Here is a 72,089-nt window from a genome sequence, read left to right as displayed (position 1 = left end):
AAACACATAATTCGTTTGAGAAATCTAGCTAAAAAAAATAGAGGAGGCTGAAAATAGTTGAGAAGTATTGTTGATAAAGCAGCAGGTGTACAATATGAGGGAAGTTGATAGTGTACTTTGTTTAAAATGAAAGTGCCTACACCCTGGGTCTTCCCACACAGGCAGATGCACACAGATTTAGTAAGCATGGAATAGACTTTAGTAAGTATGGAATAGAATTTTTTAAAATTCTCTGGTGGCAGAAAAATTGCTCCAAGAAAAATTGCTCCAAGGTACTGATATAATTTGAATTTCTTACCAGCCATTCCTTTTGAATAATCATTATGGTGCCTGATCAGAGATGATCTTGGATATAAAACCTTAGGCTGACACTTCTTTATACAAAAAAACCGGTCTCCAGTATATACATTTGTTATATAGTGTACGTACTCCTATCACTATATCTAAAATGCTCTTATACAACATTGTCTCTATATGGCTCCTCTTCTCTTGCTGTCTACCCTCCTTGAAAGGAGAGGGTGTGCTGTGGATTGGATGCCCCCCAACCTCATTGAAGCTTCAATTCCCACTATAACTGTTGAGGGTGGGCAATCCTATTATGGTAACTGAAAGACGGGGCCTTGAAGAGGTGAGTGGATGGCAGGACCACGTCGTAGTGAATGGATTAATAATGGCGGTAAGGAGCATGATTCTGAGGGCTATAAAAGAAGAGTACGTGGGGAACTACCTGTCTGCTCTGCCATTTTCTGCCATGTGAGACCCCTGCATTGCTGTAAAGCCACCACCAAAGAAGACCCTCATCAGATGTGTTCCCTGGACTGTGGACTTCCCAGCCTTTGAAACTGTAAGCAATAAATTCCATTTTCTTACAGATCACCTAGTTCCAGATATTTTGTCCTAAGCAACAGAAATGGACTAATATGGGGCAGGCGCATACTTCTTTCTGCTTTACTCTTAGCAGAGGGCCAGTACACTTTTGCTGCATAAATGAAGAAATGAATGGAGCACTAAGGAAATGGTCTAAGGATTCACCATTCTTTCTGAAAAAGTCCCTGTTACTGTGGGGAAAGAATCATATGATACTTTTAGGTTTCTAAGGGAGTGAGCACTTCCCTTCCAGTAACTATTTGTCATAATTCGTACAGGCAGTTTCAGGCTTCAAGTTTGTTTGGCTCACCCCATTTTCACTCCCTCGGGGATATTAGGGCAAAGCCAAGCTGTAATTATGGCTTGACTTTCAAATACAAAGGAAAAAAGGATAAAATTAGAAATAAAAAGCCAGTAAGATTTCCAGCCCAGGCAAAAACGAATCATTTGGGGGAGAAAAACCACAATATTTAATTTCTTCTTTGACTGAAAGACTGGGAAATAAGTATAAACCTTTTTATGTAATTATGACAGAATTTTTTTTAGAGATATTGATACTGCATTGTAGTTGTGTAGAACCTAAAAAATCAGGAATTCTAATCTTCCAGCTTCAGAATTAAGTAACAAAGTGACTTTGCCAATTTTTGCAAAATTTGACTGTATTAGTCAGGGTTCTCTAGAGAAACAGAACCACTTGGGGGGGGATAGGGGGGCAGGGGGTAGAGAGAGAGAGAGAGAGAGTGAGATTTATTATTTTAAGAAATACGCTTATATGATTAGAGAGGCTGGCAAATCCAAAATCTGCACAGTGGGCTGGCAATCTAGAACCCAGGGCAGAGCCAATGTTGCAATTCAAGTCCAAAGGCAGTCTGCTGGCAGAATTCCCTCTTCTGTGGGGAAGGTCAGTCTTTTTAATTAAGGCCTGTAGCTGATTGAATAAGGCCTACCCATATTATGGAGGATAATCTGCTTTACTCAAAGTGTACTGATTTAAATATTAATCTCACTTAAAAAATACATTCACAGAAATTTTTAGAATAATGTTTGACCAAATAATTGGGTACCATGGCCCAGCCAAGTTGACACATAAAATTAACCATCAGTTGCCCCAATCCTTTGCTAACTGTCGAGTATTCTGCCCCTTTTGATCTCATACTTCACAGTATAATTTCTCTTATTCAGTGTCCTGTGCATTTATTCTCTACTTTACCATTTAATTCCTATTCTTAAGTGCTCTTGGCCGTTTCAGTGTATCTTACATATCAATAGCATCCTCCCCTGAATTAGTTGAAAGGTAAAATTTTCTGTCCTTTTGTTCCCTCTATATTGACTTTTAGTCATTTTTCCTTTCAAGAATCCTGAGGTTAAGATCATAGTAATGAAAAATTAAAATAATGAATAAAAAATAATGATAATGAGCAGTCACCAACTCACCTGACATTGCAAATAAGTGATTCACAAGACAAAAGCTCCCACCACAGGTTACCACATATCACTAATCAAGAGAGCTAGTCAGACAACTCCTTGGAAGATAATTTCAATGTTTTCTCCATCCCAAGAGTTTAATCTGAGTGGATTTCATTTGTTTAGGGGTTTGGACGTTTTTTTAAAGATGTAATTTAAAAAGAATAAATTATTTAGGAAAATGTTTCGATTCCACCAAAATCTACTCAAGCCAGAACAATGACTGACTGTGCACATACTCAGAGCTCTGTTACTTTAAACTTTGTTCATTGTCCCACCTCACCTCAACTTCCACCTGCCAAATTTCAACCCCTCCATCAAGGCATGAAAATAAAAAAGGAAGAAAAAGGAAAGCAAAATATTGTATGAGACTAGCTTTATCAACTGAAAATCCACATCAAATTAATTCTATAAAGTTGATGCTGTCAAAGATAAACAAAGCTGGACACTAGTTAAAGTGGTAAGGATAGATTTTATTGTAATAGGAAAGCAGGTCTAGTGTGAACTGAACTCAACTTCTCCAAGACAAAATGTTGAAGATCTTTTAAAGGCTGAGATGTGCTAAGGAAAAGGCTCTGAGGGTGGTTATGGGGAGGTCAGCCCACCTTCCGACGCTGTCTAGATGTGTTAATTGATGCTTAACTGGAGGAAAAACAAATGTCTCATATCTTTATGACAGGAGGCAGTTGTGCAAGTCAGAGCAAAGTGCCACCAAAGTTGAAGTTAGACCTTGTCCTCCCACAGGAACTGGGAGTAAGAACAAGGAAGAGTTATCTCCCTGAATGTGTGTTAGTCTGCTCGGACTGCCGTAACAAAATACCGTGGACTGAAGGCTTAAACAAAAGAAATTTATTTTCTCATAGTTCTGCAAACTAGAAGTACAAGATCAAGATTCCAGTTGATTCAGTTTCTGGTGAGGGCTCTCTTCCTGGCTTGCAGATAGCTTGCTTCTCATTATGTGCTCACAAGCCCTCTCCTCTGAGTGTGAGCACAGAGATAGAAGGAGATCCAGCTCTCTGGTATCTCTTCTTATAAAAACATCAATCCTATCAGAGTAGGGTCCTACCTTAATAACCTTGTCTAACTTTAATTACTTCCTTTGGGACCCCATCTCCAAACATACCCACATTGGGAGAGGAGCCTTCAAAATATGAATATGGGGGCAGTACAATGTAGTCCATAGCAATTAGCATTTCAAAGAAAAGGCTCTCAGGTCCTTGAGGAAACAGTTTTGGGTGGTAGATTTATATCTCAAAGGGCAGAGAAAGGATTTATAATTGCAAGCATTCTAAAGTAACTGCCTTTGGAGGGAGTTCAGGGGCCTATCTGCCTTTTACCCAGATTTGGCTGGATCAAGCAGTAAATTCTCCCTGCAGCATTGGGATTTCTCAGGCAGGCATTTTAATAGAGATTGGAATCCTTCTAGGGACAAGCCTTAAGCTGCTGGAAGCCATGCAAGAATTTGGTCAAGTCCCTTAGGTTTGCATGGAATCATGTGCTGTGAATTCTGCAGATCTCAATGCCAACATAAGGAATTGTCAAAAGTATGTTTGTAGTTAAAGTAGCTTCTCAGAAAGATATTTTGCTCTGTGAAAGTGTTCCTTAAATGCTGTTTTCTATCATTGTAACTAGTAAAATTACTCTTCTTTTTCAGGTTTCTGCATATATGTGCATTATCCACAGTATAAAACTCATCCAAAAATTCAACATGGATAAGCAGGCAAAATATAATGATGTCTTATGAATGTGAGCAGTGAACTGTTAGTAATGTCTAGGCAAATCAGGTTACTAATGAGAATTCTGCTATTGTTTCTTTAGCATGATATTTAGTCCGGCAGAGTCCTATAAAATTTGTTACATTAAGTCTACTCTTGAAAGTGTCTATATTTCAACAGGTTAAAATGTTACACAGGGCATAGAAATCAATGAAAGAACAATTAATAATTTCGATTCGGGACATGTTCTTAAGATTTTAATCACTATTGGCTCTTAGAGTTGAAGAACAGCTGTGGATTTTTATATTATTGGCTATGGTTAAATTCTATAAAATATCTGGCTTTTTAATTATATATTATTCTTTTTGTTTGTTTGTTTGTTTGGCAGCTGGCCAGTATGTAGATCTGAACCCATGACGTTGGTGTTCTAAGGCTGTGCTTTAACCAACTGAGTTAACAGGCCAGCCCAGTTTTTTTTTTTTTTTCTTCTTCTTCAAATCTCTTGCTTTCTTGTTTTAATTAGGAGTGATAGACTTGGATGAGATATTGTAACAAAATTTGAGAAGATTCATTTCATGTTAATAGCTGTGTGTGTTTGTGTGTGTGCACATATATGACTGAATTATTTAATTGTATTCTTTTTATGGCTACTGAAGAGTTTCTCAAAGCTCTGTCGTTGAAGCATAGCTATTTGGGAAGTTGTGTTTTTTATGCTTAATTTAGAAATTCTTTACTTGCATAATTCAATTGTTACACAAGGTTCAAATTGTGTTGTAATATGAGTTAGAGGATTTAGAGAGTGGGACAGTTTTTGATAGTGAAGAAATTGGCTTTGTTTGAGATGATTATGCTGTTTGGCCTTTATTGTGTGGATGTGATGGCTAATTATTAGTATTTTCAGGTCAAGTTTTTTTGTTAGTGAATTTGTTATTCTTGACATTTATTGTGTTTATTAAGTGATTAATGGCAGTTTAAGAGATGAGAATTTGAAAAATACAGGAATAAAATTTAAGTACTTTTGGGTATCATTTGTGATTATGCAAAGTGGATTGAAATGGACAAGTTTTTTACTATGAAGTTTTGACCTGTTTTACAATGTACTAAGTACGAAAATTGGTGAAGAGTCATTGGAAAATATCTATGTAGGTAAGAGAGCCAAATAGGTAACTGTGAATAAGATTTGTTAGTAAGTTTTAAGTCATCAAGTTTTGGTTTTAGATGTGAAACAAAGATGTAAAACTAAGAATGTGCATAGTGAGGAGTATTATATTCAAGTAATCTGGCATAGTTTTGAGTAACATGGATGACTTGATTCATGTTGAAAATCCTGTGGAAAGACTTTTGGAATATGTTTCATTAAATTTATAAAGTAGTGAGCTGTTTATATAAATTAAAATTAACATTAGAAATTGTGACTAATTCAAAAAAATGAAGAAATATTTTGAGTGCTGTAAACAGATGTGACAATGAAAGTGAATTGGATACAGATATTAATATATATTTGCAGTTTCCAGGTTAGATCTTTGGAATAAATATGTGTAAGAAATGGTGTTCCTATTAAGATCAAATTTATAATTATAATAGTGATATATGGCAAATATCTCCTTTGAAAGCTCTCTTTTTATGGGATAGTTTGTCCATATTGAGATTAGGAATAATGAATTCTAAAAATATGAATGCCTTTGCTATAAAAAATCCATAAATGCACATATGTGAAAATACTAGATGTCAATGATTGATTCTTATTGTACTGTTATACTATCACGAGTTCTAATTTTTGACAGATTGAGAAAGTTATAGTTTTTAAGCCAATTTGTGATAAAGCATACAGAGCAGAAAATTGTGTTGCTATGGTAATAGGTATGATATCTTTCTTTGGACAGTAGCATTGTTTTCCAGTACCAGATAAAATCCAGTTAGCAGGAAAGTTGCTCCTACTATTGTGAGTAAGGTGGAATATGCTAAAACTGAAATTGGGCCATACGTGAAGAAATCATAGAAGGAGACCAGTTTTGACTGGTTTTCTGGATGTTACTATAATTAATCCTAATAAAGGTGAATTGCTAGAAGAATATGGTATAAAATAAATTTATAGCTGTGTTTGTTATGATTAGAAATATTTGTAATAGCATTGAGATAAAAACATTTTATTTTCAAATTTTTAAATAAGTTAGATCAACTTTGTTATTAATACTTATAAGGGGGTTGGTAGTTAATCTGTTAAAAATTAATTAGAAATTTAGACTTACTTCAAATTCAAATAATTTATTCAATAATCAAAGGCTATTTTAGCTAATTATAATGCTATATAAACTGTAGTTAATATAAAACTTGTGTTTGACACACATCTTATTGTTAATATGTGTGGGTATAACAATGATTAATTTTGAGGTAGATTAACATTTTGGATAAAGAAAACTGTTACTGGCACTATTACTGGCAATGCAAAACCTACAGTGAATTTTCAGGCTATGAATACTAATAAAATGAGTGGTATTGGAGTCAATCATATTAAATATCCAATTAGGGCAAGCCAAGTTATGTAGAGATAATATTATGCTCTCTAAAACAAATAGTAAAGATATCAGTTGGGACTGGTAGTCTAAAAGTCACAGTATAGCTCCTATAAAAGCTAGTGAGAAGTTCATTTAAATGGAGTGAAGGTGGGAGGGAGGGCGCATTGGGCATTATGACATAAGCTATGTCTAATGAGTTAGTCATTTGCTTGTTGTTGCTTTGTCTCACACGGATTTATCACCTCTCTTCCCCTGGGTGACGGAGCAGCAAAAGGATTACTCAAAGCCCATCTCTTCCAAGCAGTGAGAGACCCTGAAGGGGTTAATCTCCCAGAACCCTCAAGAGTGAGGCATTCCTTCCTTGGGGAGTTAACTATGAATTGGGGTTCTCTCCTCACATTTATTTTCCAGACCAGGAAGTTACAGAAAAAGAACATAGGTGGGGTAATAGTTTAACAATAGAGGCTGGTAACAAGCAAAGTGACATTCTGTAATGCAATTTGCAAAAGGTTAAGTCAATCCCCCAACAAACGCTTGATCTTAGCAAACACTGTCTTTCCCTACAACAATTTCCCAGTATCTTTGCATATCAATCAATAACTTGTCTGTCCTTGAGCCAGCAACCTTGCTGTGTTACAATTCTTTATCTTACAACAGAGACTTTTAGCCTGGTGAAAGTTTCCTGTCTTTTGCAAGGTTAACATTTTATATGTACTTTTAAGAAGTTAGGCTAAACCTGAAACTATAGGGAACTAGATTCTGTGAAATATATTTGCTTTATAAATGTAAGTATACACCACAGCTTGTTACACTACTTTATTTAATTCATTCAAGTCTTTTGAAAAGCAAGCTCTTGGTCAATAATGCAAGAACAGATGACAGAGCAAGCACAATTTTTATATTATATATTTATGATACTCAAGATGGTATAGTATTAAAAAGGCAGTTTCTGAATTAAACGTAAGAAGGTAATGGCTACGAGGAAAAAATGTTAATGGAAATCAATGATGTGCAGATTCTAATCAAATATACATTTATACCATTTTTTTCTGTATATGCACTTAACTATTAGAGTCAGGATATAATAATCACTAACACTGAGGCTAATAGTTCATGAGTAAAAGTGATAGTATCTGTAAATTTATTCTTTTGCATTATCCTGAAAATAGCTAACTTGAAGTTATCTACATTAAACTTGAAGAATATGATCTCAGCAACACATTGATGCATATGAAATCCTCAAAATGTCAATATTAAGTGGTAGCTTCCAACCCGAAATGTACGCGCTCGCGCGCGCGCACACACGGAGAGAGCAAGAGAGAGGGAGAGAGAAATATATTCACATATATACTATATGTGAATTTTAATTATATTAAGAAGTATGTGTTAGGAATGTTGTTCCTATTATACATAAACCATAAAATTCCATACCAAAAAACTATCATTCCAGACATACCACTGGAACTGGTGAATGATGTTTTGAGTATTCTTATATTTGTAACAACATAAAACAAGCCTCTATGAGAGCAATGGTAATAATTCATGTCTCTTAATCATTCATATCTGGTAATCATATTGGTTCATATTCTATTTGCACATCTGATCTATTAAATAAAATTTATCATATAATTCTGGTGGCTGGCCCCAAATTTACCAACCCTTTACTTGGTATATCTAAGTCAAATTTTCATTTATTTCCTTATTTCTATGACTGTGGTATTCCACAAAGAGGTGGCAGAGCAGAGTGGACTGACCCACTTCAAAAAAGGCACAAGGCCAGCTCCACTTGGTCTTTTGTGAGCCTGAGAGTATTTTTACTTTGTGTGGACATTGAAAAGCAATAACATTACTAGGAAAAGTACCAAAAACAGGCTGCTATGTTTGTAGGGCTAAAATAGCATTTTCAACACCTAACTTTGTCTAAATAAATTTAAAAGTGTTTTTAGGAAAAAAAAAAACCAATTGAATTAGAAAAAAAATTTAATAGTGAGATTTGAATACTTGCCATAGAAAAGTATTATATTAAATACCTGTATCACTCCCTAAAATTATTAAATGCTAGTAATAGTAAGTAGTTGTATTTGGGATATAAATTATAATATTGAAGTATCAGGAAAATGTGGCATATAATGCCTTTTGTTATTAATTTGTGAGAGCTATCATGAAGTAAAAGTTTGACAAGGTGAAAAAGTCCAGTTAAAGGTAATTAAGGGGAGATTAATATTTAAACATTAATTTATATTTAATACATTCTAACATTTCAATTTGTAATTGTTTTTGTTTTTTATTATGTGTATGGATGAGTGTATGTGTACATTATATGTGAATTGTATATACATGTATATTACATGAGTGCAGGCAAGTGTAACAGTGAAAACTTATATACAAGATTATTATTACATATGTATGTGCATGTATATGTATTATACATGTACATGAATAATGGTATGTGTGTATGAATACCAGCAAGTGAAAATTTATCAAAATTCTTATGTCCAATAGGCATTAGTTAAATAACATTTTACAGTAAGTGTTGTTTATAAAAAAATATTTTAGCCTATAAATAAAAAAATATTAAAGCCTAGCCACAGATGTTTAAGTGTTAATAACTTTGACAGTCACAGATGAGATTGCCCACCCCAAATTAACTGTATGAAATGAAAGTCACCAAAGTTAAGTGCCATCATGAATTGATTGTTATTAATTCATTGTTATCGCATGTATAATATTGATAGAGTATTGAGAAGTGTCTGGTGGCCATACATATAAACTAAAAGCCAGAGTATATGTGGAATTTTAACTGAGAAGTCCCTGAGGAAAAAAATCAGATGTCACTTTCAGTTATAGGATTGAGCAGATGAGCCTTAAGTGGAAGAATTGCTAGTTTCTTGATGCTTTGTTACTAAGGAATTATATTGGAAATAATATGCATAATATTGAGGGCTTTATAATAATTTATGATATATGCAATTAAAGGGTGAAATTCTATACAATGTTTTCTAAAGAAAAAATTATTTTGACTACATGGGATTTAGAAAATTTAAACATCAAAAAATATCAAAAACAAAATTACATTCCTTCTACTGGTTTTGGGGTGGGAACATTCACTCCCAAGAGTGATGCTGGGGCCCTCAACAGCTGTCAGCAGGAGTGGCCACTCTGGCCAAGACCACCGTGGTTGTGGACAGGCCCCTGTGACCCTAAGAGCATTACTAGAACACTCTAGTTCTCTTCAGCTGGAGTGGGTTGTTACACATGAGGTCACTGGGGCTTTGCGGGGGGCTGCTGTTCCCCAAGAGAGATGCCAGATCCTTTTAAAGTCCCCTTGCTGGAGTGAGCCTTGAGTGGGCTCATTGGTGCTGCAGGCATGTGTCAGTGCCCAAGAGAGGTGAACAAGTCCTCCACTACCTCTTTGTGGCTTCACGAATTGTAAGGGTGCCTCGCCAAAGAAGGAAGGGTTGTCATTAATGGCTAGCCGCCCTAATTAGGCAGTCTTCTGACTCTGTAAAGTGTGCAAGCTGATCCCCTCTTTCCTGAGAGTGGCCCCTTGCTGCAGTGGACCACCTGTTTCCAGGGTGCAGGATGCCATGTGGACACAGGTGTGGGCAACCTAACACAATGATGTGGCCATAGGGGAGTGAAACTGCTGTGGTGGCCAGAAAGAAATGGTCTCTGGTATTGGGGCTGATCTCAAATATGTGACTGCTGCAGAACCTGGAGTCCAGGGGCTGGAGGAAGTTTAGCATGTGCCATTCCCCGGGTCAATTCAGTTGCGTGTGCCACCAGGAGTTCCCAACACCAGATGTGTGGCCACAGAGGCCACCCCTGAGAGAAGCATATGGGTTGTCCTCCCTGTCCTCATAGCTATGAGTATTGTATGGGCATCCTGTCAACTTAGGCGGGGTCACTGGCTACATGCACCAGACCTAAAATCTGCTTCAGCCAGTTTTGTTTGTCATGATCATTTTATTAGCCCATTGGTTTTTCTCTCAGTCAACAGAGCTGCCAACAAACTTTTTGAGCATTTTCTTTCATGGGAAATAATCCAGCTTTGATAGAAAGAAGTGGAACTTTCCATTTCTTTCTCAAGGCTTCCCCATCTTCCTGTAGACTTCTGATGTATATGGCTGATGTTTTCATACACTTTAGTAAGCTTCTTCTCTATTTAAAGTGATACATTCGCTCCTCAATTAATTTTCTGCAAAGCTTCATTACATGCTCTTGACAAAGGTGAAGTGATTTAAAGTTTCAGCTAAAGCTTCTGAATTTCATTTTCAAGCTGTGCATTTTCAGATTTTAAAGATGCCTGCTCATTTGGAGACCTTTCATTTGAACTGTAACCTCTTCGTTCAGTTGATTTTCTTCACATAACTTTTAAATATTTCCATTTTGTATTTTTTCAAGTCTTTTTAAAGTAAACATTTAAGTTTAAAGCATCAATGAACTTTTTCAAGTGGACTTCTGGCTGACAATCCTTGTAGTCTGCATTTTCTGATTCTGTTGTCTAATTCCATATTGCCATCAACATGCAACTTCGCTAAGCAGTGCAGGCAAATCAGTCCTCATCAGGATGGTTTCAGTCAGAGTTTAACGGACATTCTTTATCATTCAAAGCCAGTTTCATTCTTGAATTAGGGTTTTCAAGCACTCTTTTTTCTGTTTCATCATTCTGCAGTCTTTCCTTCTATCCCTTATAGCCTCTTGGGAGAACAGTTTTAGGTTTTCCCAGGATGAGCATTTTCTTCCAAACCATCCATTATTTCCCTCTGAAGTTGTTCTTCATTGTTCTGAGATGCATGTAAGATGTTTGTGGTGTCAGTCATCCAGAATTGTAGAAATTTCAATGCATCTTTAAGGAGACTGTCTGTCCTTGAATGTGAGCCATCAACACTCCATAAAATGAACATAAAGAGGGCTCATTTTCTGTTCTTTTTCTAGATGGTATAGTATATTCTCAAGTATAGAAGCGAGCCTGTTCATACATTTATATAATGCTGCCAAAAATCAGTGTTTAAAACTTCAGAGGACTAGCCTTGACTGGAGGTGACTTGAGGGCTTTGTAGCCTTTTGAAACCAGTCTAATCTTCTCACTCACTTTGCAGTATTCTTAATATTCTTTCACCCAGGCAGAAAATATTTTGTATTTTTTTTTTGTTTCCTCGAAGTACATTGGTACTGCACAGTGGCTCCAGGACTGGCTGGAGATATATATGTGAGGCAAATATAGGAAATATCTTCATGACCTTAATGTAGGCAAGGATTTCTTAAACAAAACACAAAAGTGCAACCCATAAAGAAAAAAATTTGATAAATTGGATTACATTAAAATTAATAAATTGTATTCATCAAAACATATTATTAGGATAGTTAAAAAACTAGCCACAGAATGGGTGAAAATATATGTAATATAAATATCACAAAATGAGGATATCAAAAAATACTGAAAGAATTTTCCAAATCTGTAAGAAAAAACCAGATAACCTAAAAAATAACTGGGCAAAAGACTTGAACAAGCAATCCACAAAAGAGGTTACCTAAATACATATGAAAAGTTCTACATGTTCAGCATCATTAGTCAGTTAAGGGTAAATTTAAGCTACTACTTACTCTCTACCATGGCTAAAATTAAAAAGGCACATAATATTAAGTTTTAACAAAGATATTCAGCAACCGGAATTCTCAGTCATTACTGGTGAGAGTATGAACTTTTAAACCCACTTTGAGAAACTGACAGGGTCTCTTAAATCTGAATAAATATGCATACCCAATAATTCAGTAATTATAGGCCTAGGTATAAACTCAATAGAAATGCAAACAAATATGCACCAAAAACATGTACAAGTTTACTATTAGCAGTGTTATTTATAATAGCCTCAAACTGGAAACAAAGCAAATTTTTATTGGTGATAAAAAGTATACATAAATTGTGATACATTCATGCATTGGATTACTATACTGCAGAAGGGCTAATTATTGCTATAGGTAAAAAAAACGCATTAATATCAACACATAACATTGACTCTCTTGGATACTGGCAGACAGTTCTCCATGAATCTCTCACTTTTCAGCATGCCTTGTGAAGCAAGGTAATGACTGTGCTTTGTTCCAGGCTATCTTTTCTAGTGTGTTTGTATAGAAAACAGCATAGGAAGATAGAGCTAGTGTCTCCTTTCATATCAAAGGGCAGGCAGGTTTACTACCCAGTATAGAGGATTCAGATTCCCTAAGTTTGGAGTTCCTCTGCTGTAATGTAACCTACTGTTTGTGCAGATATCCCTCTGGGCTCATTTGCATCACCCCCATGGGACTTGCGAAGCAAGGGGAACTGAGACAAATACGCTGATACTCATGTTACTTGTCATGCTATGAGCAATAATGTTCTTTGTCTCTGGCATGGAAAACTCATATCTTCTACCAGCATCCATAAAACTCTGGCAGGCCAACTTGTCAGTTTGCAAGTAGGGTAAAATCCCAGACCTTTTACAATTCTTGGCATTGAACTCAAAAATTACATATTATAAGATTCTACTTCTATCAAGTTTAAAAGCATTAAAACTAACATATGGCATTAGGAGTCAAAATAGTGTCCTTGGGGAACTCTGGAGTGCTGGTTGCTTTCCATCTCTTGATCTGAAAGAGTGCTGATTATATAAGGTATCCATTTCAAATTCAACAATGTGTGCATCTATTATTTGTGGTTTTCTTCTCTATAAATTTTGACTTGTTTAAAATTTTTACTTAAAATATTTTTTAAGGGCTGGCCCCGTGGCTCACTCAGGAGAGTGCAGTGCTGGTAGCACTGAGGCCGTGGGTTCAGATCCTGTATAGGGATGGCCAGTACACTCACTGGCTGAGCATGGTGCAGACAACACCATTCCAAGGGTTGCGATCCCCTTACCAGTCAAAACAAAAAAAAATTTTTTTTTTAAAAGGCAACAGAGTTAATGACCAGGATACTGCAGATTGCCAAATCAATGAATTAAAAATCATGTGGATTTAATTATTTATAACTCAGAAAAGGAGAACATAGAACTGAATATGGTAAGCCAAAAGATATGGGAAATGGAGAAGGGATCCAAGAGGGAAAATACGCTTTTAGTTGAGATTCCAGAAGTAGAGAAGAGTTAAGAAAGACATGTATTTCTATATATACTGTTCGAATTCAGATTTGCAGGGATAAAAAAATGATTTCTACAAGTATCTAGTTAGGAAGAAAAAAAAGAAACAAGACACACAGAGTATCTAAAATAGGAAAAAAAAAAAAAACTTACAACAGACTTTGTTTCCAACACTCAATGTAAGAATTAAATAAAACTAGGTACATCATTTTTAAAGCTGTCATCCATATATGAGGACAAGAGAAATAAATTTCAGATGTAGATGGATTTAAAAGATATATGACTAATATATATGACTCACTTATCTTACTGGAAAATAATATTGAAAGAAATACTCTAGCTGTCTGAGAAATAAATCTAAATCAATATCCAAGAGAAGACATAGGCAAAAGAGAAACAACAAACCATTAAAAGAACATTGATCAGCCAATTGCAAAATCCCCCCCCAAAACAAAACAACAACAACAAACCCCCCCCCAAATCACTGAAAAGAATAGTGACTGAGGACTTTTAGTATGGTTACAAATCACTCAGAGATGCGTAGCGAAGGGTACATTAAGCATGGGACAATACAGAATTTTCCCTGACAGAATTTCTGCATTCCATATCTCCAAAGAGAACTGTGGTTGCATACAGCTATAGATGACTCTGCCCATTTTGAGTGAATAATATACCAGGTTGAGAAATGATCTTTATTGTTGTCAGGATTGTGAACCAGGAGTAGACTTAAGACCCTCATGATATCTTCTCTTGCCTGACTCCTGTGGAGACCTGACTTGTAAGGTTTCTGCTGAGAAATCTGCTGATAGTAGTATTGGCATTCATTTTAATGTGATGTGTTTCTTGTACCTTGCTGCTTTCATATGTTTTCTTTGTCTTTTATTTTTTTTTAATTTGATTATTATATGTCTTGATATACTCCTCTTTGGTTGAATTTGATTGAAGACCTCTGTGCTTCCTGTTCCCGGGTGTTGTAATCTATCCCCAGATTAGGAAAGTTTTTAGTGAATATTTCTTTAAATATGCTTTCTAGTCATTTCCCCCTTCTCTCCTTCCATAACTACCAGTAGGTAAATATTTTGTCTCAGGATGATGTCTTATAATCCCATAGACTTTCTTTGTACTTTTTCTTTTCTTATCTTTTTTTTGTCTTTTTGTTCCTCTGACTACATAATTTTGAATGTTTTGTCTTTCAGTTCACTGATTCTTTCTTCTGCTTGATTAACTCTGCCGTTAAAGCTTTCCATTAAATTTTCAGATCAGTAATTGTATTCTTCATCTCTATGATTTCTATCTGGTTCTCTTTTATTGTTTCTGTTTCTTTGTCTATCTTCTCACTTTTTTCATGTATTATTTTCTAAATCTTATTAAATTTGTTATCTGTATATTCTTATAGTTCACTTAACTTCCTCAGGAGTATTATTCTGAATTCTTTGTCAGTCATTTTATAGATATTCATTTCTTGGGGCTCATTATTGGAGTTTTATTAGTTTCTTTTGGAGGTGTTATGATTCCTTGTTTCTTTGTAATCCTTGTGTTTTTACATTGTTGACTGCACATCTGAGGAGAGAGAATCCTCTTCTGGCCTTTATAGCTGTTATTTGGCAGGGAAAGAACTTCACTAATTAGAGGAGTCTGTGATTCTAGAAGGGCCAGCTGGTGATGACCCCAGGGAGGCAGAGCTTGTTGTGAGTTCTCTAGTTGGATGGGCTACTACTTTTATTCTGATGTCTATTGGAGCTACTAGCTGGGTTTGGCTGACTGGTGAGACCACTGGCTGGGCTCTGCTATCAGACAGAGGTACTAGGTGGGTACCTCTATGGCTTCTGATCAGGCCAGTCACAAGATTTATTCCCTGACCAGGCAATTTTGCTATTTAGGACTTGAAGTTTGGCAGGGCTGCAGGTCAGGCCCTAAGGTTAGTTGGCATCACTGCTCTGAACAGGTGGGACCCAAGGCTATGCTTCTTAGAAATGTGTGATTGGGGATTGCCTCCCTGTTTTGGGTAGAGCTGTGGGGTGAGCTTTTGGATGAGTTGAGCGGCTGTTTGACCTCCCAGATCAAGCAGAACTAGCCCTCTGTTTCTCCAAAATGCACAAAGATGAGATTATCCTTTCCTGGGCAGGGCCATTTTGGGTATGCAGAGCCACTGATTGCATCCCTTGGTCAATCCAGATAGCCTCTTTCTTTCCCTGAAATCTGCAGAGATGGGAGTCTCCCTGCCCAGGTGGGATCATTGGGTGTGCTTTTTGGTTCTGTGGAACCACTGCTTACCTTCTTGTGTCAAGACCTTTTACCCCTTCACATCTCTGAAATCCATGAAGGCAGAATCTCCTTGCCTGGGCAGAATTGTTGGGATAGGTTCTGAGGCTGAACAGTGAGACTAGTAGTCTAGGGACTCAAGCTGATTGTCCTTCCCACCATGCTTCTAAAGGTGATCAGCTCAGCTTTGTCAGTGTGCTGTGAGGTTGGTTTATATCTCTGATCAAGGACTGCAGCTGGCAGAAACACAGAGGTACCACCAAGATCCACATGCTGGTCACTTTGTTTCTATCTGATCCCTATTTGGTCAACCTATGTGATTTTCCTTAGTTTTCTCTATGAAGAGAGACTACAGGGGGCTTCCTGAAAAGCATCTCAGAATATTAAAGAATCTGGGTGACAATCTCTGGTTCTCTTTTCCCCTGTGGAAACTGTGAGGCCATGGAAAGCCTCTCCTTCTGGTTCTATGCTGACAAGGAGGAAGGGGAGAGGGTGGTGCAGTCAGAGTCAGACTGTTCCTATTACCCTTCTAATTTGGATTTCATTGAGTTCTGCATACCACATCGGTGTCTCAGGCTTGTTTCCAGGTGTTGGGATTTTCAAAAGGATGTTGTTGTCTGTAGATAGTTGCTAGTTGAACTTTCTGTGGGGAGTTGGGGGGAGTGGAGCCCAAGATTTGTTACTTTGCCATCTTGCTCCACTTCCTATTTTTGAAAACTGCCAAAGAACATGTTTATTTAATGGATATAAGAGTTTTGTCATATAAAACATCCCCATCTCTTGGAATTTTAGAATATTTCCTCTAAAAATATTTGAATACTCATAGCTGAGCTTTAAATTTGACAAATATGTACAGTTTCTCTTAATTTGTTTTATTCTTTTTTCCCAACAAAAGTACATACTTCTACAAGGTAGCAACCATGATTTAAACATGTTTTCTGTCCTCCCTCAGGCCCGTTGTAGAATTAAAGACTCAGAATGCAAGGATTGCAAGAAGAGAACCAAGTAACCATCCAGCCCTGGTATGACATATAGGTTTTGTCTTAAAGACAAACTCTCATCAACAGAAGTGGCTTCTTGGAATGCCATGTTGATTGATGTGTAAATGAATGTCATGCGCATGGTAAGAAGAAGGGTATCTCTACAGCCAGTTTTTGTAAACTTTATCTTCATTTTTCATCTGAAAAATTGGACCCTAGAAAGGTTGAGTAAATGCCTTATTCACAAGCTATTCAACAGCTCCCCAATGCTTCTTAAATATATTCCACATTTGATAGCATGGTAATTAAGACCCACATTATCCTCACTAGTTCTGAGAATAAGAGGGGTTCAATAATACTCATATCTTGGTTTTTAATTATTTCCAGGCATAATAATTTTATTTTATTTGTTAATTTTCTCCAGAGGCCATCCCTGGTATCTCATTTCTTTGCAAGCTAGAGGCAAAGCCCACACTTAATACCTTGAATTAGCATCTCTTCAACACATGTGAAGATGAATGGGTTAACCTGGGGATACATTTGAGGGGACATAAGTCTATAGAGTGAAATGGAAACTAAGAAATTAACTTAAGGGGAAATAAGAGTTAACACAAAAAGATTTCTAGACAGGATTAAGGAAGAATATAGTCTGAAATGTCTATTTGGCCATACTTAAAATAAATACTCAGAAGTAATCTTATAGGCAAGTTCTGAACATTGAGATACTGGATATATAAAGTAGAAATTGGGACACACGAAGGCCATAGAATAAGAGTAGGAATTCCATATCCTTGGTACTAGAAAATAAGGATAGATCATATTGAGAAATTAAACTAGATTACACCTAAATTCAAGAATTAGTAATATAAATTTAATAAAAACCATTGATTAAATGGATTTCTATATACAAACACATTTATTTAAAATAAATGTTTGTAGTGTTTTCAGAATGTGGCAGGCACTGTTTGGGCAGTGAGTATACACAGATAAAGAACATAATCCCTGACCTCAAAGGGTAGTGAATAAAGGGGTCAGTGTGAGAAATACCCTTACCTGTCCAATGCCAAAGGATGGACACAGAGACACAAGGTACAGCAGAGTGAGACTTTAATGATCTTGCAAGATTGTGTGTCTGAGCAGGCACCCTGTAAAAAGGCTGCAACAAGCACTTTATTCCCTAGTACACCAGTCCCTCTCCCCAGTTCCTCATTGGCTGAGAACTACAGAATGCACAATCTTCCCAGATGATGCCTAAGATTTATTATCCTCTTGTAAGTAATTTTTTTGTCTGAGGACTCAGGACAAGCCCATGAAAAAAGGCCCACCAAAGGCCCTGATGCCTAAGATTTACTACCTCTTTGTAAGGAATTTCTTTGTCTGAGGGCTCAGGACAAGCCCACGAAAAAGGCCTGCTAAAGTCCTGTGAAGGGAGAAACACCAGGGAATGAAGAAAACAAAAGGGGCTCATAAATAATTACCATCTCAAGGAGAGCTCTGTCTGTTCAGTGACCTTCTGGGAATGGGCTGATCCAGTCAGACAACTTTTGGGCTGGGCCAGTTAAATGCCTCTCTGAGCCAGTTAAACACTCTTGGTTAAGTCATTTCTGAAAATGAATCATTTAGATTATTTTCTTACAGTCAGAATATTCTCATAACACAAAGAAATAATCATAATCCAAAGTTCTGAGGAAACACAAAATGGGGTAGAAATAATTCTGCTGGACAACCTACAGGATAACTTACAAAGAAAATGATACTTGAATTAAGTCCTAAATGAGTGGGAATTGTTCAGGTGAAAAATGGTGGAAAACATGGGGTGAATAAAGGGAAGAGAAGGAATGTTCAAGGCTACAGAGGTGCAAAAGGTTATGGGAACAGAAAAGCATATAGTCTGTGGATTAGCAGGAGGGCTTGAAGAAGTGGATGCTCTTATATCCCCTATGCAAAGGCTCTAAAAGTAGAACTCAACACCAATTTTAAGGTACTATGGTTAAAATGATTTAATCTGAAAAAAATATGCTGAATGTAGCATGAAAGTGAGCATTAGTCCATTCAGTATTGAACTGAAACATCAGCGATTAGCCTATTGTGTAGAAACACAATCAATTGGTGGCCCTCTTTTATGTGCTTGCTGTCCCTGCAAAGCTTCAAGCACTTTAAGGCTAAGGCAGTATGTATTTTATATTTCTGTATTAGATTCTGGCTATGCTTTTCTGTCAATTGAATATATATGGAAGAAAGTGGGGAAGATAGAGCTGGGGGTACAAAATGGAACCAAATTGCAAAGGCTTTAAAATGTCCTGCTGAGGAATTTTAGATTACCTCCATTAGTGCTGATGTCTAGGGAAAGTGTTAGTCTATAAGGAGCTGCCTCTGTGACAATAACGAGAGAAGAGAGCCAGGAAGCACAGTGAACTGAGAGAAATATGAGAACCTAATGAAATCCATTGATAAAGTGAATTCCTACTTATAGCAACATTCATTAAGTACGAACTCAGTAGGAACCTAGTTACCAACCAGGACAGAAAAATGCATCCCTGGCAAAGATACAGAGAGTCTACAATCAAGTTTAGACCAGTATAAATCAAATAGACTCCAGTCCCAGGTGAATGTATTTCCCCAAGCAATGTCCCCTATGGAAAAAAATAATGGAACTGTGGCTTTAGATATCAAAACAAAGAGACTAAAACCATGAAATAGGTCCAAGTCCTGTGAAGAAACTTTCCGCAAACAAGAGAGGGTTGTTTGAAAAGTGGAAATCATCTTCAGGAAGTTGGGCTGACCTTAAACAGACAGGAAAAGAGCTCACAGAGAGCTGACAGAAATAACAAGGGAGGGCCCTTTTCCTGTTAATTCCCAGGGGTAGAGATGACAGGGAGCAGAAGGAGAAGTATTTTGTTAGCAAGAAGTGTGGGCAGATTGGCTTTTCAGACCATGGCATTATGGTAAACTATGGCCTGTTATTTCTGAGTTCTCACAAACTCATGTCTTAGGAATTAGCTGGCTGTTTCCAAGCCAAAACTTTAGGAAATACTTGAGGAACTTCTGTTGACATCCTACTATTCTTGATTTCCTGGATTCCAAGAGGTGGTGGAGTGATCGAGGATGGTTAGGAACTCATTGTCAAGATACGGGATGAGGCAGGGGCAAGCCAAGGTGGCTCTCACCCTGGCCAAGGATGTGGCCAGTGGGGCTCTTTAAGACCCAGCCATAAACATAAAAAGGTCTCCTATTTTGGCTGCCGTACATTGTCAATGTGTGCATTTAGCACAGTGACACCTCATGAGAAATGTTGATTGGAACTGAAAGCCATTGTCCCCAAATATCATTTAAATCAGAGAATAGAACCTGAAGTTGAAGGAGCCTGAAATCTTAAAAAGCTTCCAGGGCTTCACTAAAAATCTTCTGGGTGAATACCCTTCACTATGTCCCTGTAACACAAAATTTTCCTCAAGGTTTTTCCCCTTATCCTTTGCTTCAAGCATGCCACCCACTTTGATCTAGTTTCTTTCCATTTCTATTTCTCCTTATTTATTTCCTTCATTCAGAAAAGCTGGTTGGACCATCTGCTTGGACATGGGTTTAGATTTTCCCTGAATACTACTTCTTAATTTACCATTGTAGTTACACATTTTTTGACCCATGGACAACCCACTTGCAGTCCATTTGGCCAGCTTAAGCTCTCATGACAACACAGCCTTGGTATGTCTTCCTTTGGTTCCATATCCTAGGGAGACAGTCTTGCAGACAACAGAAAATTCATGAAGTTTTCTAAATGGAAAGCATTATGCAAATGGAAACCAAAAAAGAGCAGGAATAGCTACACTTATATTAGATAAAATAGACTTCAAGTCAAGGAAAGTAAAAAAAGATAAGGAAGGTCATTATATAATGATAAGGGATCAACAGGAGAATAACAATTATTAAATATATACGCACCCACTCATATAAAGCAATTACTGTTAAACCTAATAGGAGAGACTGACTCCAACACAATAAGAGTTGGGGACTTTAATACTTCATTTTTAGCAAAGAACATATCATTGGGATGAAAAATTTACCAGGAAACATCAGAATTAATCTCTATTATAGGCCAACTTGACCTTACATACATTTATAGATCATTTCACCTGAAAGCTGCAGAATACACATTCTTCTCAGAACCACATAAAATATTCTCTAGAATAGACTGTATGTTAGGACACAAAACAATTGTCAGCAAATTAAAAAAAAAATCATATCGACTACCTTATCTGACCACAGTGGAATAAAATGAGAAGTCAACAACAAAAGGGACACCAGAAACCATACAAATACATGGAAATTAAACAATATGCTCCTAAATAATGAGTGGGTCAAAGAAGCAAGAATTTTTAAAAATCAAGAAAACTTAAAACTTCTTGGAGACAAATGAAAATGAAAACACAGCATACCAAAACCTATGGGATACAGCAAAAGCAGTTCTAAAAGCAAAGTGTATAGCAATAAATACCTACATCAAAAAAGAAGAAAGGCTCAAACTAAACAACCTAACGTTACACCTGAAGGAGCTGGAAAAACAAAACAAAACAAAACCCAAAATCAGTAGGAGAGAAATAACAAAGATCAGAGCACAAATAAATGAATTAGAGATTTTTTTAAAAATGCAAAAAGATCAATGAAACAAAGAGTTGGTTTTTTGAAAAGATTTTTTAAAAGTAACAAACCTTTAGCTAGACTAATAAAGGAAAAAATGAGAAGATTCAAATAAATAAAGTCAGAAATGAAAAGGGGACATCACAACTGATACCACAGAAATACAAAGGATCATAAGAGACTACTATGAACAACTATATGCAAACAAACTAAAAAACCTAGAATAAATGGATAAATTCCTGGACACATACAACTTACCAAAGTAGAATCATTAAGACTAGGAAATCTAAACAGACAAATAAGAAGTAATGATATTGAAGCAGTAATAAAAAGTCTTCCCATAAAGAAAATCCCAGGATGAGATGGCTTCACTGACAAATTCTACCAAACATTCAAAGAAGAACTGGTACCAATTCCACTCAAACTCTTCCAAAAAATTGAAGAGGAGAAAATACTTCTAAACTCATTCTATGAGTGGGCCGGCCCCGTGGCTCACTCAGGAGAGTGCGGTGCTGGTAGCTCTGAGGCTGCAGGTTTGGATCCTATGTAGGGATGGCCGGTGCGCTCACTGGCTGAGCGTGGTGCAGACCACACCGTGCCAAGGGTTGTGATCCCCTTACCAGTCGAAAAAACCCAAAAAACAAAAAAACAAAAAAAACAAACTCATTCTATGAGGCCAGAAGTACTCTCATACCAAAATCAGAAAAAGACGTAAAAAAAGAAAACTATAGAACAATATTCCTAATGAACACAGATGCAAGGATTCTCAACAAAATACTAGCAAACAAATCTAGCAACACATTAAAAAGCTCATACACCATGATCAAGTGGGATTCATCCTAAGGATACAAGGATAGTTCAACATATGCAAGTCAATAAATGTGATACATCACATCAACAGAATGAAGGAATACACCATATAATCATTTCAATAGACACAGAAAAGTCATTTGATAAAATCCAACACCCCTTCATGATAAAAAATATTCAACAAATTAGGTATAAAAGGAATGTACCTCAACACAATTAAGGCCATATATGACATACCCACAGCTAATATCATACTGAATGGACAAAAATTGGAGCCTTTTCCTCTAAGATCTGGAACAAGACAAGGATGCCCACTTTCCCCACTCTTATTCAACATAGTACTAGAAGCTCTAGCCTGTGCAATTAGGCAAGAGAAAGCAATAAAGGGCATTTAAATCAGAAAGAAGAAAGTCAAACTATCCCTATTTGCAGATGACATGATCCTATACATAGAAAACCCTATAGACTCCACCAAAAATTACAAGAATGTATAAATGAATTCAGTATAATGACAGGATACAAAATCAACACACAAAAACCAAAAGCCTTCCTATACACCACCAACAAAATAGCAGCAGAAAAAAGTAAGCAATCCCATTTATAATAGCTCCCCCCAAAATGAAATGCCTAGGAGTAAATTTAATGAAGGTAGTGAAAGACCTCTACAAAGAAAATTATAAAACATTGGTGAAAAAAATTGAAGAGGACAGAAATAAATGTGAAGATATCCCATGTGCATGGGTTGGAAGAATTAACATCATCAAAATGTTCATATTACCCAAAGCAACCTACACATTCAATGCAATCCCTATCAAAATACAAATGATGTTCTTCACAGAAATAAAAAAATGATCTTAAAAATTGTATGGAACCACAAAAGATCTTGTATAATGAAAGAAATCTTGAACAATAAGAACAAGGTTGGAGGCATCACAATCCCTGACTTAAAAATATACTATAAAACTATAGTATCCAAAACAGCATGGTAGTAGAATTAAAAAAGGCAAATTAACCAGTGGAATAGAATAGTGAGTCCTGAAATAAGCCCACACACTTACAGCCAAACAACTAATTTTCAACAAAGCTTGCCAAAAATATACAATGGGAAAGGACAGCCTCTTCAACAAATGGTGCTGGGAAAACTGTATATTCACATGCAGAAGATTGTAATTAGACCCTTGTCTCTCACCATACACAAAAATCAACTCAAAATGGATCAAAGACTTAAAGTTAAGACCCCAAATTATAAAACTACTAGAAAAAAAATAGGGGAAACACTACATGAAATAGGAGTGGGTAGTGCTTTTTTGAGTGAGACTACAAAGGCACAGGCACCTAAAACAAAAATACATGAATGGGATGACATAAAACTAAAAAGCTTCTGCACAGCAAGGGACACTATCAACAAAGTGAAGAGACAACCTGCAGAATGGGAGAACATGTTTGCCAACTACGCATCAGACAAGAGGCTAATACCCATAATATATGAGGAACTTAAATTACACAACAGTAAATAAACAAATAATCCAGTTAAAAAATGGGCAAAGAACCTGAACAGACATTTCTCGAAAGAAGATGTACATATATGGACAACAGGCACATAAAAAAGAATGCTCAATATCACTAATCATCAGGGAAATGCAAATTACAGCAACAATGAGATAACATCTCACTCCAGTTAGAATGGCTATTATCAACAAGACAAAAAATAACAAATGTGGAGAAAAATTAACTCTCCTACATTGCTGGTGGGAGTGTAAATTGGTACAGCCACTGTGAAAAACAGCACGAAGTTTCCTCAGAGAACTAAAAATAGATGTACCCTATGACCCAGTCATCTCACTACTGTGTGTGTGTGTGTGTGTGTGTGTGTGTATCTCCAAAGAAAATAAAATCAGTCTATCAAAAAGACACCTACACTCTCATGTTCATTGTGGGACTATTCACAATAGCCGAGAGATGGAATCAACCTAAATGTCCATTAACAAATGAATGCATTAAAAAAGTGTGGTACATATGCACAATGGAATACTAATCTGCTATTAAAAAATTGATATCCTATCATTTGCAGCAACATGGATGGAACTGAAAACCATCATGTTAAGTGAAGCAAGTCAGGCACAAAAAGACATTTACCACATGATATCACTCATATGTAGAATCTAAAAAAAAAAGTGGCTCTCACACAAGTAGAGAATAGAAAATGGTTACCAGAGGCCAGGGGGGGAGGGAGATGGGGAGAAGGAGAAGTGGTGGACTAACAGATATAAAACTATGCTATCTATCCTAAATGAATCATTGTATACTATATAGATGTATTGAAACAATGTACCATACCCCACAAATACATACAAATAACTGCTAAAACATTTTTTGGAAAAAAAATAAAGCATCATTAATTGGATTTGTTCTAGTAAATAAATTAAATTTTTTTATTGCAAATGACAGAATCCCAACTTTAGCTGGCTTCAGCAAAAAAGTTAAAGCCCCAGGTTTCTTATCTCTAAACTGGGATGGTAATTGGCACCTACTGCATGAGGATTTTGTAAGGATCCAATGAGATAAACCATGGAAAGCCAATGGCACACAGTCTGGTACATAGCAGGCATTCTGTAAAGGTTAGCTATTATCACCTGTGTACTCTAATGGATGGCCAATGATTTGGGAATGTTACAGAAAGTCAGTTTTTCTCATACATTTGCTTGCATGCCTCAAGGCCTTTTAATTAACAACATCTGCAAGAACCAAATTGTAGTTTCTCTCTTTGTTTATAGTTCAGTGATCTTGGATCATTTGAGAAAAACTTTGAACCCCTCAGAAAGATATTTGTTAAGCAAATTAATAAATTATTAACTACAACAATTTCCTAGCATTCTGGATATGATGCAGAGTTGTGGGACCTTTTTTTTTTCTTCTTTTATCCACTGGATGCGTTGTCTTCATTGTTCCTGATGATAAGCAAAGCAATTATGTTATTTTCCTATACTCCACTTGTAGGTGAGTTTTGATGAAATTTCCCCAACTTCTTTTTTTTTTTTTTAAGTGATCGGTAAGGGGGATCTTAACCCTTGACTTGGTGTGGTTAGCACCATGTTCTCCAAGTGAGCTAACCGGCCATCCCTATATGGGATCCGAACCTGCGGCCTTGGCGTTATCAGTACCGCACTCTCCCGAGTGAGCCACGGGCCGGCCCAAAATTTCCCCAACTTCTAAAATAAAATTCTATTGGTATTTTAATTGAAATGTATTCAATATTAAAAATTTAAGGGAAAGCTCTATTAAGTTTTGCTATTTAAAAGCATGGTTTGTCTTTCCATTTATTAATTCATTTTTTATGACTTAATAGAGGTTTTCTTTAAAATTGAGGTATACTTTATATACAATGAAATGCACGTTTCTTAAATCTTCTCTGCATTTTGACAATCCATACACTCATCTGCCCTATCAGCATTTTTCCATAAAATTCACTGTGATCCTTTCCAGTCAATTCTTCCACCCTCCCCTCCAAGGCAGTCACTTTTCTGATTTCTTTCTCCAAAGATTTATTTTCCCTTATTCTAGAACTTCATGTAAATGAAATTACAATCTTTTATGTCCGACATCTTTCACCCAGAAAAACGTTTTTGAGTTATATCAAATTATTGTATGTAGCAGCAGTCCATTTCTTTTTATTACTGAGGCATTGGCTATTATGAATAAAGCTGGTAAGAACATTCTTGTACAAATCCTTATGCAAGTGGAAATATTTTTTCATTAAGGTTGAGTAAATACCTAGGAGTGAAATCACTAAGCTATAGGATAGGTGTATATTTAACTTTATAAGAAAATGCTGAACTTTTTTCCAATGTAGTTGCTTATTGTACAATTGTACCAGCAACATATGAAAGTTCAAGTTGTTTCACAACCTCATCAACATTTGGTGTTATTAGTCTATTTAATTTGATCTATTTATCCATTACAGTGGATTTGTAGAGCTATTTCATTGTGGTATTAATATTGATTTCCATAGTGATTAATGATTTTTTTTTCTTTTTTTTTTGTATTTTTTTATGTGCTTATTGACTACAGGTTGAATATTCCTTATCTTGGAACCAGACGTGTTTTGGATTCCAGATTTTTTCAAATTTTGTAATATTTGCTAGATACTTTAATCAGTTAAACATCCCTAATCCAACAATCACAAATTCCAAATGCTCCAATGAACATTTCCTTTGTGTATCATGTTAGCACTAAAAAGTTTCAGATTTTGGAGTATTTCAGATTTCAGATTTTCAGATTAGGGATTCTCAGCTTGAATTTGTGTATCTTCTTTTGTGAAGTATCAGTTGCAGTCTGTTAGCATTTTTTAAATTGGGTTGTTTCTTGAGTAATCTGGATACAAATTATTTGTTGATGTATGTAATGCAAACATTTTTTCCAGTCTTTGACTTGCCTAAACATTTTCTTAATAGTGTCTTTTGATGAGCAGAAATATTAAATCTTTATGAAGTCTAGTTTATCACTTTTTAAAATAATTAATGCTTTGTCCTAAGAAAGCTTTGCCTATCCGAAGGTCATGAAAAAGTTTTATTTTAGAAGCTTCATAGTTTTAGCTTTTATTTTTAGGTCTACATCCATCTTGAATTACTTTTTTGTATGGTGTGAGGTAGGGATTGGATTAAATTTTTTCCATATTTATATCCAGTTTTCCAGCACCATTTGTTAAAAACATTCCTTTCTCTGTTGAACAGCTTTGATGCCTTCAGTAAAATATCAATTGTCAATAAATGTATGTCTACTTATGGTCTCTCTCTTCTGTTCCATTATCTATATCAAGGTTGCTCAATTGCAGTTTTGATTTTGGATTTGTCCATTGCTCCCTTAGATCTCTTGATTTTTGTTTTACATATTTTGAAGTTCAGTTATGAAATCATATACATTTAGAATTGTCATTTTTCTTGAGAAAACTTTTGCATTATTATAAAATGTCCTTTTTTATCTGTTTGATAAAACTCTTTGTCTTGAGTTCTACTTTCAATGATATTAATGTAGCCATTCCAGCTTTTTTATAACTAATGTGTGTGATATATATTTTTCTACCCTTTTACTTTTAACCTATTTATGTATTTTTATTTAATGTACATCTCTTGAAAGTGCATATAGTAGAGTCTTACTTTATCCCCAAGTCTGAAAATTTCTAACTATTAATTTAAATTTGTACTTCATTTACATTTAATAAAATTATTTATGTGGTTGGTTTTACATTTATTATCTTAATATTTGTTTTTTATTTTTCCATGTTTTTTCTGTCTTTCCTGACTTCTTTTCTACTGAATAATTATTGAATATTCTATTTTTATCTCCTGTATTGGCTTTTTCTGCTATCATTCTTTTCCTAAAAAAAAAAATTAATGATTGCTCCAGGGATTTTTAATTTGCATTCTTATCACAGTCTACTATAATGAGATAGTGTACTTCAATTTGCCACTCTCTTTTTTGGGGGGGGCTATTATTGCCATACATTTTACATATACATATTCTATAAAATCCACATTACATTATTATTTTTCTTTTAAATAGGCAATTATCTTTTTAAAAAATTAAAATAGGATTTCAAATGTCTGTTGTATGAGGGCACATCAGAAAGATCATGAAAAGATTTTATTTTTTAATTTCATTTTTCCATGAACTTTTGAAGTACCCTTGTATTTATCTACATATTTTTTATTCCTGGCACTTTTAACTCTATTGTGAGGAGCTGGATTTTTATCTGGTATTATTTTACTTTAGCCCAAAGAGTGTTTTTAAAATATTTTTCATCATGCATTTTTTTTTTTTTTTTGGTGACAAACTTTTTAGATTTTGTGTATTTAAATCTTCATTTTTAAAGAATATTTTCTCTGAATATAAAATTCTGGGCTGACTTTTTTTTCTTTCAGCACTCTAAAAATTCCCTTTCATTATTTTTTATGAGAAATAAGTAGCCATTTTTGTTGATTCCTTGTATATAACATGGCCTCTTTTTTTTCTAACTGCTTTCAAGATTTTCCCTTTATATTTGGTTTTCAGCAATTTAAATATGATATAAGTAAGTGTATTTTCTTCATGTTTGTGCTGCTTGGGGATTGGGAGATTGTGAGACTTATGGGTTGATTTTTTAAAAAATCAAATTTAAACCATTATTTTTTAAAATGTATGTTTTCTGTCCCAGCCTTACTCTCTTCTTCTTCTGAGACTACAATTACATGTGTGTTGGAACACTTGATATTGTCCCGGAGATCACTGAGGCTCTGATCTTTATTTTTAACTTTGTTTCTTTTTATACTCTTATTTGAATAGTTTCTATAATCCTGTTTTTAAGTTAACATATCTTTTCTACTGCAGTGTCCGAACAGCTGTTCATCCTATCTAGTGGACTTTTCATTTTTGATTTATTATTAAATTTTAGAATTTCTATTTAGTTCTTTTTTAGTAGCTTCTACTTTTCTGTGTATATTCTTAATTTACTCAATTTATTATCTATCTTTTCTCTTAAATCCTCAAATGTAAGCATATTTATAACATATTTGGTAAATAGATATATGGGATAGATAGACTGATAGATAGATAGATAGACAGACAGACAGACAGACAGACAGACAGACAGACAGACAGACTGCCTTAAAACCTTGGTCTCTGAGTTCAATCACTTTGGATCTATTTCTATTGCAATTATTGTACTTTTTTCTCCTGGCCGTGGTTCACATTTTTTGCTTCTTTGCCTGTTTAGTAATTAATTATTATTATTATTATTTTTTTTTTGAGCTGTAGAGCTTTGTTTTTAAGAATATAGTGACATGACAATTACATGAAGTAATGTGAACAAAGATGCATATAAGCATAAGCAAAACAAAACATTTCACATAGGTAAAACATGGATGCCATACCCAAATCATTTTTATTAAGATTACTAGATTCTCTAGAGGATGAAGAGGTGGCCTTTCTATCCTGGCTTACCCTATTCCTCTTATTCAAGTTCTACCAAAGCTTATGATATAACTAAGCTGCCATCAGGTAAATGCTATTTAGCCTAGAAGAGGGCTGCAGTTGTTAATATTAGAACCAGCACAGGGAACTTGACATTAAAAAATCTAGGTTAAAAACCTCTAAGATGGGTCTAATTAGAAAACTGAATTGTATAGGGACTTACGTAAAAACCATTTCAAATTATTTGTGAGCTTTAAGGTGATAATGTCTTTTCAGAGATGTGGCACACGAAGGAAGCAAGGATACTACACAGATCATGAACAAAGTCAACAGCAGAAAAAGATCTGATTGAAGTGGGGAAGACAGTATAAAAATATTTACAGAAGGAAAAAAGGTTCAGAATAAAGTATTTATAGGATGTTAAGAAATTATTAATCTTCAGCCATAATGAGGCACCTTCGAGCTCCCAAGACCTTTGCTTTCTTCTCCTTTTGTTCTTCCTTGTGTTTTTTCCGTTGCTCTTCCCTGGTCTGGAGATGAGGTTGTTTGTAAGTTTTCTTATGGAAACTAACTCTATTTACATGTTCATTCAGAGAATTATTTTCTTTAGATTGCCCCCATGGTTTCAGCTTTCCTTTGTGAGGCTCATAGTTGAGGGGACGAGATAAACTTGCTTTGAGATCAAATACTGGTTTCTTATTGGAGACTGGAGTTTGTGTTGCTGCAGTTGTCAACTTGAATGGGGAAATAACAGCAGCAGAATTCCCCTTGGTAGTCTTTAACTTGTGTGTCCTGAGCACAGCTTGGCCTTTTGGGGTACTTCCTGATATGGTCACATGTGGAGACTTTCTGGCTGGAGTCTTGGTCAGTGAACGCTTATGCTCATTATCTTTAGTAGCAGCTGAAAACCTGACACTTATTTTAGTTGCAGAGAGCGCAGAGCGCTTGACTGACCCCTTGAGACTCAGGGTGCTCTGCCTTGCAGGGCCGTGCGACCTGCCTTGTGTGTGCTGCTGGCTGATGGGAGTATAAGCCACGGAGAGTCTTCTTCTTAGAGGAACTGGAGTCACTACTCCTCCCTTATCGACAGCGTGCTTCTTCAGTTCATTAAACAAATTGTGTTCTTCAAAATGTTTCTTTTTTCTTTCAACATATTGATCAATGGACTCCATCTCCTTAAAACGAGCCTCATGAAACTTCTTAAAGTTTGGAGTAGTGGTTGCAATTCTTTTCTTTTTTCCAGGTTTGGAAAATCCATCTGTGTAGAGAGACTTCTTTTTTTTGGAGGGTACCTTTAAGTTTTTATTACCTAAATCATTTATTCCACTTTTTCCTGAGGAAACTGCACTCTCATCTTCTTGGCTCTCATCTGGAAGAGAAGGAACTGTTGTAGTTGTTCTGAGATCCTCGTTTTCCTGCTTTTCTTGATTCTGGGAGTCAGGGTTCCCATGGACTGCCTTGTGCCTTCTCCTCGTTTTGGTGACATGGCTAACCAGCTCTCTCTCAGCTTGTTCCTGGCTGCTAATCTGTATCTCATTCTCATCACAAGAGGATGCAGAAGTCTGACTTTCATTCTGATTCTCATTTTCTTTTCTTGCTTCGTGTTTAAGGTGGACTTTCAGGGCTTTTAACAACTTGTCTGCCCTCAGGTTAGCCCGAAGGCCCAGACTCTTGGCTAAGTTCTGCAGGTCACTGTACTTGAAGGAGTCCAGCTTCTCCAGGGAAGGGACCGTCATCGCGACCCGCAACACAGGTAATACGCAGAGGATCAGTTCACCAACCCAAGCAGCGCCGTTCAAAACTCTGGCACTACTCCGTAATTACTTATTTTGTATGTTCAAAATTGTCACTGTAACATTGTTTAGTATGACATTTTATTGTCTTCCACACAAGAATGTTGAATTTTGTTCAGGCAGGCAGTTAATTTACTGGTAGATCAGCTTCATACTTTTGAGGTTGGTTTTAAAATTTTGTTACCAAGGATAGCCCTTATTTTAGGGCTAGAATAGTCCTACTCCTAATCTCTGGTCTTCCTGAGCTCTCAATCGAATTTTGGGGGTATTCCACAAGCTGTTTTAATTAAGACTTGTCAGAACTACTGTGTCTCCCAACAGTGTGTGATTTCTAGAATATTTATTCAGCTTATAGCTCCCCAGGACCTAACTCTGGCCTGGTCTATGGAGTTACACTGCACAAGCTCACCTTAATATTCAATCACAGAGCTAAGGGAAACTTTATGTGAATTTCTGAAACTCCTTTTCTACATAGCTTCCTCTTCTTCCTTACCCTGCCTCACAAACAAATCCCTCAGTAGCTGCAGACTCTAACCCCTGACTACCATTCTCTGATTGGGTTCACCTTCCTGTGTGCAGACTTAAAAGAATCTCCAGGCAGAAAGCCAGGAAAACTGTGGGGCTCACTTCTTATGTTTCTCTTCCCTCCGGAATAGTAGGTATATGCTCTATTGACCAATACTTAAAAAACAATTACTTCATATATTTTGTTCAGTTATAATTTTTAATGTGCAAGGTCTAGTCTAGTACAAGTTTTTCTATCGTGAAAGGAGGCAGAAGTCCTTTTACTGAGCTTTTAAATATTTTTAGGTACATCCTACACATTTCTTAATATACATATATGTGGGCATTTTACTTATGTATTTGCTACTAGGAAGTGGGGAGGAGGGTGAATCAATACGGCAAAATAGAACTCTCCAGTGATTGCTCTCTCACTGAAACATCAATTTGAACAACTATCCATGCATGAAAATACCTTCACAAAAGCCTGGATAACCAGATGAGAGATTCCAGTACTTTGTTATACCATAATAATAAGAAAGGACACACTGAAGAGGGTAAGAAGGTCAGTTTTACATTACGTACATCACTGCTCCCCCAATCCCAGGCAGCACAGTTAGGAGAGAGAGATACTGTCTGCTTGGGGAAAAGAGAGAGAAGTAAACATAGGATCTTGCCTTGAATTCCAATACTGGGCCCATCACAGTAAAATCCAGCACCAGGAATCCCTCACAGCTCCTGATTCTAGGCTGGTACCTGCAGACTGGGCCTTTAGACCCACCCCATTTAACCATTGCACAAAGTATATAAACTTCAAAACATCATGCTGTACTCGATAAATACACATAATTTTATCTGTCAATCTTAAAATAATAATAACAATGAAAGCCTTAAAAAGGTGGATCTGTATTATATTTCGTTTTCTAACATTTTTACTTGTTTATGACAGAGACAGAAAAGTAGCCAACTATAAGGCAAATCTGGTCTGCTGATTTTTTTTCATTGGCTTGTACAATTTTTAAAAAATAATTTGCTTTTAATATTTAAGAATTAAGTGATTTCATATGGCAACTAGATTTATTTCTCTTAAAAAACTGGAAAGAGACAATAAAAATGTCTGTTACTACACAGCCATAGTCTCCTGGAGCTGTTAGGTGTCTGATGTGGACAAAGGAGGTGTTAATCAGTTTGCTACAGTTACTTTTCTGGTCTTCTCTACTCACTTTTACAATCGTCTTGGCCCCTTTAGAATTTGAGAAACTACTAAAAAATCTGCATGGTTCCTGCAGTGTAAAAATTAAGGGTTTTTGGTATATTTTATATTATATATTTGTCATCTTAAATTTTTCTAATAATTTTTAAAATTGATTTCTGTGGTTTACAAAGCTTGTCGGGTCCACCGCCAGCCAACCCGAACAGCCCTAGCCTCATTATCAGTCTCTCCCTTGCTGGGCCAGTGAATTGCCCGGATTCCTCTTTCCCTCTAGTCCCCTTTGGGAGGAGACGGGGAAGAGAGCCATGAAGAGAGGTGAGCACAGCCACCGGGCCCAACCAGCCGGTTAAAGGACACTCAGATGCGGCGGGGGTGGGGGGGGGGTGGAGGGGGGTGTCTGTCGAGCAGTTCAGTTTATTATCACACAAGCACTTGCTTTTAAAGGCAAATGGGGAAGGGAGGTTTTTTACATCCTCCAATCAGCTTAAAGGTTACGAGAGCATGCATCCTGTCTCAACGCCTAGCTCAGTGTTCACGAGCACCGAAGCGGTATTTCGCCAATAAGGGCTAAGGCAAGGTTCCCGCAGATACTCCCACCCTACTTCCTCCTGGAGCCGTCTTAGGCTGCCACATTAATACGCCCTTGTGGGCCCATAATGGCGCCGCTTGTAATGTCACTTAAGGTGGGGTTAGTTTTTAAGGCCTAACAAAAGCTTACAATTATATAATCTGTAACTAATTATAATGTTGCTTCTTTCTTTCCAGTATTTACAATTTGCTGCTAATCTAACTGCATTGGCTAGTGCTTTCAGAAAGATAAATACTCCTATTAAGTAATAGTGGTTTTATAATGGATGTCCTTATCTTCTTTTCCACATTACCGAGATTTTTCCTAATGTATGGCCAGTGCATTCATATAGTAAAACCTCCTGTTGGTAAAAATTCAATTATGTAAAATTTCTGAGAAGTTCTGTCTGCTTGGAGGACAGAAGACAATCACAAGTCTGCTACATTTAAATCAATGTTATCTCACAGTGTGTTGTCATGGAAATTCACTGTATTTTTAATCATAGTTGGAAAGGGTCCATCTATTCCACTTTTACTAAGATTTTTTTTTATCAGGAATGGACATTGATCTTTGTCAAAGTTCTTTGTAGGAACTCTTGAAGGAATTAAATGTTTTTTTCTCCTTAATCCACTACTGTATCTTATATGATAGATTTACAAATATTGAATCATCCTTTCATTCCTAGAATATGTTTCACTTTGTTCTAGTACATTATTCTTTAAATGTTCTATGGAGTCACATTCGAAAATATTTTATTTAAGTTTTTATTAATGATAAGAAAAGTGTACATGCTCTTTTTCCTTTTAATTTGTTTTGCTTCAGTAGTCAGATTTAGGAAATGGTTTTTAATAGAAAAATCATAAATTTGTGCTTATATTTCCACTTTAAAACTTGGATTTCAGGGTTTTTATTTAGCATCTTTAATTTCATCCTTGTGTTAATTTTTATTATACAGGTAAGGTTTATTTCTAAATATATTAACATATGTATATAAGTAGTATATATACTGTATTTTATATTACTCACATATTATTTCTAAGATAACTATATCAATAGTACTATGAAAAACTCAAAATGGAGATTAAAATGTCTTTATGGTTCTTTGTATTTTTATAATGTATCCCTACAGGGATGTATACTCAAAACAGTGTTTAAAGTCACTTGACATAATTATTCTATCTATCTGGCTATGCCATTAGCCTAATATGAAATTGTTTGTTTCAGTTTATTTTCCATTTCAGAGATTACTTTTTATTTATAAAGTATTGTTATTATTTAATTATGAAAATACTTTTTATAATTCCAAAGTCAAACTCTATACCAAGATAGATTCACTGAAGTCTCATTTCCACCCTTCATTATACCATGCTATTCTCTCCTCCCACCAAGAAATAGCCATTTATATAATAATCATAAATATACATGCACCCAACATTGGAGCACCCAGATATATAAAGCAACTGTTATTGGATCTAAGAGGAGAGATAGACCCCAACATGGTAATAGCTGGGGACTTTAACATGCTGCTCTCAGGATTGGACAGATCATCTAGACAAAGAATCAGCAAAGAATCATGCTATTGGATTTAAATAGCATCTTCGATCAAAAGGACCTTACAGACATATACAGAACATTTCATCCAACAATGACAGAATATACATTCTTCTCGTCAGCACATAGATCATTCTCCTGGATAGACCATATGTTAGATTAGGTCACAAATTAAGTCTCAAAAATTTAAAAAGATTGAAATCATATTGAGTGTATTTTCAGACCACAATGGAATAAAATTGGAAATGAACAACAAACAAAACTATGGAAACTATACAAATTCATAGAAATTAAACAACATGCTCCTGAATGTCCAGTGGGTCAAAGAAAAAATAAAGCAGGAAATCAAAAAATTCCTTGAGGGCCAGCCCCGTGGCTCACTCAGGAGAGTGCAGCGCTGAGAGTGCAGCGGCGCTCCCGCCACGGGTTCGGATCCTATATAGGGATGGCTGGTGCGCTCACTGGCTGAGCGGGACAACACCAAGCCAAGGGTTGCGATCCCCTTACTGGTCACAAAAAAAAAAAAAAAAAAGAAAAAAAAATAATAATAAAATAAATCCTTGAAACAAATGAAAACACAAGCACAACTTACCAAAACCTATGGGATACTGTAAAATCAGTTCTAAGAGGGAAGTTTATTGCAATAAATTCTTATATCAAAAGGAAAGAAAAACTTCAAATAAACAACCTAACATTAAATCTCAAAGAACTAGAAAAACAAGAACAGTCTAATCCCAAAATTAGTATACAGAAAGAAATAATTAAGATCAGAGAAGAATTAAATGAACTAGAGACCAAAAGAATGATACAAAAAATCAACAAAACAAAAGTTGTTTTTTGAGAAGATAAACAAAATAGATGAGCCATCAACTACACTAACTAAAAAAAGAGCAAAGACCCAAATAACAAAAATCAGAAATGAAAGAGGAGACATTATAAGCGATACCACAGAAATACAAAGAATCATTAGAGACTATTATGGACAACCATATGCCAACAAATTTGCAAACCTGGAGGAAATGGATCAATTTCTAGACACATACAAACTACCAAGACTGACCCCAGAAGACACAGAAAACCTGAATAGGCCAGTAACAAGCAACAAGATAGAAGCAGTAATCAGCAGTCTCCCAACAAACAAAAGCCCACGACTGGATTGCTTTACTGCTGAATTCTACCAAACCTTTACAGCGGAATTAATACTAATTCTCTTCAAACTATTCCAAAAAATTGAAACAGAGGCCATTCTCCTAAACTCATTCTATGAAACCAGCATAATCTTGATACCAAAACCAAAGATACAACATAAAAAAGAAAACTATGGGCAGCCTTATTTACAATAGCCAAGATATGGAACAAGCTAAATGTCCATCAATGTATGACTAGATAAGGAAAATGTGTATATATACACAATGGAATACTACTCAGCCGTAAAAAAGAATGAAATTCTGCCATTTGCAACAACATGGATGAGCTTGGAGAAAATTATGTTATGTGAAATGATCCAGGTACAGAAAGGGAAATACCACATCCTCACTCATAAATGGGAACAAAGAGAGAGAGAGGGAGAAAAACAGAAAGAGAAAGGAGAGAAAGAAAAAGAGGGTGAGACAGAGAACCAGAGAGACAGAGAGAGAAAGGGAAAGAAAGAAAGAAAAAGAAAGAAAGGAGAAAGAAAGAAAGGGAAAAAGAGAGAAAAGAAATAGAAAGAAAAGAGTGAGACACAGAACCAGAGAGACAGAAAGAGAGAGAAAGAGAGACAGACAGAAAGAAAGAAACAGAGGAAGGAAGGAAGGAAGAAGGAAGAAGGCAGGAAGGCAGGAAGGAAGGAAGGAAGGAAGGAAGGAAGAAATACAGACCATGACGAAATGCTGAACTTTCAGGAGAGAACAGACCTACAGTTATGAGAGGTGGGAAAGGGGGAGAGGAAGGCAGATTAGGGAATTATTGGGTAAGAGACACAAAGAATAATTATGATTTGTAATGATGAACATGCTAATAATATTGGTTTGGTCACCATATCTTGTACATAAATACTGATTGTCAACTCTGTACCCCATAAACATGTATAATCAATTATGTTTCAATTCAAAAAATAAATTAAAAAAAAACTTAAAAAACAGGTACCCACCTAAAAACTCTATTTTTGTTTTTTGAACTAAGTATATATATGTGTATATGTATATGTATACATATAAATTTATATATGTCTATGCATATGTGTTTTTGTGTGTGTATGTGTATAGGTATGTCATATCTACTACTAATACCATTTTTTGAGGTTTCTGTGATGCACTCAAGATACTGACAATGCAAAATAGGGAGTGTATTTCACAAAAAAAAAATAGTGTGAATTTGAAGTTTATTCTGGCTTTCTGTAGAATCATACAGCACAAGGTCAGCATATTTTAAAGAACTGTCAGCTAAAAAAAAAGTTAAACTAGGACATTTTGCATAATACGTGGGTTTTAGCAGATTGTATACTCTCTGACTTTCCCCAGGTCACCAGTGTGTATTTTTAGTTCATGAGTAATAGGACTTACCCTTACCTGAAATTTTGGTTCAATGGTTTTATTCCTGAGCCTTGAGCCCCTCCTTCCTTTTTTGGTTTTGTCACTGTTCTTTTATTGGTTTTTCCAACATATTGTTGCTTCTTGAGAGGGGAGGTGGGGAACTGTGATGAGAAATATCAGGTCTGCCTGAGCCGCATATCTCCTCCAATCACTGTTGTTAGCAACCTCTAGATTCTCTAATTCCTTAGCACCCTTCTCCAGAAAAGTCTGCTTACTTGTTTTTTCATCTTTAGATTTAAACCCACCCCAATCTGGAATCAGGTCTGAGTAGGAATTAGAGACTCCTGCACTCTGCAATTGCTCAGAATCCAGCTCCATCCATGCTGCTGGACTCTCTTCTAGTTTCCTATACATACCGCTTGAATAATCCCTGGTCACTGTTATTTGGGTTATTGACCTCCTGATTATAGCCTGCCCATTTTTGTCTTCTTTTATACTTACTTATCCTGTGACCATTTTATCTTCTGTCCTTACCATCAGCATGTGCACTGTCCTCTTCAATGAAGTGCCAAATCCTTGCCTAGTACCAATTCCTTCCTTCTACTGATGGCCTGGCTCTAATAACTGGACAACTGCAAACATAACCACCATTATATGGGGCTTAATCAAACACTACTGAGCCAGCTTTCACAGACAGAGCTAAGACATCAAATAGCCTTTTTGTGCATACTGCAGAATTCAGAACAACCTCAAATCCTCCTCCATTGTTCCTCGAGTTGGAATTGTGATGGGAATATGGGTTCTGAATCATATTGCTAGGTTGGAATTAAGTCTCTATCACTTATTAGTGATGTGACCTTAGGCAGATTTCTTGACCATTGTGTGCCTCAGTCTCCTGATAGTAGAACGAGCACATAACCACCTACTTCACAAATTGATTGTGAGAATTAAACAAGTCATGCACATTTGGCACATAGACAAGTAATAAATATATGGTAGAATTCTGATATTATAAACATTATTTCATTATTGTCAAGGGGTCATTAAGAATCATAAGAGGTAAAATATTATGGAGTGCTTATTAACACATGGTTGTGAGACAGAAAGCCCTAAGGTGTAGGTCTCAATTTAATAAAGTAGTGAGTAAACCTATGGACCCACTCCACTATTACTTGGATTACTTCCTTGGACTAGATTCACTACAGTATTATTTAATTTGCACTTCTTAGCATTTTTTTAAAAGATGCATGCTAAACATTAGTATCATTCAAATAAACTTCAAGATCATACATGGTCCAATCTCTATTCAGCATATCATTCAAAGAACATACAAATTTCCAAAAGTTTGAAGAACAATGCAATCTGTGGTTGTCAAGCTTGGAGCTATCATTTTAAATCATTTTAAGGTAGCTCATGAATGGTAAATAAGAACGTTTGAGGTTTCCAACTGCTCTTTATTTGGTTATTACCTCATAGAGTCTGCTAAAATTCTAGTCAATCCTGCTTCTCCTTTTATTTAACCCCAAATAAAATTATTTATCAATTGCTAAACATTTACTAAGACTTGGATTAGTTTTAATGATATTGTCTAAAATAAAAATAAAATTTATGAATATATCAGCAGGTTAGTTATGCATATCTTTCATAACCAAGAAGCTTAAAGATAGCTGCAAAAGTTCTCTCACAATGTATAAAATGTTTTGTATAGTATATAGAAAAGCACTTTGTGACCACCTACACTCTATTTAAATGACAGTTACAACGAAGGTTGGTCTCATATCCTGTCACTCCTTTCATATAACTTCCACTACAGCCACTGGATTTCTGGCCATTGTGAGAACGTGCCACGCTCTTCTGAATGCCTCTCCTCTTATCCTAGAATCCCCCCCCTTTTTCCTGGCTCTAAGAGAAAGCACAAATGATATTTCTTTGATTTTCTGAAAGAAGTAGTTGCTTCCTCTTTTTATTTCATTCGGATCAGTAATTTAACATGCAATTTAACATAGAAACTATGTTTCCAAGTTAGGAAGAAATCATCCTTTTGCTTTCCTCACATTCTTACCTTAGCTATGAAATAGGCTCCTCCTATGATCTGCTCTTTTGCAGGCTTCTCCTTATGGAAAGAGGATTGACTTAATTCACTGGTGAGATGGGCAGAGCCTCTCACTTTTTTAGCCACACTAACCTTGGGCAGGAGCCCTTACCATTTTCTCACCTGCTGTTTTTACTTTCTGTGCTGGGTGGTGAGGCCCTTCCTGTTCCTGCTTAAAATAGAACTTTCCAAATTAGTCAGTCGTATAAATGTGACTTGCCTTACTACTACAGCTGACTGAGGGTGGGGAGAGATGGGTTTATAAAGGCTAAATGGATCGCAAGATTCGCACATGTCAAAGAGCATTCGAATCATGAGGATCTTGTTAAAATGCAGATTCTCATTTAGTATTAAAGCCTGAGCATGTATCTCACAAACAAGCTCCCAGGAGATTCCCATACTGCTGATTTGAGGGCCATCCTTTGAGTAGCAAGAGAGTAGAAGACTCACTTCACAAACCCAACAGTTCATTAGTTAAACATCATTTAATTCTAATTTGTGCCAAACATTAGACTAAGAAACTAAAGAGGAATGGAACATAAATCCTCATCCATAAGAAGCCCACAGTCTAATGTGGCAGCAAATATAATAACAAATGAGTGCCACAATCATCCTGAGAATGAGAAGACAAGCCACAGACAGAGAGAAAATATTTACAAAAGACATATTTGATAAAGGATTGTTATCCAAATTATATAAAGAACTCTTAAAATTCAACAACAGGGAAACGAACAACCCAATTAAAAAATGGGCAAAAGATCTGAACAGACACCTAACTGCAAAAGATAAACAGATGGAAAATAAGCACATGAAAAGACTATCAACATCATATGTCATTGGGCAATTGCAAATTATTTTTATTAGTGTATTCATTACTACAAATCATGCTAATTTGTTATGCCTTTTATCCAGTCTCTCCCCTTCCCCTCCCCGTCTAATAACCATAAATTTGTTCTCTCCTTCTTAACTATTTCTCTGTTGATTTGTTGCCTAGATGATCTGTCCAGTGCTGAGAGAGTTGTGTTCAGGTCCCTGCATTATCATATAGCAGGTGCTTCTTCTATCACTCTGGAGTATGCTTTGTGGAGAGAAAGGTCCTCTTTTTTTTTTTTGGTCTCTGCTGATGACTCTCCTTGTGTCAATGCACTTGAGTGTCTGGTGGGTTATCTGCACAGTGGCTGTGACTACTGCTGTAGTGACTAGCTGCTTTTGTGGTAGCTGTGACAATTGCAGTGGCTATGGTGGGCTATCTGCATGGAAGTGGTGTTTGTGGTGTGCTCCTTACCTGGTTGTGGCTGGGCTCCACTTCCCCAGGCCCCGTGCTTCAGGACCCTGGTGGGGCCCTGTGGCAGCGGTGGCTTGCCTGATTGTGGCTGGGCTTGGCTTTGGCTTGCTCCATGCTTCCGGACTCTGATGGGGCACTGTGATGGCCTGATTTGGTTTTTTTTTTTTTTTTTCTGTTTTCTTTCAGTTCTGTGTTGGATTATTTGCTATTCCCACCACTTAAACTCTGCATTGGAACTAATTTGTTGTTCTTTACTTAATTCTAAAATGGTGGAACTTCCTATGGGGACCAGCACTTGAGACCTGTGGTTGAGCTAAATCGCTGCTTTGCTGCTGATTCCCTGGGGCAGGAATTGCATATTAAAACAACAATGAGATAATGACTACACACTTAAACATACTCTTATCATACAATGTAGCAATCATCTTCCTTGGTATTTAACCAAATGAATTGAAAACTTATGTCCACACAAAAACTTGCACATAGATGTTTACAGCAGCTTATTCATAATTGCGAAGACTTGGAAGCAACCAAGATGTACTACAGTAAGTGAGTAGATAAATACACTGTGGTACATCCACACAGTGGAATATTATTGAGCACTGAAAAGAAATGAGCTATCAAGTCACACACACAAAAAAACAACACGGAGGAAAATTAAGTGCATATTACTAAGTGAAAGAAGCCAATCTGAACAGGCTATATGGGGTGTGACTCTGGCTATATGACATTATGAAAAAGGCAAAACTATGGACACAATAAACAGATTAGTTGTTGCCAGGGGTTGGGGGGAGTGAAGGATGAATAGGTGGAGCACGAGGATTTTTAGGGAAGTAAAATTATTTTGTAAATCCCTATAATGGTGGATACTTGTTATTATACATGTCAAAATCCATAGAATCACAACACCAAGAGTAAACTCTAATGTAAACTATGGACTTCTGTTTGATAATGACATGTCTATAGTAATTCGTCGATAGTAACAAATGTACTGCTGTAGTGCAGGATGCTGATGATGGAGGCTGTGGGTGTGTGGGGGAGGGAGTACATGGGAACTCTGTGCCTTCCACTTAGCTTTGCTGACTGCTGTGGGGAAAAAAAAACGTGTGTGTGTGTGTGTGTGTGTGTGTGTGTGTGTGTGTGTGTGTGTGTATGAAAAAAGTCAGGCCAGAGAATCTATTCTTGGGACTAGAAAGTCTTGATTGGTGCACAAAACTGATTAAATAAACCACATATACTAAACATAGTCTCTACTTCCAGGTTTCTCAAATTGTGGACACTGTCAAATTTTATCAAAATCATCTAGAATGTCTTTTAGAGGTGAAGATTATAGAGCCATATTCTAGACCTCCTGAATAAGAATTTCTCAGCTCTGGGAGCTGGTAATCTGCAGTTTAGCGAGTTACTCAGGTTATTTTTATGAGCCATAGTGTTTGAGAATCACTCTTCTATCTTACGTCCACACATTTTCTTAGTACAAAAGCAAATACCAATTTGATTTCAAATAAGTTTTAATAACTTTATATTCTTATTGGGAACAATCAACAAGCATTAAATTTGTGAAAAATTATTAAATTATCTATATTCTTTTTTTCAAACCACCTATAAATTAATAAAATAAGCCAAGTAAACAATACTGAAATAGATTTATTTGGGAAAAATACACACATATATATATATATATATGATACCTTTATTAAAGAGGAATAAAAACATAAATGATTTGTGATTTTGGCAAGGATGGTACAAACATAAGAATAAATCATTGGTAGAGGTGAAATCATTATCAACATTATCTTTACTGTAAGTCATGCTAAGAATATAGTAAACAACAATAGAAATATTTTGTTTTTTAAATTAAAGAGAATTGTGAAGAAAATGTTCAATGTTATATGTTTATCTGATAAGAGGACAGCTAAATGTATTTTCCCCACACTTCCTGTATCTATTTTTAAGAATACCACATGCAGCTATTCTAATACGTCTTTTTTGCATAAGTTGCCCACAAATGCAGCTTGGCTGGAAGAGCCTACCTAGAACTTGTTGCTTAAAATTCGAGCTGTAATGATATCATACTGGTTAGATAACGGTAGATAACAGTGATGAATACCTGCAGCTCCAAATCTAAGGAGCTCAAACCCAACACCAGTGTTACATAAGAAAAGCTCCACCACAAAACCTCAGTTTTGTCTCTTTGTGTGTGTGCTCTTCTCACACTCTCATTCCCATAATTTCACACATTACTTTTCTAATGACCCAGTTACTCTAGTATTTTGAGCTTCATAAGCAAACTAAAAATGCAATGTCAGTTTGATCAGTTTCTCTTGTACCATTTCTGTAGGTCACCTACCCCTTCTATACGCTCACACACACACATGCGCACACGCACGCACAGGCCACATTCATTGTGAAGCAGCTCATGTATCTGTTCAAGTTCTCGTTTTGTATGAGGACTACTGTTATGTAGTAGCAGCACCTGAGAATCCTAATAGCCTCAAACTATTGAATGCAGTTGTAGACTATTTTTGAAATAATTAGACTCAAGTACTCTGGAAATTCAGAAAATGTGAAACTATCTTTTTATGCTTTTAAGTGGCTGCAACCTCGGTTTTTAAAAAATGATTATCAAACTGTAATACATCACTACATATAATTTGCCCTGATTCCTTAGTGAAGAGAACAGCAAGATACAGATGTGGTGAGTGAAATACTCATCAAGTAAATATTCAGAACTCTTCTCCATTCCATTAATCGTGCTTTTCATGTGCTATCAAGTCAAGCATGAAGTAGTTTAAGCCATCAGTCTTCACTTGCCTGATAACACCAATTCCCACTAATTTTTAATTTTGTTCAGATGCCCACAAATGTATTAGTTCAGCAGCATTATGTCACATTCATATACATTAGTCTATGTGACCCAAATACTGAGTCACCACTTTGCTCATAAATGCACTATACATCAATTGCTCTAGTAATAGCTGTATTTTCTTGGCAATCTAATAGGGTAGATACAAGTTTGCCAGTTAGGGGGAACAACTACCCCACACCCCATTGATGTATTCTGTATCTTTATTGCACCATTTAATCTTTCCATTCTTTTCTTATAAAAAGTCTAAAATTATTTCTCCTTTACATTTAAGAAACACCAGTCTTAGATTGACAAAGGAAAATTTCTTATTGTGAAAGGTTGACTGAAAACATATGATCATTTCTGTATTTATGGTTGGTTAGTCAAATTGGTACATTTTTTCTTTTTTAAGCGTGTGTAGTGAGCTAAACCAGATAACACAAACCTCTCTTCCCTACACATTTCTCTGATAGTTCCAAAAGAAAAATTGCGTTTGTATATTGGGTAAAATGTAGCTAAGTTTAAATGTTCTACTGTTCTGCTACTGATGATATCAATCAGTCTTGGAGAGAAGATTTTGTTGCTCAAGGCTATAATATAAAAGGCTCCTCAAAAAGATTCCAGGAGAAATTTTAATCATTTGTCCTATATATCCTCAAGAACTGAGAACCAACATGAACCTCCTTAACGGGAAAATTCCCAAGTTGAGAAACATTGTTAGACATCCTGTTGGGCCCAGACAATGGTGCTGACATGCTGATCATTCAGTGATCACTGGTTGGAGTCAGGGCCAGATTTAACTCCTCACACATATGGATGCATATTCTGTTGGTGCTTCTTTCACATTTCTTCCCTGTCTTGGGTTCATTCCAGTGATGGAGTGGTTCAGGGAAGCGTAAACAATGCCCTGTTTGTTTTCCTCCAGGCGTGGGTTAGAATAAACTTCAGGCCCTTCCTGCAACCTGAACCAAGAGTCAGGGTCATTGTCATAAATTTCAGTTTCTGATGGTAGTGTTTGGGAATTTTGCCTGGTGCCCACTTCAGTTTTCTCAGTCCTAAAGGAATGGGGAACATCAACCTATAAGAGAAAAAAAATGGTGTTAAGTACCACTGAAGGCTGTGATGGTGCATATCTGTTAGCAAACTGAATGAAAAGCTAAATGGAATCATGTACATTGAAAGAAATAATCTACTGCTCCTCGCATATGCTTCTGACATTTATTTTTAGCAGACTCTCAGTTATTAAAGGATGCAAATCTGAGGATCTCTATATTCACCCCAAATAGTTATTTTGTGCTTTATTATTGGTCACATTTGAGGTCACAGAACACTTTTCAATCCAAACTTCATGGTAAAAAAGCACAGCCAAAATTAATGGAAAAAGCATAAAATATCCCAAGGAAACTTCAGGCAGTTTATAACACAATTATAACAGTTATAACACAATGAACAGTATTAATGCAGTTTAGAATAAAAAGATTGAGGATAAAGCAGAACATATACCCCCTGAGAAGGCAGAAAGAATAAATATTATGAGTTATCCAAGATATATTATTATTATTTGTGACCTGGAATTTAAAAATTGCTATCAGTTTTGGAGGGACAAAGCTTAGACAAAGTTCCAATATGTTATTCTGGTTGTTATTTCTATCACAAGAAAATTCTTACATTTTCAAATACAGTCAAATATTTCAGAGCTTCTGAGAAAGAGGTGAATTTATGGAAACTGAAAATAAAATGAGTCCTGATGTTTTCTCACTCTCTTCAGTTATTTGTTAGGCATTCCTGGCTAGACAAAAGACCCACTTGGTAAAAATGAAGATATTATGTTAATGCTAAGGGTTATCTCAATTTTTAAAATCCCAATTTTGCCAGTCAATTTATGTTCTTACAGTTTGGCCCAATCCTTTAAGGTATCAGGTCCACAGCCTTTGATAATCTACATACCTTATTTGGTTCTGTCATCCTCATTGTGATGTGTGCGGTAGGATGTCTATTACATCGCCTTGACAGAGTTCTACCATGCAGACATGTCTAGCCCTATCCTGAGAAACGAGGTCACAACTGCTGATACACTGCCTCCCTCTGATGAGGTAGCTGCCCAGAAATAACATTAAGGCTGGATGATTGAAAGGGGCAGGGGTTATTTGGCTAAGATGGAAAGTGCCCCCAGCTCCACTTGAAGGAGCCTGGTTAAAGACAGTAGGTGGGGCACTGAAGAAGAGTGCCAAGTGACCTAATAGCCATAAATCCTCAATATATCAATGAGGTCCCTGTCATATTTTTTAGTCTGGGTAAGTCTGTCAATTCAGTTACCTAGCTCTCTTCTCAAAAATCGGATCATTTCTATGGAAAATTTTATTAGGAGGAATGGGGGAAATTTCAAGAGGATTACTACCTCTTTATTGCTACTCTACCTTATCGAAACACACACACACACACACACACACACACACACACACACACACCAAGTTCCTTTGCAGTAGCTCATTTATGACTATATTTTTTTAATTAGAGAGCTTTGATTTTTTGCAAATATATTACCTTATCTTACATTTTTTTCTTACATTTGTTTTTTAGTTTCAATATCTACACAACACTGAATCCAGAGCCTAAATAGATATTCCAAACCTTATTAAAAAAATAAAAAAATTAAAACTGCCTCCAAAATTCACTTTTCTTTGTCTGGGTGGCCTCTTCTTTAACAATCCCACACACATTACCAGAGACTTTAGCACAGTAACCAAGCCTGAGATCATGCCTCTTTGTCTGCTGGTGTGACTTATGAAGAAATCTAGTCATTTTATGAGGTAATTTATGGTTCATTCTTTCATTAACTTCCTATTCTTTTCCAGAAAGACTTTAAGATGTTTTTGTGAGAATAAATGAGTAGCTTGAAGAGCAGACTCTGACGCTTCTGTTCTGAGTCTAGGCTGCCTCCCATGCCCTTCCAAAGAAGCACTTGTTATGAGGCTTGTTAATCCTGAAGAGCTTTTGCTGCAGGCAGAGGTGTAAAAAAAAGCACATTTTTAAAAATGAGTCTATATACATAGTACTTGGAACAGTGCCTGGAACAGGGTGTTATATAAACTCGTGGAATGAATGGATAAATAAATAAATAAATACATAAATACATAAGAACAGAGTATAACACAAATTGAATTTGTTTTAATAGATGTATCAAACATACCAGGTTTATTTCCCTTCTTGGTGTATCAGAAGACTTCTTTTGTTTCTCTGTAAGACAAAAAGCAAAATAAGCAATCAAAAGAAGTAAAAAAAGCAAAGATAAACCACCTTCTCACTCACGTCCACCCCGTTGAATGCCAGTGACAGTGTTGTTAATTTTAGCTTGTTTATTCGCTTTGGCTCGCGTGCCACACACACCTCAGTTTGTGAGAATTCACACTGCCCACTGGCCTCACTGATTCACCTCTTCTCACTTTGCGTAGCCGTATGGCACATCCAAGAGGAAGGGGAGAAACCAGTGCATCACTTTGAAAAGGCTGTGCAAGGCCTTGCTTGGGGGACATTCCATACGCAGCACCAGAAATGCTGCTGTAGTGTCACCAACATAGCCAGGATCTCCTGCTGCCTAATTCACTTTGGAGGTGGTAAATCAAAATATTTATCCCTGCCTTTTTTTCTCTTCTTTTCTTTTCTTTTTCTTTTTTTTTTTTTTTTTAAGTTCTGTGAGAGGTTCTAGCAGCCTCAAGAAAGATAATGAATTCTACAGAGGACCCCAGAAATTGCTGTGTAGATGGAGAGGTGGGGTTACAGAGGATTCTTCAGTATCCTGAGGAAGTTCTGGGCTCCAGAAGTCCTAACTTCAAAATGCTGGAAGCATTTTTGCCCAGACAAAACTTTCTCCTGTGACAGACAAAATAAGGGTTGCTCTGTCTGGCTCAGTTTGTATAGCTACACAGTGGTTAGCATTGCGAAAAAGGTGCTGGGAGATGGAAAAGAGGATCAAGAAAAGAGAAAACTGAGGTGATTGAGATCAGAACTAGATCAGAATTTTCTATGCATCCCTCTCTTACTGTGTTAAGTGTTTAGTTGTGACATTGAGGAAATTCTTACAAAAGTAGAAAGGAATTGTTTTCAAAATATCATACCTCTCCCATCATAGCCAAACCCACATTTTACAAATGCGTTATTGTTGAGTGAGGATTAAGTTCAAGCATGTATTTTTAATGGCAACAGAAATTACAGATATATGAATTTCCTCTGGGGACATTGATTCTTTATTTAGACAAGGGTGTGTGTGACTGGCATAATGTGGCATATCTGCGAAAAGGAGAATGAGACAAAATAAGAAATCAGACATGTTGATTCAAGAGATTCTTTCAGCCAACCTTTCAACCCTGTTAAGGTTTAGAAGAGCTCCTTCTCATACAGACCTAAGATTGATGCAAATGGAATGAGAAATTCCCAGCAATGTGCTCTTCTACCACAGCCCTGGGCTGGAACACTGTGCTGTGGCGAGCATGCCTCACAGTGACAAGAGGGAGCCCAAATTAATCCAGTTAGTTATTTTGGTTTAAGTATGAGTTCTGCCAGGCACACTGTGCCAGCACCTCAGGGACCCGGGGCATGGAGAAGGGGACCAGACCCCCCCCCACACACACACAGCCAGGCACTCTGCACCAGTGCCTCGGGGCTGGCCTAGGGACCCGGGGTAAGGGCCTGGGGACTGGACCCCTCCCATAACTATGCACAGTGGGACTGCACATCAGCGCCCTGCCCAGGGGACTGAGGCATGGATAAGGGGACCGGACCCACCCTCCCCAACCGGGCACCCCATGCCAGTGCCCTGGGGCCCATCCGGGGACTCAGGGTATGGAGCTGGGGACTGGAACCCCCTCCCACAATGGGGCACTCCATGCCAGTGCCTCGGGGCCTTCCCTGGGACCCAGGGAATGGAGAAGGGGACCGGACTCCCGTCCCACAACCAGGCACACTTCACCAGCACCTCAGGTCCCTCCCGGGGACCTGAGGAATGGAGAAGGGGACTGGACCCCCCTTCCACAACCAGGCACACTGCACCAGCACTTTGGAGCCTGTTCTGGGACCTGGGGCATGGAGAAGGGGACCGGATCACCCCTCCTACCACCAGGCACACCACACCAGTGCCTTGGGGCCTTCCATGGACCTGAGACATGGAGAAGGGGACCAAAACCCCCACCCACAACCAGGCACACTGTGCCAGCACCTTGGGGCATGCCTAGGGACCTAGGGTAAGGAGCTGGGGACCAGACCCCCCTCCCATAACCAGGCACACCATGCCAGCACCTTGGGACCCATTCAGGGACCTGGGGCATGGAACCGAGGATCAGACACTCTCCACTACCAGGCACACTGCCAGCACCATGGAACAGGCCAAAAACATCTCCTCCATGTGGGTGACCCAACACAGCCACCACGATAACCATGGCTGCTGTGAAGGTGGCTAGATGCCACAACCACCAGGCAGATGGTCCACCAGCCACTGGAGTGAGTTGACACAAGGAGAGTCATCAGCAGAGGAAAAGAAAGGAGGAGGATGTCTGTCTCCACAGAGCCCATTTCATAGTGACGGAAGAGACATCTGCTCTATGATAGTATTGGGGGACCTGAACACGCCTTTCAGCATTGGACAGATCATTTAGGCAGCAAATCAACAAAGTAACCATTATTCTTTCAGAGGGAGAGAAGAAATCTAGGGTAATCAGAGGGGGGAGGGGGAGAGGAAGGGGGATGGGGAGAGATTGGACGAGGGGCATAAAGAATAATTACAATTTGTAACAATATATATGCTAGTAATATTGATTTGATCAACATATCTCAATGTTGAACCCCAAAAAGATGTATAATCAATTTTATTCAATAAAAATTAAAAAATAAAATAAATAAATAAAGGGGGAAAACAAACAAAAAATAAGTATGAGTTGTCCCCCCAGGAAATCACTATTCATGATTTATCACACAAGATCAGGAAAGAAAACAAGAACCAACCAAAAATATATCAGCCCCAGGAATAAGAACCCTAAATGTGTGGTCTAGAGGTGCAGAGGGAAAACGGAACCCACCTTGGTGCCTTCGTAGACAGCAGAACAGGCAGAAACAGGTCATGACGAGTAGAAGCAGTCCCCCCAAAGGAACCAAACTGTAAAGGAGCCATGGTCTGCCTGCTATCTCTTCCTCAGAGAGTGGTCCTGAGGTGCTGGTTGCATCTGGAATGTCAGTCAATGCTAAAGACAGTTAGGAAATCTGAGATATGTTAGGATCGGCAACAATGCTCTGCATTGTCTGAACTTGAATAAAGGAGATTTCAGGCTGATGCGTCCATTTCTCCTTCAGGGGCATTCCCTGAGAATTCCAGGCCTCAGTGTCATCAGTCACCTCTTTATTGCTGAGCAAATGTGGCTCAGCAATAATTTATGTTTTTCAAAAATCCTTTATTCTGGTAGGGTTAATCTTCCGTGGAACGATCCCCATAACAGCTCTCAGAAAGCACTTCTCTAAGCCCTTACATTTACAGTATCTAATTTAACTCTCATATTCACCACTTAAGGATAGTAGGGAAGCCATTATCTTTATTCAGTCCCATGACTTGAGAAGAGTTATTATTCCAAAAAATTGCTCAACTAGCAATTAACAGTTGTGACTAACATGTTTCTGTCACTAAATTCAAGTTCCTTAAATGCCCTTGCCTTGTCTCATAACTCATTGGTATCTCCAAATACCAAATACCTTTGGCATCCCCAAATATGGTTTGCCCGGCATACCACTAATGCACATTATTATCGATCAATGAATATTAACATGCATTAAGGCCCTGTTTGTCCATGGTTCGTTGCAACTTATTAGTGGGTTAAATTGTGAAACAATTTAGCAAATCACAAGTAGTATTGTTAAAAAATCAAACAGAATAGAATAGAAAATATCAGAAAGCATTGCACACACTAGATTAGTAGTTCCCAACTGGGACAATTTTGCCCCCCAGAGAACATGTGGCAACGTGTGAAAACATATCTGATTGTCACAAGGTAGGGGGGAGGGCTGGCATCTAGTGAGTAAAGGCCAGGTATTCTGGTTAAACATCCTACATTGCATAGGACACTCCCCGCTCGCTGCAACAAATAATTATTCACCCTAAAACGTCAATAAAGAAAGCCTGTCTTGAGATAAGTAAGGCTTTGTAAAAAAATGTGTGTGTTTGTATTATGGGCTATAATGTGGTGTAAGATCTATTTTTTTTTCTTTTGGGTTGCTGATAATACAGTATGAAAAGTATTGGAGTAAGATATTCTAGTGTAATATGTGTGATTTGTTTTCCTTGATTCTTGGTTGGGGGTAAAAATGATCAGGGGCAACTGCAAGCTGAATGTAAAGTGATTTGGTAATTCAGAGCGGTAACAAAGGTTGTACTACTCATGCTGCAGCTGTTGTTTAGGTTGGGCAAGCAGCCAAATCATTGCCAAAAGTGGCAGACACAGCTGTCTGTGGAGGGGTTTGGGTAGTGTCTTAGTCTATTTTCTGTCACTTATAACAGAATACCTGAAACCAGGTAATGTGTAAAGAAATGGAATTTGTTTCTTACAGTACTGGAGGCTAGGAAGTCCAAGGGGAAGGGATTACATACGGGGAGGGCCTTTTTCTGGGTGGGGATTCTCTGTAGAGTCCTGAGGTGGCTCAGAGTATCACATGGCGAGAGGACAAGAGCGTGTTCATGTGCTGATGTGCCAGCTCAGGTCTCTTCCTCTCCTTATAAAGCTACCAGTTCCACTCCCATGATAAACCATCAGTCCATTAACCCATGAATCCATTAATTCATGAATGGATTAATCCATTCATGAGGGCAGAAGCCTTACAATCGAATCACCTCCTGAAGGCCCCACCTTTCACCATTGCCACATTGAGGATTAAGCTTGAACATGAGCTTTGGAGGGGACAAGCTTTCAAACAGTAGGAGATAGCAATGAGGGCTAAGGTTTCCACAACATATCACCTAATACAAACAAATCTACTGAAGTAAGAAGATCCACCTTCTAAACAAACTATAGTTTCCTTAATTTTACATAATTAGTTTGACACTTACTTCTTAGTAGGTGTTCTGAATTATTAAGAGTCCATTCTGAAACAGAAAAATAAGAAAAAGAATTGAAATTGGTTGGGAAAACAATGAGGATGTACACTTGAGTATATCCAAAATCAGAGCTAGTTTCAGAGAAGACTCCAGCATTTGCACACCAACAGAGAATCCGATAATCCAGCTCAAGGTCACTATGTGTAATCGGTGGATCACATCTTAAGGTCATGGACACAAACTAAATCGATGGGTTTATGTTGAGGCTCAAAGAAAGACTTTGTAAATACAACATAAACTCCATCACTCTGCTTTGATCCCTCTTCCTCATTCCTTAAGTATAAGGACACAACACAGCTTGTATGACACCTCTGGCACCTGGAATAACAAGACACACATTCAGCAGGTGAGTGTGGAAGGCCTCAAGGAGAGGATGCTTTGGGCGATATTCTGGATGCTCATTCTGAAACAAAGATTGTGCCTCTCAGCTTCCTGCCCTCTTGCCCTATCCCCACTTTCCTGCACAGATAATGACCATCCCACCTTTGTGAAGGTCCCAGTCAGAGACTGACCAAGGGCAGGTTGGGGAGGATGGAGTTTCAGGCCAATGTATGTTCCAGTGAGGTTCCTCAGTTCGATCAACTTTCCCCCTGAGACTTTGCTTTGTTTTTCAAAGTGGTTTTCTTTATCCTGAGAGAATATTGCTGAGAGAGACCTGTTCTTACATGGACATAAACAGCAAAGGAAAGTCAGATACAAAAACAAGAAAATTCCCAATATCTCTTCAGAAAGATATCTAAAGGGGAGAAAATAAAATATATTTTTTTATCATGCCTCCATAATTTATTTACAAAAGGTATGGTCCTTAAAGGTAATTCCAGAGTATATTTTTTTTCTCACCTCATACTTAGTTCACTGAGCACTACCACGTTCTGAAGACAAAGGAATTTTTCTTTGACCCTTTCCTTTTTATCTTTGTTTTTACCACTTCACTAAAAGAAAATCTACATTCAGTTTAAATTAGTTTAAATCTACACCCAGTTTTAATTAAAGTTAATCTTTAAATCATCTACTTGACTTTTGTGAAGGAAGCAGAGATAATCCCCCCAAAACATGACTGAAGTCCTGCCTTGCAGGACATTACAATCTTTCATGGGACTTAAAGGATATTTCCACACATGAGTATAGTGAAAGGAAATCTGTGATAAATGAGAGCACAAACCGTAAATGGCATAAAAATGGACAGAAGGAAAAGAGAAATCACTTCCCATAGGGTGATCGTGGAAGGCTTCCTTGAGAACTTGGGAAATGTGCTGGGCTTGAAAGAAGGGGTAGAATTTTGATAGGTGGAGACAAATGAATGGGTGCCCTACAAGTAGTGAGAATGGCATAGGAAGGGTCATGGTGAAGACATGGCAACAGCAAGTAGGAATGTTAGGCTGGAGCTGAGAGGTCCTATATGAAATCCAGAAACAATCTGGAAAGGTAGGAGGGGAAGAACCATGGAAGACCTTGAATGCTGGTTATCAAACAGCTTAATATTGTGAGCACTGGGGATGCTCTGAAGGGGACTCAATAAAAGAGTGGCTTTATGAAAGAAGTGTATGAGGCAAATTAAGTGTATTGGGAAGATTTTTGGCTGACACAGACCAAAATGGGGAAACACTAAAGACAATCATAAATTAATTGGAACCATTTAGAAGGAAGATAATGAAGGTCTGAGATGCTTATAGAAGCTGTGTGAAACAAATCACAGAGTGGAAAGTTGTTGACAGACAAGAGTGAAAGGCCAAAGCAAAGCCCTGGGGAATTTCCAATAGAGGTCAGGAGAGTTAATTAACAAGGGGATAAGAAAGGGAGTGATAAGAAATGTGGGAGAGCAGGAGAGTAGGAAATTAGGAGAGTAGAAATCTTCAGAAAGAAACTTACAAGGATTTTCCATGTCTCCAATCTAGCTCTTAGAGTTTCTCATAACTTTTATCCTTAGCATTGTTTGTTCTAGTTTGGCACTAATAAAACCCCTCATGGCACAGGGTTAAGAGGGAATGCTGCCTCCCCTAACCTGAAATTAGGCCCTCTCCTCCACAAAACAGATAGATTCTAATTTCAGCCTCTGGTGATCTCCAAAAGATGCACCATTATGCACCTTGCAAACTGTAAACCATTGTTAGCGGTCAAGGAATGAACCAAATATTGGATGGAAAAGAAACCATAGTACTACTAGGAAACTTTTGTGTCTTGTGTAATTATTAGCTTGCCTCTGATCATGGCCAAATTCCTCCCTCTTCTATAGAATTGGATTGGTTCCCATGAAAAAAGGCTAAATTACACAAGAAGTCTTCTCTTCCAAGGAAGGTGGACTCAATGACACTAAAATTAATTTTATTATATACTGTATTAGTGTATATTATATAAATTTTTCAATAACACATTTATTTTAAATTTAATAGTATAATTAATGTCATCCTGGAAGTAATGTTTTGCAAGTTATGCTTACTTTTATAATTTATTTTGCAAGTTAAAAAAGTAGTACTTTTTAAAACTTCACTATTTCATCTCATTAGTGTGAATTATTAGTACAATTCTTTTCAGAAAGTATTCATTCCATATGTCCTCAAAATAGGCTTCTCCAAGTTGTTAAAGACACTTTTTGTACTTTACATAGATTATATTCTTTAATTCATTTACAAAGAAATAGTTACTGAGCTCCTGCCATGTGCCAGATACAATACCATCTATCATATAGAAGCAAAGATGTTTACGACAGCCTTCATCCCAAAGAGGTTTTTTAAGCCAGTGCATGCATAGTCACAGGTAACTAGCAATGAGTTTGACCCCAAATTTGCAAAAGCAGAGTCTACAACTCTGCCATAAATTCCTTCTACACTTCTTTGCTTCATAATTGAGGATTGTAGCTAGAACTAGAATACTGTGCATTCTTTCATTGCACTGCTGTAAGGGATTTTAAGGTGATTTAAAGGATTTTACAGAGATTTTAATGAATTCTTTCATTGGGCTACTTTAACAGAATTTAAAGACTGAATCCAAAGAGTGCATATGAAGTAATAAATTAATTAAAAAAAAAAAAAAAAAAAAACAGCTACGAATTGTATGCATTCAAGCAAATGGTGTCCATAAAAGAAATAACTGTGAGGCTGTATCTAGATTTTAGACATGCTACTACTGCACCATACCTCTGAAATTTCTCCTTTGCAATAACCTTCAGGGTCAGTTTATGGGCCACAGAAGAAACTCCATTTCATTTCTTGTTATTAAAGGTGATGGATCTGGGACATGACTGGTGCCATTGTGCACAAAATAAGCACAAAATAGCTGCTGGCCTTGTCTTCCACTCCAGCACCAAACACCTCCCCCTTCCCTTTATGAGAAGCCTCGTGGCTTCTGCAAAACAGAAACCCTTTTGCTGCTATAAGGGCACAGTTCTCCACCCTGGTCACATAGCTTCTGCATTAGCACAATGCCCCTCCTTGATAGTATCAGCCAGACCTTGGTGCCCTATATAAACTCTCTCATCCCCACACCTGAGGCTGTTCTCCATTTTGAGAGCAGCCCCAGGCTGCCCACCACTTTGAGCACAGCCTGGCAGATTCTTTTCCTTTCCTTTAATAAAGCTTGATTGGTACCTGGCATTTTGGTTCACTTTCTTTCATTATGGTGCCAAAACCCAGCAAGGGTTTTGGCTGACATTGATTGGCCTTTGGCTGCTCTTCCCAGACCTGCCGAACTGGGTACACTTGGGACTCTCTCCTTTTGCCATTTCAGACCAATGCATCCAACATAGGCCTCAATTCAGGGTGAGTCAGTGGCTAAGTCCTGTCTCATCTCAGGTTCCCCCAACTCACTCACTCTTGTTCTGAAAGCCCAGGCACCTGGCCGGGGGAACTCTTCTCATGCCCCCAGCTATTAGAGGATGCTCCATTAGTCAGTTGGTGGCTTCTTGCTTGAAAAGAAGATGGACAACAAAGAGGATGCTCTTTGTTGGCATCTCTACCGGGACTGCCCATTTCCTTTCTCACCCTCTAAATGGGATCCTTACAATCCAGACCTCCATGTTCTATGCTTCCAGGCTGTCTCCTGGACAATCTCTTGTCCAGGCCTCCAGGGAGACATTAAAACTCAAATGCCTCATTACAATGGATGCCAGTGGCCACAAGATGGCACCCTTGATTTAGATACTCTCCTAGACAACTTTTGTCACTGAAATGGCAAGCCGGAGAGATTCTTTAAGTTTAAGCCTTTTCCACTATCTTTGATCATGTTCTTCTTCTCTGTCAAAACTGTCCTATGTCTCAAATTCTCCGCGCTCATGCCTGACCTGCCCTTCCAGACTTGGATTAATCTTTTAATTCGTCAGACTACTCTGCTCCCCATACGGACCACCTCAACTACCTCTGTACACTCCAAATCCTTCACCAGCCCCTTTACTTTTTCTCTCTCTTCATCCTCAGCCACCCAACCCTCCCTTCTTCTCGCCCTTCATCAGGTAACAACCCTGCCTTACCTCCAGCTCCTTTAAACCCCCCCTCCATGAAGTGGCTGGGACGGAGGGGATTATCTGGGTCCATATCCCCTTTTCTCTTTCTGATCTCTCCCAAGTCCAAAATTGACTAGAATCCTTCCGGTCCAACCCAAACACATATCCATCCCCTGAAGACAAGGAGAGGGTCTGGATAACAGCCCAACAACAGACAGATGAGGTACATGCTCAAAATAATAGTCAGCCTGTGGGAGCTGTTGCTGTTCCTCACATGGACCCAAGTTGGGACCACCAGGCTGGCCACAGGGATCGTGATCTTTGGGATAACATGATAACACACTTGATTTACAGCCTACAAAAGGCTACTAATACCTAAACTGCTTCTTTGAGGCTTTACATAAATACACACAAATAGACTCAAACTCCCCGGCAGGCATGGCCTTTTACGGTACCTCCTCAACACAGCCTTCAAGGTTTTTAATGATAGAGAGAGAAAAAAAGAGGATTGTTTTAAAAGAGATCAGGCCAAATATCAGCTCCTGGCTAATGCCATCTGAAGCTCACATACTCCAAAGCCGGCTGCCTCTAGGGGCAAGCCACCTGGGAACTGCTTCAAATGTGGTCAACCAGGCCACTGGGCACAGTCCTATTCTCACCCCAGGCTCCCTCCTGGGCTCTGTCCTCACTGCAAACAGCTGGGTCACTGGGGGGATTGACTGTTCCACTTGTGAGAGAGGGAGTGGCCCAGTCCCCAACCCACAACCTTTGGCTTCATGGCCATCCCTACTGAAGCTTCTAGGTTTTGCCCAGGAGGAGGACTGACAATGCCCAGGGCCCAAGGTCCCCACAGAGATCACAACGCATGAGCCCAGGGTAACTCTCCTCCTGACAGGTAAGCTGATCTCTTTTGTCATCGATACAGGGGCCATTTACTCTACCCTTCCTGAATGTGCAGGACCAACAACCCTGTCCTCTATCACAATAGTAGGGGTCACAGGATCAGAATAGCACCCACATATCACTCAACCCCTTTCATGCACCCTACATCACACCCAATTCACATAGAAATTTTTAATAATGCCTCAATGCCCAACTCCCTTACTGGGATGGGACACTCTTTTCAAATTCAAAGCTACTCTTACCCTAAACACTTTAACTCCAGCTACAATACTCCTGTTACAGGCCACCCCAGACCTGGGCCCTGAAACTTCTACCGTCCCCTTTCCCCCTGACAAAGTTAATCCTGTAGCATGGGACACTTCTTCTCCCTACATTGCTATACACCATTCCCCTATATCTTGTTCAGAACCCCTCTTTGTTCCCTGATGTCCCACAGTACCCCATCACTAACAAACACCTAATAGGCTTAAAACTCATCATACGCAAACTCCTTTCTTCTCATATTTTATGGCTTACCCACTCGCCTTTTAGTACACCCATCCTTCTGATTATAAAGCCTAACAGCTCATATTGTTTAACATAGGACTAATCCTGACATGTGCCATTCCCAACAACTCACCTGGACAGGTTTGCCCCAGGGATTTTGGGATAGCCCCCACTTTTTCAGCCAGGCCTTAGCTCAATACTTATCTGAACTTCCTCCAACCTCTAGCACATTAATACAATATGTGGATGACCTCCACCTTTGTAGCCCCTCCTATGAGGATTCACAGGGCCACACTGTTGCTCTCCTTAATTTCCTGGCCTCTAGGGGATATCGAGTGTCCCCCAGCAAGGCCCAAATTTCTTCCCCTTCAGTCACCTATTTGGGAGTCCACCTCACCCTCAACACCAGAGAAATAATGGGGGATCACAAAAGTTTAATTTCTGAACTCCCTACTCCTTCCACAAAGAGTGAAATTCTCTCTTTCCTGGGGCTTGCAGGATATCTCCACATGTGGATCCCTAACTTTGGCATGCTAGCAAAACCATTTTATGAGGCAGCCAAAGGGAATCGTGCCATTACCTTAGATCCCATAAAGCCCATCCATTCCTTCTTACAGCAATTAAAAGCCACTCTCCTTGCAGCCCCAGCTCTATCCCTCCCAAACCTATCTCATCCTTTTATCCTATACATCACAGAAACCCAAGAATTGGCAGTAGGGGTTTTGGGACAAGAGGCAGGAGACATTTTCTTCCCAGTTGCATACCTCTTTAAACAACTAGACACCACAGCTCAGGGATGGGCCCCTGTTTATGGGCCTTGGCGGCAGCCGCCCTTTTAACACAAGAAAGCTCTAAACTAACTTTTGGACAACAAACAGTCAAGACCTTCTCAGGCATAAGGCCAAGTCAATTCTCTCCCCTTCCCGCCTACAACTTATCCACCTTACCTTCATTGAAAATTCCTAGTTCTCCTTTAAACCTTGCCCACCCTTAAATCCAGCCACTCTCATCCCCAAATACTCACAACCCTTAGAACACAATTGCATGGAGGCTTTAGACCTCTTTCTCAATCCCTTTCCACACATCTCCCTGCATCCCACTATGTGGCCCCAACATACGTGATTCATAGATGGGAGCTCCACCTCCGTGCCTGTCCCCTGGGTGGGCTATGCCACAGTAAATCTAACACAAGCTATTGAGGCTGCCCTCCGCCCCCCTAACACCACTTCCCAACAGGCAGAACTCATTGCCCTCACCTGCGCTCTCACTCTAGCAAGTAACAAACTAGTCAATATATACACTGACTCTAAGTATACTCACCACATCCTACACTCCACCCTGCACAACTCCCAAAGGAGGTTGGGGTTATATACTGCAGAGGACACCAAACCTCCAATAACCCCATAGCCCAGGGAAACAAACTGGCGGATCTAGCCACAAAACAGGCTGCTCAGTCACCAGGCCCCCACTCTCCCTCTCACTCTCAGGTCCTTCTCATGGCCCCTACACCCTTATCCCAATACACACCCCAAGAAACACAACACCTCCAATAACTGGGAGCAAAGAGGAAGGACAACTGGTATACTCTCTCCGGTTGCTATGTCCTCCCTACCACACAGACTGAGCAAATCCTTTTAGGTTTCCATAATTCAGTTAATATAGGCTATGAACCCCTACTATGCCTTCTTCAGCCCTTATATTACTCTCCCCACATGGCCAAGTTACTTAAACAAATCATTCAAAATTGTCCTTTGTGTACTCATTGCTCCAATCAAGGTGGCCTCCAAGTTTGGTCCTTTCCCACCCACCAGGCCAGAGGATACACTTCTGGCCAGGACTGGCAAATTGACTTTACTCACATGCCTCCCCAGAAAAGGACATGCTATCTTCTAACCTTAGTAGATAACTTTTCAGGTTGGATTGAGGCTTTTCCCTGCACTTCAGAGGATGCTACAGCAGTAGTGCATGCTGTCACCTCAGAAATCATCCCTCATTTTGGCTTGCCCACCAGCCTCCAGTCTGATAATGGCCTGGCATTCATTTCTCAGATTACTCAACTCACAGCACAGGCATTACATATCAAACGGGACTTACGTACACCATATCGGCCTCAGTCATCAAGCAAAGTAGAAAAAGCCAATCCCCTCATAAAAACACACCTCACCAAGCTGTCCATGGAACTTCACTCCCTTGGACCCAACTTCTCCCTTTAGCACTCACTCACTTGTGAGCTGCCTCCCACAAGCCCACAGGCCTCAGCCTCTTCGAACTTATGTCCCTACTCTTTCTCTTATGAGGATTCTTCTTCAGGAACAAGCCAACCTCCTATTACCTCATCCTTTCCCACCACCCCTTCAGATTTAAAACTGAGCCTGAGACAGCAAGTGTATATTAAAACCCGAATCCCAAAGCCTTTCTCACCATGTTGGGAAGGGCCTTACACAGTACTTCTCACCACCTCCACAGCAGTGAAGGTACTAGGAAAGGCACCTTGGTGTCACTTATCCTTGGTAAAACTAGCACCTGAGACTTTACCCAAAAATCTGTTAACACCGAGCCAGAGGGGTCCCTCTACTCAATCCCCAACCCAACATCTCCTCACACTTCGTCCATTTTAGGACCCACAAAACTAAAAATCTTCAGGACCTTCGCTTGTCCCTCAATCCCAGAAGAAGGATGATCTTTCCCCCGGTGACTATCCTCTTACTCTGCAGACCTGCTTCACATCCTTCACACAGGAGCTGCTCCAAGACTGATCCTGACCTGCTATTGCGGGTTTGCCATCGTGGGACATGATAAGTATAAGCCACCCCGTGTCCCTAACCTTTATTATACTACCTGTTCTAGTACTTGCTATAGGATTGGTCAGTGCTGCCCCAAAGGAGAGTAACATTATATGAAAATTTCTCCTGGCACTTCTTTACCTCCTATCAGTAGGATGCTTCTTAGCGATTTCACTGTGGCAATGTGCCCTTTAAATTCTTTTGGCTCCCTAACCCTTCACATCCCTCCTGTGTTTTTCCTCCTATCTCAATGCTCCCCCTTACCTGGAACATGGAGGTTCCAGGTCCACAGGGACAATGCAGTCCTCAACAAATCAGACTGGTCCCCAAGCGACTTATCTGTCTCCCACTTGGTAAGGAACTTTCTGTGGTCACCCCCCTTCCTGTTGATGCAGCCCACAATGTTTCCAAATGTCTCTTCACTTAATCTCACCTCAGTGGGGACTGTCAGCGTTGTGTGGGGCCTGCCCACACTCTGCCTCACTAACAACAAATGCTACCACTCACTTACCCCCTACTCATCCCTGCCCTAAAACCGGAATATATTTCCTTGGTAAAACTGTGTTATCCTGTTGCTTGCCCCCTAACGTGATTTCTTGCATATTTGTCTGGCTCGTGACATCAGACATCACCATCCAGACAGATGGAGGGATGGAGACGGGACTGGGACTAACTTTGCCCCCCCCTTCAGGAAGTGCCCCCCCACTCCCATAGGACACTAATTGTAACTTTTTTAATTGGGGCAGGGGTCCTTCCTGCAACTGGGACTCGCATAGTGGGCCTTGCTATTGCCTCTCAATTCTATCAAAAACTCTCAGAAGAACTAAGCATAGATAGCATCTCCTTTCTCCAGTGACAGGTCACCTCACTCACGACAGTTGCTTTACAGAACTGTTGGGCCCTTGACCTCCTTACAGCTGAGAAGGGAGACACCTGCCTCTTCTTGGGGGAGGAATGCTGTTATTACGTAATTGAGTCTGGGGTGATCCAAAACAACTTAAACCATTTAAAGGCAAGCATTGATCACCAACACAAAGGGTTACAAAACACAAACACACCTTGGGGGTGGCCCCAGTCACTGAACTCTTGGATACCCTGGCTTATGCCCCTACCAGGACCCCTCACTGCGCTGGGACTCATCCTACCCTTTGGTCCCTGTCTCTTTTTGTGTTTCTCTAATTCCTTGCAGGAATGAATGCAGGCTTTCACCAGACAAAAGGTTGCCGAATTGTTCTTTCGAGGAGGATATCAGCCCCTCAGAATCAGCGGCCCTCCCCTGGAAGAATACATCCTCCCCACACAAAACCAATACCCTGCCACCTAATTGTTTTACCTGCAACATAAATCTTTTATTTTTTCTATATCTTTGCCCATCTCCAGCAGGAAGTAGCTTCAGAAGAATGAGACCTTCACCCCTGTCCCCTTCTCTTTATACTTAAAAGGTGGGAATGATGGATCTTGGAAGTGACCAGCACCATTGTGCACACAATAAGCACAAAATAGCCTCCAGCCTTGTCTTCCACTCCAGCGCCAAACCCCTTCCCCTTCTCTTTATGAGAAGCCTCAGGACTTCTGCAAAACAGAAACGCTTTTGCTGCTGCAAGTGCACAGTTCTCCACCCTGGTCACATAGCTTCTGCATTAGCATAATGCCCCTCCTTGATGGTATCGGCCAGCCCTTGGCACCCTATATAAGCTCTCTCACCCCCACATCTGGGGCTGTCCTCCATTTTGAGGGCAGCCCCAGGCTGCCCGCAACTTTGAGTGCAGCCCATCAGATTCTTTTCATTTAATAAAGCTTGATCAGTACCTGGCATTTCACTCACTTTCTTTCAAAAGGATGCTCTTCTTTTATCCAAATATAGTTGCCCCTCAGTATCCACAGGGGATTGGTTCCAGGTCCTACCACGAATGCCCAAATCCACAGATGCTCGAGTCTCTGATATAAAATGATGTAGTATTTGCATGTAACCTATGCACATCCTCCCATAAGAGTAAGATAAAAAATTCTATACATATTCAGTACAGACAATTTTTTAAAAAATATTTTCAACTCATGGTTGGTTGAATCCACAGATATAAAACCCATGGATATGGGGAGCTGACTGTATTGCTTATTGTGGTAAAATACATATCACATAAAAATTACCATCTGAACCACTTAGAGCATGCAATTCAGTGGCATTTAAGACATTCACCGTTTTGCACAACCATCACCAATATCTAGATTGAAAACATTTTCATCACCCCAAAAGGAAAGTCTGTCCTCATTCAGCAGTCACTCCACATTCCTTGTTTCCCCCAGCGTCTGGCAACCACTAATCTACTTTCTGTCTCTATAGATTTGCCTGTTCTAGATATTTCATATAAATAGAATCATACAATATGTGACCTTTTGTGTCTGGCTTCTTTTACTTAGCTAATGTTTTTGAGATTCATTCATGTTGTAGCATTTATCAGTATTTCATTCCTTTTTGTGGCTGAATAATATTCCATTGTCTGGATATACCATATTTCCTTTATTCACTCATCAGCTGATAAACATTTAGGTTGTTTCCACTTTTTGGCTATTATAAATAGTGCTGCTATAAACTTTCATGTGCAAGTTTTTGTGTGGATATATATTTTATTTTCATGCAGTATTTACATAGGAATGGAATTGCTCGGTCCTTTGGCAACTAGCCTTAACCTTTTAGGGAATGCCAGACTGTTTTCCAGGTAGGTACACCATTTTACATTTCCACCAGTAATGTATGAGGGTTTTCATTTCTCCACATCCTTGCCAACACTTGTTATTTTCCACTTTTTGAAATCTGTTTTTTTTTTTTTTTTTTTTTTTAATTCTGGTCATCCTAGTGGGTGTGCAGTGAAATCTCACTGTGGTTTTGATTTGCATTTCTCCGATGACTAATGTCATTAATCATTGTTTTTTCATTTAGCCATTTGTATATCTTCTTTGATAAAATGTCTGTTCAAGCCCTTTGCCCATTTTTTAATTGAATTGCTTATCTATTTGTTATTTTAGGAGTACTTTATGTATTCTGGATAATAGTCTCTTCTCATATATATGATTTTCAAATATTTTCTCACGTTCTGTGGATTGTCATTTCACTCTCTTGATAGTGTCCTTTGATGGAGAAGAGTTTTTAATTTTTATGAAGTCAAATTAATCTATTTTTGTTGTTGTTGTTGTTCCTTATGCTTTTGTAATCATGTCTAAGAAACCATTGCCAAATCTAAGATCAGGAAGATTTAAGAAAACATAGCTTTATAGTTTTATATAAATGTAGTTTTTATAGTTTTAGCTCTTATATTTAAATCCCTGATCCATTTTGACTTATTTCTTTATATGGTGTGAGGTAGAAGTCCAAATTCATTATTTTCCATGTGTATGTACAATTGTCCCAGCACTATTTGTTGAAAAGATTATTTTCCCCCTATTGAATGGTCTTGGCTCTGGTCAAAAATTAGTTGACCATAGATATACGTTTATTCCAAACTCTCAATTCTAGTACATTGATCTATATGTCTATACATATAGCCACTGCCATGCTGTTTTGATTACCATAGTTTTGCTGTAAGTTTTGAAATAGGGAAGTATTAGTCCTCCAACTTTGTTCTTCTTTTTCATGATTGTTTTGGCTATTCATAGTCTGTTGCAATTCCATATGAATTTTAGGATCAATTTTTCAATTTCTGCACCGCCCCCAAAAATAGGGACTTCCAGGAAGGTGGCAGACTGGAGGCATCCAGGATAATATTCCTCCCACAGAAGAAAATCAAGATGGGCTCACCACCACCACAGCTGCAAATGCCAGAGCTGTTGTCTGGTCCCAGAACTGTTGCCCACTGCAGAGCAGCTCCCCACAGAGCAGCAGTCCTGTGGGCTGTTCATCACTGCAGCCATGAACTCCACAGATGCAAGCAAGGCAGCTGCAACCACTGCCACCATTGCTGTCACCCTGAGTTAGCCCCACTGCTACCAAGGACACTGCAGATGTGAGGAAGATGGCTGCAGCCACTGCTACTAGGTAACCCCACTGCTTCTAAGAACATTCCAAACTGCCACCACCACAAGGTAATCCCACCAAAGACACTGCCGAGGACACCACAGATGTGAGGGTAGTAGTTGCAACTACTGGTACCACTGCTGACCCCACAAGGTAACCCCTTTGCTTCTGTGGACCCTGCAGACACCAGGGAGGCAGTTGCAGCCATGACACCACTGTTGCTGCTGCGAAATAACCCTGTTACTGCTGCAGGCACCATAGCTACATAGGCTACAGCTATGGATACTGCAGCCAAGTGGGCACCTGCTACAACTGCCACTGCTACAGTCACAGCCATCACTGCACTGCCAGGCAGCCACAATCATCATGCAAGTAGCCTGCTGATGCTAGAGCCACTGCTGCCATGCCAGCAATCCACCAAAACCACCTCCGCAATCACCATCACTGCAAGAGTGGCCTACTACCACAGTAGCAGCTGCAGCAGCCACTATCACTGTGCAGGCAGACTGCTCACCACTTGACTGCATTGACACAAGGAGGATCAGCAGCAGAGTCCAGGGAATAAGGGTAATATAGGAAGCAACTGCTCTACCAGATGACCAGACATCAAAGTAGAGATACTAGAAATACAAAACAAATGAGTCCAACAAAAGAATACAAAACCTCTCAAGTATCAGACCCCATAGAATAGGAAACCCTCAAAATGACTGAAAAGGAACTCTGAGTAAAAATCTTAGGGAAACTCAGAGATATAAGAAGGCTCATTAGATGACACAATGAACTGACAAAAACTACCCAGAATATGAAGGAGGAAATTTACAAAGAAATTACTACTTTAAAAAAGAATGTAGCAGAATTCATGAAACTGAAGGAGTCATTCAACAAAATAAAAAACACAACTGAGAGCTTAAGCAGCAGGAAAGAATTTCTGATCTGAAGACAGTCTCTTCAAAATAACTCAGGCAGACAAAAAAAAATTTCAAAAAGTGAAGAAAATCTAAAAGAGCTAGTAGACAACTTTCAGTGCACAAATATCCAAATCATGGGTATTCCTGAAGGGGAGGAGAAAGGAAAGGCATTGAGAACATATTCAATGAAATAATAATGGAAAACTTTCCAGGTATAGGGAGAGACACAGACCTTCAGATTTGGGAGGCTCAGAGATTCCCAAAGAGATTTAATCCAAAATGGTCCCCTCCCAAGTACGTTGTAGTCGAACTGGCAACTCAAAGACAAAGAGAGAATCCTAAAAGCAGCAAGAGAAAAGCATCTAGTCACCTATAAGGGAGTTCCCATCAGATGAACAGCAGACTTCTCAACAGAAACTCTACAGGCCAGAAAAGAATGGAATGATATATTCAAAATACTAGAAGAAAAAACTGCTAGCCAAGAATAATATACCAAGCAAGGCTATCCTTCAGAAATGAAGAAATAGCGTATTTCCCAGACAAACAAAACCTATGAGAGTTCACCATCACATGACCAGCCCAAGAAGAAATCCTCAAGGGAGTCCTACATCTGGAATCCGAAAAACAATAATCACTACCATGAATACACAAGAAAGAACAAAACTCACTGGTAGAACAAAAATGCAAATGGGAAAGAGAAATAAACCATATTTTACCACTTCCAAGACTGGCTATTACCAAAAAGACAAAGAATAACAAACGCTGGCAAGGATGTGGAGAAAAGGGAACTCTTCTACACTGTTAGTGGGACTGTAAACTAGTGCAGCCATTATGGAAAACAGTACGGAGTGTCCATTACAGAAACAGTATGTTTCTCAAACAACTTCAGATAGAACTACCATACGATCCAACAATCCCGCTTCTGGGTATACACCCAAAGGAATGAAAATCATCATGTCAAAGGGATACCTGCACCCTGATGTTCACTGCAGCTCTATTTACAATAGCCAAGAGTTGGAACCAAACTAAATGTCCATTGTTGGATGACTGGATAAGGAAAATATAGTATATATACACAATGGAATACTACTCTGCTATAAAAAAAGGATGAAATTCTGCCATTCACAGCAGCATGGATGAACTTAGAGAAAATTATGTTAAGTGAAATAAGCCAGGCACAGAAAGAGAAATGGTGCATGTCTTCACTCATAAGTGGGAGCTAAAATAATAAACAAATAAATTTTTTAAAAGGAAGAAAGAACAATCACAACAATATGTTGAACTTTCAAAAATAGAGAACAGAACTGAGGTTACCAGAGGTGGAAAAAGGGGAGAGGGAGGGGGAGTAAGGGAAGAATTGATAAAGGGCAACGAAAAATGATTATATTGTGTAATGTTGAAAGTACTAAGTATCCTGATTTGAGCATCACATATTGCACATGGGTATTGATATTCAACTCTGTATCCCACAGGTGTGTACAATCAGCTCTGTTACAATAAAAGAAATCATTTATTAGACAGTTTTCAGAAAAAGAAAGGATGTTGGGATTTGATGAAAATTGCATTGAATCTGTAGATCACCTAGGGAAGTACTGTCATTTTTACAATACTAAATCTTCCAATCCACGAACATGGGATGTCTTTCCATTTATTTACACCTACTTTAATTTCTTTCAGACATGCTTTTTTTTGTTTATTGTACAAGTCCTGAACCTCCTTGGTTAAATTTATTCCTAAGTATTTTATTTATTTATTTTTGATGTTGTTATCAATGGAATTGCTTTCTTTCTTAACTTCATTTTCAGATTGTTTATTGCTAGTATAGAAAACAACACTAATTTTTGTGTTGTCTGTATTCTGTAACTGCTGAATTCACATATTAGCTTTAATAGTTTTTTACGAATTTTTAAGGATTTTTCTATATATAAGGTCATGGCATCTGTGAATAGAAATAGTGTTACTTCATCCTTTCCAATTTAGATGTCTCTTATTTCTTATTTTTGCCTAATTGCTCTGGATAGAACTTCCTGTTCAATGTTGAATGGAACTAATAGAAACAGACATTATTGTTTTGTTCCTGTTTTCAGAGGAAAAACTTTCTTTCACCATTGAGTATGATGCTGGCTGGGGTTTTCATGAATCAAATATTTTTTACTCTCTTCTATTCCTCTGTCTTTATTTTTTTCTCACATTTTTTTTCAGCTTCGTTTTTCCTAGCTTAACCTCTACCTGTCCTTCCTTGGCTGTTAGAGTCTATTAAAGGCCTCTGGGGAGGGACTGGAGAGGCAACTGAAGCTACAAATATTCTCCAAAACTCATCAGGGAGTCAGATTATTTGTGTGCTGTTTGCCCTCTGGGCAAACTGTGAACTATTAACAAGTGTGTAACTGTCTGAGCACTATAAACATGACTTCAAGGAATTATAATCAACAAAAATCAAGGACAAAAAAAATGGAAGAAAAAATAAAATTAAAAATAAAACAAGGACAAAGAATATAGAACTATCTACAACTACTGTATCCACTTTGTAATTTTTTTCAGGGACCTACTTTTGGACTTATCGGGTGAATTATATAACCCTTAAAGGCAATAACTTCATTGTATTTTGCTCTACTCTTCTCTATCTCACTCACCCCAAACACACACACACACGTACATGCATGCACATTGCAATCTGTGAGACTTCTGATGTGCTGCAGATGTTCAGTCTTTAACCTAACCACTTGAAAACCTGGACTCTCTTTTTCCAGGAAACATGATGAGAAAAGCAGATGATCTCAGTGTTAAGAACTCACCTGTCACATAAATGGTAATTGAGTGGCTTTTAATGAGTCTAGATGAAGAATTTGCAGAACAGCGGTATGACCCACTGTCACTAGGAAGCATTGCTTCAAAGTGTAGGATAAAAACTGTAATATTCTTCCTTTCTTCCCAACTCGTGTGTTGCTGACGTCTATCCCCAAGATGTAAACACTCTGTTCCTTTGAGCTTGCACCAAGTCACATCAGGTCTGCTAGCACAGTATTTCACAGGGCACTCCAGTTTAAAAGGATCTCCTGCTGAGACAGAGTATTTGGATTGTCTCTTAATGTAAAGTTGTATTTCACATGAATTTTCCCCTAAAAGATGAAAACAAAATTAAAATCAAATATGTTCTTCTGGAAGGACCATATATACGTTCTTCAACACTTTCTGCCAAAGATTTCTCAAGCATGATTCTGTAATTTTCCTAGATAACATTTCTAGAAATTAACCTTCACTAGTGGAGTATCTGGTACATATTAGGCCTGTAATAAATATTTGTTTAAAAAATCATACAAATCATTTAATCCTCAGAAAAAATACAATATATGTTATTATGAACCCTGTTTTACAGGTGAGGAAACTGAGGTAATAAAGAACTTTCCTAGAGTATATGCTAATAATTAGGAGCATTAGGATTTAAACTCATACTGGTGTCCACTTCTCTGTAATTCCTTAACCATTACTCTGTATTGCTTCTTGAGCAGTAATCACATTTTCTTTTACCAGCTCTGATATATTCCATTAAGCAAGAGAGAGAAATTTTTGTGAACAACCAGGTCCCTATAATACTTGGCATTAGAAATTTCCTGTACTTATTTTTCCATTGCTTTAATGCTGCCTAGCAATTTTTAACATGACTTTTTCTGTGTAGGAGACATGCAACTCTACATAATTGTCTGAGTATAGGATTGTTCTGAGACAACCTGGATTTTCTATGCTTCTTTAAGTAGGAGGAAGGGCAGTGGTTTGCTTCTTTTGGAAGTTCTGCATACTAGCCCAACATACTGGAAACTTGCCTCCCTGTGTTTTTGGGAAAATTGCTTTTTTTCCTGGAAATAGGTCTTCCTATTATCTTCTAAGAATCTCCAGTTAGTAATCATCAAGTGTATACAAAATCTGGAGCACAGAAATGTTTTTTAGAAATTTTCTGTCATTGAATAAGTTATGTTATCATTAACTTATCATGAAAGTATTTACTTTGTAGCCACGACATCTGAAATACAACTGAGAACCAATATACATGAAAAAGAAACCTTATCTAAGCAGACAAAGTAGATATGGCAAGATCCCAAATTTATCTTATTTAATAAATAATTCGTACAATTCCATTAGCATTTCCTAATTATCCCAGAAGGCATAACTATGTTATACAATACAGACTAATAATTATGGTTATAATAAGATTAAATTAACAATAAAACTTTAAATTATATTTAATTGCATTCATATTTTGCAACAAAATTATGCAATGTGTTTTACAAAAAATTTTATCAGAATCATTACTTCAAAAAACGTTTGGGCCTCCAAAGGGCAAACTTCAATTACTTAGAATGTACATTCAGGTGGAACTATTCATTTTCTGATAATTTTTGGTCTATATTGTCCATTTTTGAGACCAATTTATAAAAGGAACATGAGAAATTGCATGTATTTACTACGAACACTTAAAAACCTTTTTGCATCAGTTACATCACATAACTGATGTATGTGTGTGTCTGTAAATTGTGGCATATTCTACTGTAAGTCTGACTCCCTGAGCTAGTGAAACAAAACAACTAAAATGGGCAAAATTTCCCTTTAGTTAGGCACTTCGTGGTAATTTATATATTTTTATTTTCTCAATAAAGTTAAGGTTAAGCATGTGGTCTTAAGAGTATTTTCTCCTAAAAGAACCGTGGTTGCTAGAGGTAGAAAAGGGGAGGGGAGGGATTGGTTAACGGACACAAAGAATGACTGCGTATTGTAATGATGAATAAGCTCACTATCCCAATCTAACCACCACTATACATTGTAAACAATTATTGAAACATTGTACCCCAGATGTGTGTATAATAAATTATCTTAAAAACAAAAACAAAAAACAAATATGGAGAGCTGTAAAAGTTTATTTGTTTTTAATTTTAAGCAGATGAATTACACTTGTTGCGAATTAACTTATCAATAAATAAAATTCTGTGATGTATGGTTGGTAAAAAAAAATATATATTTTCTCTTTAAGTTCTTTTTCCTTCACCCTTATAGTTCTTTCTTAGCCTGTCTTCCTAGGTTTTGAACTACTCTTTCTCTCAGCAATACATCCAAACTATCTGCTTCATTAATTTCTCTCACTCATCTTCAAGCATTTTTTTGAATAGATTTACAGTATCATGAGTTAAAATGACATTAGCACATTAGCATAACTGAGATTATAGCCAAAACTCTTTTTTAAAGACAAAGAGGGCTAAGGGCCTTACCTGTGATCACACAGCTAGTTAGATGTTGAATTAGGGGGCAACTTTTGACCCCTGAATTTCCCACACCTCTCTACCTAGAACAATGTTCCACTCTATGTCTACACCCTTGCCAACCTGAATATTATCCTTTTTAGCCATTTCCTAATACCTAATAAACCTTTCACTATAATTCCTGCTCACATCTCATCAACTCCTGCTCAGAATAATTAAAACTTGATTGAATTTCCAGGGATCAGACTGAGAGACAAAGGATCCACAGAGAACTTTTAGACCCTCTGAACATTCGTTTTATAACTGCTTTGAGAACTCAAACAAGTTCACTTAAAAACTTCCTAATTCAGTTGCTCCAAAAATTCAGAATAAAAATGAAAGCAAACTGAAAGGTAAATTATGAGAATGAGGTTTTCAAAAAATTGAGGAGAAAGGGTGAGATAATTTACCAAAAGGAAGTGCCTAACAACACAACACCTGGATGTGGTTAGGCTTATGACATTAAAAGCAAGGAGGCCAGAGGCAGAAAGTCCAAGTGAAACCCTGTCTCCAGGTGTCTGTTCCTCTCCCTAAATTTAACAGACTGTCACAGCCTCCCAACTTCCCTTTTCATCTTTTAAAATAAGTCAATAATAGTTTATGGAGCATACAAATCTGTGCTAAAATTGTAAAAAAAGAAAATATGATTATAGACAAAGACTTTTGCCCTCAATGAGCTTGATATTTAATTGGTGAGACAAGATTAACTAACAATGAAGCCACTGTTCTGGAATAAACTTACTATTTATCACTTTTTGTTTTTTCTTTAGGTTTACCTGAAATGAAAGCAAGGCTCAAAGGGACCTTGTATGCTAGTTGTTAGTGGGAATAAGAATAAATAAAACATAATTCCTGCCTTTGTGGAGCTTACTTTCTAATGGGAATAAAGATGCATGACAAAATGGGAGAGTGAAGTAATGCTGTGAAGAGGTACAAACTACTGTGAATGGGTGTGCAGAGGATTAACATCTGCTGGAGCAATTGGGGAAAGGCTGCATGGAAAGGTTATATTTGAGCTGAACCTCAGTAAATGAGTAGTCCTTTGAAAATCAGAGCAGTGAATGGGACAGGGAGGTATTTTACGACTGAGGAAATGGAAGGGCAAAGGAAGTATTCAGGAATCTTATGGCAGATTCAGGGAACTGATACACAGCTGGATCATGGTTTTCTGAAATAGTTACATGGAAATCACCAGTTGGTTCAGAACAAATGGAATAAGTATTAGATGGGGAAAATTTAAACTTTTCTTATCCACCATTAGGAAATAGAGTGCCTAATTTGGGGGCAAGGGGACAAATTTATAAAGGGCATGAAAATAGCTAAAAATGAGAATATTCATTTAAAGATAGCTATTTCAGTACTAACACAATGTGTGAACTCGAGATAGCCACCCAGTCTCTCCAGTCCTCAATTTCATCCTTTCAAAAGAGGATGAAAGGAATGAACTACAAAAATAGGAATGCTGTTTTTAAA

At 38.0% G+C, this 72,089-nt stretch overlaps 2 protein-coding genes across 2 annotated transcripts; both read right to left on the bottom strand.

The window, feature by feature from the left end:
• Positions 1 to 29,394: 29,394 nt before the first annotated feature.
• On the bottom strand, positions 29,395 to 31,054 carry LOC134387181 (nucleolar and spindle-associated protein 1-like). Its single transcript, XM_063109553.1, has one exon. The coding sequence runs from the start codon at positions 31,046 to 31,048 to the stop codon at positions 29,744 to 29,746; it is 1,305 nt and encodes a 434-aa protein (XP_062965623.1). The 5' UTR covers positions 31,049 to 31,054; the 3' UTR covers positions 29,395 to 29,743.
• A 13,236-nt stretch (positions 31,055 to 44,290) lies between these two features.
• BTLA (B and T lymphocyte associated) lies at positions 44,291 to 70,724 on the bottom strand. Its single transcript, XM_063112144.1, has 5 exons — positions 70,661 to 70,724; positions 68,124 to 68,447; positions 49,745 to 49,888; positions 46,867 to 46,913; positions 44,291 to 44,754 (listed from the first exon to the last, which is right to left on the bottom strand). Exons 1-5 carry the CDS (start codon positions 70,722 to 70,724, stop codon positions 44,473 to 44,475), a joined length of 861 nt encoding a protein of 286 aa, XP_062968214.1. The 3' UTR covers positions 44,291 to 44,472.
• Positions 70,725 to 72,089: the final 1,365 nt, after the last annotated feature.

This window comes from Cynocephalus volans, chromosome 1 (genome assembly GCF_027409185.1).
Source record: "Cynocephalus volans isolate mCynVol1 chromosome 1, mCynVol1.pri, whole genome shotgun sequence".
NCBI lineage: Eukaryota > Metazoa > Chordata > Mammalia > Dermoptera > Cynocephalidae > Cynocephalus > Cynocephalus volans.
Note: the sequence above shows the minus strand (reverse complement) of the source record. Positions and strands in the feature narration are given on the sequence as shown.

Excerpts from the sequence above, each read along its gene's own strand:
- LOC134387181 (XM_063109553.1), bottom strand. The coding sequence starts at position 31,048 with ATGACGGTCCCTTCCCTGGAGAAGCTGGACTCCTTCAAGTACAGTGAC.
- BTLA (XM_063112144.1), bottom strand. The coding sequence starts at position 70,724 with ATGGCTAAAAAGGATAATATTCAGGTTGGCAAGGGTGTAGACATAGAG. Across the intron at positions 68,448-70,660 it reads AGAGTGGAACATTGTTCTAG|GGGAAAATTCATGTGAAATA; the intron begins GTAGAGAGGTGT and ends TTCATCTTTTAG. Across the intron at positions 44,755-46,866 it reads CAAGAAGGGAAATAAACCTG|GTTGATGTTCCCCATTCCTT; the intron begins GTATGTTTGATA and ends TTTCTCTTATAG.